Raw genomic sequence first — 54,502 nt, 5'->3', positions numbered from 1 at the left:
CTGGGACGTGGCCGGCATTGAACCGGGAAGGTCGGGCGGCCCCACCGAGAGACCGACGTGAAACCCGGGAATTCCTCCTTACTTTTAAGCCGTGACTCCGCCCCTGGGCTTCCCCCCGTCCACGAGGGCCCTTTCGGGGTGCCAACGGGCAGGGAAAGGGGTCCGGGCTGCGGAGCCGGAGGAGCGGTCCTGTCTCCCCCCGCGCGTGTCACGCGCCCACCGGCTCCTGGGTTCGGTCCGCGCGGAAGCGCTCCCGCCGCCGAAGCCGCCGGCTCCTGCTGAGGGCGGGGCCTCTCGCGCTCGGCCTTCGATTGGCCCGCCTGGCCCGCAGGCGCCGCCGTGACGCGAGAGGGCTTCCGCGGTGGATGCGAGTGAGGGGTAGCTGCTTCTGCCTTACTCTACCCCCACTTTTTTTTTTTTTTTAACCATAGCTATGGTTACCACGTCTCTCCCCGCCTCCCTCCACCTGCCAAGAAGACGACTGGCCATTGGCTGCCTGTCACTAAGTCACCCAGTCATTGGTCGCTGGTAAAAACCGGGCGCTCCCCAGTCCCCTGTCTCCCGGGTCTCTTAGAGGAGCCCAAGAAGGAGGCTCGGCTAGTGCCGCCGGGCCAAGGGCTGCCGGGACCGGGCTGCGACAATCGTTAGCGGGTCATGTCGGCCGCCCAGGGCTGGGACAGGAACCGCCGGAGGGGAGGAGGCGCCGCGGGCAATGGTGGCGGCGGCGGAGGTAGCGGGGCCGGCGGGGGCAGTGGGGGCAGCGGGGGTCGGGGGACTGGCCAGCTCAACCGCTTCGTGCAACTCTCCGGACGGCCGCACCTGCCAGGTGAGTCGCGGGACGGGGTCCTGTGGTCCTCACAGCTCGCGGGCGCGGCGGGAAGGTGGCTGCTGCCTTTTCTTTTCTCCCTGGCTTTCTTTTCCTTGAGAGGAGGAAAGGCAGGCCCCACACATCGCAGAGGGACCGGGGCTGAGAGGAAAGGAAAGGTGTCTTTGAGGTCAGGGAGGGAACAGGGACGCGGCGGGGGGAAAAGTATTTTTGCTCCGTTGAAAGCTTTGTGCGGAGAGTTGTGTTTTCTTTTCAAAGGAGAGCCCCCTGTCTCGTTGACGTTCCCAAACGTTTGGCTCGCTCGGTTCCTTTTCCGCAGTTTGATTTTTGTGAAAGAAAGACATGGGCTTCTGGCTGTGGAAATTATTTTTCAAAGGGTGCTGAATTGAGGAGAGAAGAGGGGGGAGCATTCCGAAGAGTGATTTTGTAAAAACCACCTCGGGTGTGTAAAAGTTAAGCATTCTGAAACAAGAAAGGAGGATGGGGGGTGGTGGGGGGTTGTTGGGAGGTGGGCGGGAAATAGAACCGAGAGAATTAGGGAAAACTAGTTACATTATTCATATTTTGGAATGCCCAGAGACAGAACGGATAGTGGGGCTGGATTTTAAGGAGAGAAAACGAAGATCAAGAATATACTGACAAAATTATGCCGTGTCTACTCTATAAAAACAGCTGGTTAAGAATTGGAAAAATGTACCCAATGCGATTATTTCACGCTTTGGCCCACAATACCCTATCCTCGAGTTCAGATGCCTTAAAAAACGAAGGCAAATCAAATCGATAGGTATGTACAGACAATTGTAGAGATACACATTTGTAAGTAAATATCCAGTGTAGTAGAAGGAAAGGTAGGGAAGTAAATACCACACAGAAGGTCAGCTACTAATTGGGCAAGCTTATTTTTACCATGAAGAGAACCATCAGGATGATGTGTTCATCATTCACCACGTTTTTTGTGAATAATGTTGAAGTTGATTTTATCAGTGGTACATTTAGCCGATGAATTTTGAGAACGTGATGGTTTTTGAATTGTGTTTATTACAGTGCCTTGTACTTTTAAGTAGTCAAAAAATGTTATTTGATTAATTTGAAGATAACAAAGGAAATTTTGCACATTCAACGAGACAGTTGCTTACGTTTGTGATAAGGTTATTGCTGTGTGGTAGAAATGCACATTAGCCCATTTTTATGCGCCATTGAAATTAACATTGAAGTAATTTTAAATTGTCAAATGTATAATATACCAGGAGTTGGTTTTAAGTTGATAGGATCAGAGTGGGTATTTTACAGTTGCTAAATGGTGTGTGATCTTTAACATGAGAAAGAAAAAAGAAGTCTTTTTTCTCACCCCAGATTAATAGCAGAAACATATTTTTGTGTATTGATTTTATGTATTGATTTTTGTGTACAGATTAGAAGATAAATCTCTTACCAAAGGCTATCACCAGCTTGCCCTTTACTACTGCAAGATTTGATCTTATATTAATTACACCATGGGCTTCAGAGGCATTTCCAGGCTCCAGGAACCTGGTTGATGCACTTCCTCACTGCTACCACTTGATGGCAGTGGAAGCCGTGATTTCTGATAAGGGGCCTGCTTGTGGAGCTATTATTTCTGCATTCTCTTAGCAGGAAAGACCAAGAAGGGCGTTTGTCCAGAGGTAAAAAGATAAACGTGTTTAAACTGTGAGAATTCATGCGATGGGGTCATCAACCTCTTCTTTCAGCTTTCTTTTCCACATCTTTTCTTCCCCAAGTAGGCACCCTCTGTCTTTTCTTCATTCTCAGATTTGGGAACATCTGATATCGTAATACATACTTTGAAATTTTTTCACATCAATACTTTATTTCCTTAAGTATTACATTTAAGCTTCCCTTCTCTCTTTGATTGAAAGGTTTTACTTTGAGATATTTAAAAAGATTTTAGGTGATGCGTAGGGATAGAAATGTCTAGGTCTGTTTTATGGCTGAACCTGGAGGTAAAAAACAAATAAATAAATGCTTAAGTTTTTGTAGCTAACATTCTCTTCCAACTCTAATCCCATTTTCCATTTTTTATCCTTTCCTACCAACATTTCCAGATACTGAGCACCCAGATCCCTTTCTTACATTTGCACGTTTACCCTTTATTCAGCCCTCATTGAAATAAAACAAAACAATCTGGTCTTCCTGGAGCATTGTCTCTCTCTTTCATCAGTAACACCTTTATCCTTGCAGTTATGCAAATTTCAGATTTGGGCATCCTCGTTGACATTTTCTTTTCCCTTGCGTTTCAGGTGTAATCAATCACCAAGTCCTATTTATTTTATTTCTGCCCTCACTCCAGTCCATGCTGCCCTCATCTGGCACTTAGGTCTCCTGCAGTAGTAGCTTTCTAAGCAGTCTTCCTGCTTCTACTCTTGCCCACAATTTATACAACATGCTCATCTTCTGCAAGCACGAATCTGTTCCCGTCTCCTGTTTACAGCCCTTTACTAGCTTTTCATTGCTTTTAGGATAAGGCAAAAATCCTTAATATGGCCTAAAAGGCACTACACGGTTTATAGTTAATTTTCTATTTAATTCTACATCATGTGGCCTTGCCCTTTGATCTTTTTCTACCTCCTTAGACATATTGTGCTCCCTTCTGCCATAGGGCCATTGTACATGCTATCCAGTCATTCAGGAACCCCCTTACTCATCCTTCTGGACTCTCTCTTTTTTTAACTTTTCTTCCATTGGATCTCAGCTTGATCACACTGTGTTTTTTCGGGGAAGCCTTCTCTGACCTTATTTGTTCCTTCTCCCTATACACATTCATAGCACCATGTGGTTGTCCTGTGCATACTTACCATTTGTATGTGATTCCTTGATATGCATGAATTTATACTCTTGATAGATACACACACACACATACAGATACGGTGTCCCAAAAAATGTGTACGTACCCATTATTAATTCCAATGGGTTATCTCTGAAAAGAAAGAAGCATTAATTGAGCTATCAGCTGTTAAAATGTGTATACATTTTTTGGGACACCCTGTATACATACCCACTTGAAGTATATGTGTATATACATATATATTCTTAAATCCTAAATTAATACATTGGCATTATGTATAAGCAGTTAGGTTCTTGTGAATTTGAATTGATTAATGTGGTTCATTCCCCTATAGGCTCCACTGACTCTGGACAAATGAATAAAAATCAAGTCCTTAATCATAAAAATAGTGGACTAGACTCTCCGTGGTGACAGTACAAATGATATTTTGTGAAACCCTGTTTGAGCAGCTTCTTACCTTTTTGCTGTCTCCTAAAATACAATAGTGACTATTTGCCCCATAGGCCAAGAAATTTCATAGCTTCTTGGTCCTGGATTTTTACTAACTCACCATCTCCATACACACAGTTAAAGAATGGGGAACAGCCCGGCCAGGCGTGGCTCAGCGGTTGAGCGTCGACTTAGGATCCAGGCGATCGGGGTTCGATTCCCGGTCAGGGCACATGCCCGGGTTGCGGGCTCGATCCCTGGTCTGGGGTGTGCAGGAGGCAGCCGATCAATGACTCTCTCATCGTTAATGTTTCTATCTCTCTCTCTCCCTCTCCTTTCCTCTCTCTGAAATCAGTAAAGATATATTTCAAAAAAGAAAAAAAAAAAAGAATGTGGAACAGTGCTTTTTGTAGAGGAGGTATGCAGTGGTAGAGCTCAGGGGCAAGGAGATGATGGGGATAATGGAACCCAAGTTAAGATTGTGATTAACTGTGAGTTTGATCAAATACCATGTACAGTTTTGGCTGGGAAAACAGTTAAAACATTGTTGCTAATGTAGGAACTGTAAAACTGACAAAAAGGAGGGAAAATATAACAATTGGTAAAGCTGGGTAAAAATAATACTGAAATCTTATAGTTTTAAAATGGGATATATGTTCATGATCTAAAATCCAAATGGTACAAAAGAACGTATGATAAAAGGCAAGTTTTCCTTCTACTTTTGATCCCAGCTAATTGGCTTCTTTTTCTAGAAGCAACCAGTGATAAATTTTGTGTGTGTGTTCTTTCCAGAAAGATGGGCGGGGGGGGGGGGTGTCGAAGGATGGTAGCATTTCTTTCTTTGGCTGGGCATTTAAAATGTTTACAGTTGTGCTAATGCAAATGATGATACTATGAGTATTCCTGTACATGTATAATTCTGTACATTGAATGAGTCTGTCTTTAGGATAAATTCCTAGAAGTACAATTGCATGTCAAAGGATATGTACTATTTAAATTTTGATAGGTTTTGTCAAACTGCCCTCCACAGAGGTTGTACCAGTTTATGTTCCACTATTGGTGTTGGAGTGCTGGCTTCCCATACCCTTGGTAACAGAGTGGGTTATCAAACTTTTTAAAATTGCCAATGTAATAGGTATATTTTTTCCCATCTTTTCAGTAGGTATAAGAACCATATTTGTTCCCTTTATTTATAGCATCTACTTATATTTTTTATTCATCTGGATATATATTTTTTGTTCACTTTTCAATTGGCATGTTTAATACTGTTTATGGAACTCTGTTTTTAGGAAATTGTTTTTTTGTCTTTGATATACATTACAGACATTTTTCACAGTTTGTCACCTGGCTTTTGACTTTAAGAGTATATATGTTTAGAAGAAATGAAAAAATTTTTACAGTTGTAATTATCAATCTTTTTTGGATTTTAAGTTTTGTGTCATAAGAAAGGTCTTCCCTATTTCAACATTATTTCTAACTAAAATGAAAATGAAAATTCTTGGTTTTTCCCCTGGTACTTTTATAATTTTATTTTTAAGTTAAATGTACTTATCCGTACAAGATATAAGTTGTGTAAAGTGTAGAAGTGTATAGGAATCTAACTTTACTTCTAGACGGCTACCCAGTTATCACAGTATTGAAATATTGTCTATAGGCGTACTTAGTTCCTACATATAATTTTGGGTTCTGTTGGACTTTTATTGTTTCATTGATCAGTTTACCTGTTTATACCTAATGACTTCATTCTTTGATTATAGTCCTTTCTCATTCTACTTCCCAGGGTTTTCCTGGATATTCTTGCTTGTTTATTTTTCCATAAAACTTAAAATTAGTTTATCAAGCTACCTTCCCCTATCCTGCTGGTATTTTTATTGGTACTGCATTATATTTATAGATTGATTTAGAGATAATTGACATCCACTTGAGGTTAAATCTTCTGTTCAAGAACAGGATATATATTCATTTCTTGTTCAAATTTTCTTTTGCACCCTCAAAAACATTTGAAATTTTTTTCATATGGACCTTTCACATTTCTTGTTATGTTTATTCCTTGGTATTTTCTCTTTTTTGTTGCTATTGTAAATGGAGTTTCTACTTCTATTATATCTTTTATCTTATTTGAATATGGGAATGCTGTTAATTTGTGAGTATTTTGTACATAGCCACCTTTGGAATTCTAATACTTTCTGTAAACAGTCATAAAAAGATAGTTGTTGACCTGGCCAGTGTGGCTCAGTTGGTTGGGTGTCCTATGCACCTAAGGGTTGCCGGTTTAATTCTGAGTCATAACACATGCCTGGGTTGTGGGCTTGATCCCTGGTCGGTGGGGACATCGGGAGGTGGCTGATGTTTTGCTCTCACATAGATGTTTCTCTCTCTCCGTCTCCCTTCCTCTCTTTTTAAAATTCAATAAAGAAAAATATTTAAGGGAAAAAAAAGATAGTTGTTTTTCTTGGGTTTTGCAGTTAAATAATTATAAAATTACCAAATAAAGATAGTTCTATCTCCTTCTTTACAACTTTAATACTTATTTCTTTCTTTTATCAAGTTGATTTGTCTAGTACTTTCTAAAAATATTAAACAATAAGATAGTAGTGGATCTTTGCCTTATTCCTGACTTCAACGGCATGTTGCTACTGCTTTCCTATTAAGATTAGACCTGCCCGGCTAGGCGTGGCTCAGCGGTTGAGCATTGACCTAGGATTCAGGAGATTGAGGTTCAATTCCTGGTCAGGGCACATGCCTGGGTTGGGGGCTCAATCCCCAGTCGGGGGCATGCAGGAAGCAGCCGATCAGTGATTCTCTCTCATCACTGATGTTTCACCTCTCTCTCTTTCCCTCTTCCTTCCTCTCTCTGAAATCAATAAAGATATATTTTTAAAAAAAGATTAGACCTGACTTTAGATTGAAGTGTATGTATTTATCATGTGAGAGTAGTCAGCTGTTAACATTTTATTAAGATTTTTTAGTATGGAAGTAAATTTTGTTAAATGACTTTTCAGCCCCTATGGCAATTAATGTAATTTTTCTCCTTTGATCTACTACTGTAGTGAATTATACTAATAGATTTACTATTACTGGACCTTGCATTCCCTAATTCACTCACTCTGTCATCCTGTATTATTTTAAATATGCTGCTGGGTTCTGTTCACTGAACTTGATTTAGAAATTTTGTATCACTCCTCATAAACTAAACTGCTCTGTTTTTTTCTGTGTTTTCTCTTTGTTGAATTATGCCACTTTCATAAAAATAACTTCAGACTTTTCTTTCTATGATTTTTTCCCTCCCCCCCCCCCTTTCTGGTTAAATGGCATTGAAGTTAAAGGTTTGGTTGAATTGCCCATGAAATCATTTGACCTTGAGTATTTTGGAGATATAGTAGCTCTTTGGCAATTATCTATACTTCTGTGATCATTTAACTGCTTACAATTTATAACTTTTAGGGGAAGCTTTGATAATTTATATTATCCAGAAAATAATCTAGTTCATCCAAGTTTACAAAATTATTTGTGTGAAGTTGAGCAAGATATCCTTTTATGAGTTAAAAAAATTTCCTGTGTCTGTGATTACATTTTCACTTTGCTCATTATCATTTCCTATTTTGTGCATGTGAGGCCTTGCCTCTTTTTCTTGTTTAGAACCAGCTCTTGGGTTTTTTAAATTAGTTCTCTTTTCTCTTTCTTATTTTTAAATTTTTTTCTTTCATTGTTTTAAACCCTTCCTTTAGTTTTTCTTAGGTTTATTTTGTGATTGTTTTTCTCTTCTTATGTTGGATGCTTAATGTTCTTTTCATTCTTTCAAAATATTTAAATGATAAAATTTCTTTTGTATGTTGCTACAGTTGTGTCCTGTAGGTTATAGGCTACTTGTTGTAGTTATTTTATAAATCACTTGCAATTCCATTTGTGATTTATTTTCTCTAGTACAAAAGTAGTTAATCCTTTTAAACTTTTTCTTAATATTTCCATTTATGATTTTAATAGCTTTATTGAGATATAAATTCACTTACCATTTAAAGTGTACAATTCAGTGGTTTTTAGTATATTCAGATATGTGCAATTATTACCACAGTAAATTTTAAAACATCTTCATCACTTCAAGAAGAAACTCCATATCTTTTAGCTGTCACTCCCTTATCCTCCTGCTCATCTTCCCTCCCCCTCCAGCCCTAAGCAACCACTAATCTACTTTTTGTCTCTAGAGATTTCCCTATTATGGACTTTCTCGTATGAATAGAATCATATATTATATGGTCTTTTGTGACTGCCTTCTTTCATAGTGTATAATGTTTTCAAAGTTCATCCATGTTGAGGCACAAGTATCAGTGTTTCATCCCTTTTCTTCCTTTCTTTTTTTTTTTAATCCATTTTCTTGGCTAAATAATATTCCATTGTATGGGTATGTCACATTTTATCCATTTATCCATCAATGGACATTTAGATTGTTTCTACTTTTGGGCTATTATGAATAATGATGCTATAAATATTTGTGTACAGATTTCTGTGTGGACATATGCTTTTATTTCTCTTAGGTATATACCTAGGAGAATTGTTCAGTCATGCAGTAATTCTGTGCTCTATGTTTAACCTTTTGAGGAACTGCCAACCTGTTTTCCAAATCAGCTGGAATTTTACATTCCTACCAGCAGTATATGAGGGTCCAGTTTCTTCACATCCTTGTCAACACTTGCTATTATCTGACTTTTTGATTTTAGCCATCCTAGTGGATATGAAGTGGCATCTTATTGTAGTTTTGTGTTTGCATTTACTTGATGACTAATAATGTTGAACATCTGTTCTAGATTTTTTGACGTATAGTTGACATTAAGCATCTTTATTTATTTTTAATTTTTATTTTTTTAATATCTCTTTATTGATTTCAGAGAGAGGAAGGGGGAGAGAGAGAGAGAGAGATAGAAAGATCAATGACGAGAGAGTCGTCATTGATCAGCTGCCTCCTGCAGGCCCCCAATTCGGGATTGAGCCCACAACCTGTGCATGTGCCCTGACCAGGAATCAAACCTCGATTTCCTGAATCCTAGGTTGATGCTCAACTGCTGAGCCCTGCTCAGCCGGGCTATTTATTTTTTTTAAATCCTCACCTAAGGATATTTTTTCCATTGCTTTTCAAGGAGAGTGGGAAGAGAGAGAGAGAAAGAAAAAAACATTGATGTGAGAGAGACACATCATTGGTTGCCTCCCGCACATGGCCCAACTGGGGCCAGGGTTTGAGCCTGCAACTGAGGTATGTGCCCTTGGCCGGAATCGAACCTAAGACTCTTCAGTCCTTGGGCTGATGCTCTAACTACTGAACCACACTGGCCAGGGCATGACTTGCATTTTTGAAAGCTCACTCTAGCTGCTGGATGGAGAATGGATCATGAGAAATGATAGAAGTGAAGTATAAAGGCCACTTAGACTACTGTAGTAGCCTCCTAAATAGATGATGGTGACTTGGACTAGGGTACAGTGGTGTAAGTGGTGAGAAGTGATTTAATATGAGGTGTATTTTGAAGATAGCATTAACAGGGTTATTTTGAGGTATGAAGGAAAGAGAGGAATCAGTATGACTCCTAAGTTTTTGTCTTGAGCAACTAGATGAGTGATGGTGTCATTAAATGAGATGGAACAGATTGGAAGAAGCAGGATTTTGGAGTTAACCAAAAGTTCTGTTGTGGCTATGTTAAGCCTGACATGCCTATTTGACCTCTAAGTAGAGGAAATAGGGTAGGCACTCTTAAATGTAAATCAAATTCAAAGGAAAGGTGGAGGCTGAAAATGTAAATTTTGGAATTATTAGCATATGGATGATATTTAAAGTCAGTGAACTAGATGAGATCACCAAGGAGGGTTTCATAAAAATAAGGGCAGAAGACTGTAACTCTTGAAGGTGTGAAGGAAAGGAGAAGCAAGCACAAAGGTCAGTTAAATAGGAGGAAAACCAGGACTACTTGGTTTCACAGAAGCCAAGAGAAGCAAATGTTTTGTGAAGGAAGGAGATCTTGTCAGATGTGCTGGAGAAATTGAGTAAGATAAGGTTCTAAAATGATGGACTCTGTACTATTATTACAGTACTATAGGGTATCATTGTGGGTATAGTAGGCTTCTGTGGGCTGGCCAGGGGAGCTCTTAACTATTTATAGCATGAGAAAATCAAATCACAAACTGACATAAATTAAGAATTTTGAAATGCAGCCTAATTTTTAATTTTTAAGGTTCACTTTGTTTATTCTCCCTGAACTATTTTTGAGGCCATTCTTTGGTGTTTTTGAACCCCCAGATCATTAGACTGTTACCAGTATCTATACTGGACAAATTTATGGAGTGCATAAAAGTTATGCTTTCTTAAATATGTAAATTTGATTCCTTTTATTAAACTCATCCTTTCCTACCCCTTGTATTATTTAAATTAATTTTGTAAAACTGAAAATTACTACATAAATATTGTAAAATCAAATAGTATACAAGGCAGCGTGGCCGGTATGGCTCACTTGGTCCCATGCACCAAGAGGTCACCTGTTCGATTCCCAGATTGTGAGCTCATTCCCCAGTAGGGGGTGTGCAGGAGGCACCAATCGATGTTTCTCTCTCATTAATGTTTCTATCTCTCTCTCCCTCTCCCTTCCTCTTTCTTTAAAAGTCAATAAAGACAAATTTTTTAAAAAGTGTACAAGGGAGACAGAATCTCCTTAATACCCTAGATCCTTAGTTCTGTAGTATCACCCCAGAGGTATCATCTGTTAGAGTTCCTGGTGTATCTTTTCAGAAATATGTGCACATATATGCATATAGGTATATGTTATCTTTAATTTTAAACAAATTGAAGTACAACATAAAGTATTTTTTTGAACCTGTTGTGTTTTTTTTTGTTTTTTTTTTAAATATATCTTTATTGATTTCAGAGAGAGGAAGGGAGAGGGAGAGAGAGAGATAGAAACATCAATGATGAGAGAGTCATTGATTGAGCCTGCAACCGGGCATGTGCCCTGACTGGGAATCAAACCCGGATCGCCTGGATCCTAGGTTGACGCTCAACCGCTGAGCCACACCCAGCCGGGCTAAATTTTTATTTTACTAAAAATATATTTTGGGGATTGGTCTATATTAGCACATTTAGATTGATCTGATTTTTCTTCATGGCTGAAAGTATTGCATTGTATGGATGTACAATAATTTACCAGCCACACAAATGATATTTATTTAGATTGTTTCTGGTCTTCTATTTAAAAACACTGCTGCAATGCATAGTGATAAATATTTGCCAACTTACTCTTTAATATTTGTGTTATTTATTTATTTATTTATTTATTTATTTATTTATTCTCACTCAAGGATATTTTTTCCATTGCTTTTCAGAGAGAGTGGAAGGGGGAGAGAGAGAGACATCAATGTGAGAGACACATTGATGGGTTGCCTCCTGCACACCCCTTGACTGGGGTGAGGGATGGATCCTGCAACCGAGGTACGTGCCCTTGGCCAAAATCAAACCCAGGACCCTTCGGTCCGAAGGCCGGTACTCTAACCATTGAGCAAAGCTGGCTAGGGCTAATATTTGTGTTTTTAAACTTTTCTTCAAGATACAGAACTTAAAAACTCACACTTATATTTATTCCTTTATTTTACTCAACTTTTCCCATCCAGCTAGTCTTTAAGTCCTATGTTTTCCTTATAATAATATTACTAGCAAGGCACTTTTATAACCCTTTATTTGTAACCCAGTGAGAAGTAGGTACTGTTATTACCCCCTTTTCATAGAAAGGGAAGCTGAGCCTGAGGGTCATATAGCTAGCAAGGGACAGAGCCAGGATTTGCACATAGGTAGTGTGGTTCTAAAGTCCAGGCTCTTCACCACTGTACTGTGCTTTCTCTGCTGCCCATCTTTCCCAGTTCTTTCTGTTACTGCTGTAATTCAGGCCTCCATTGCCTTAAACTAGACTATACTAATAATGGTTTTGTCATTCCCAGTGTCATTTCCTATTCCCAGTCTTCTTTTTCCTATATACTGAAACAAGATTAATTTTCAAAAGCACAACTAGGATTATTGCTTCCCAGCTCAAAAGTGGCTTCCTGTAGCATTTAGAGTCCAGCCCGGTCTCATGCTCTTCCCTTTTATATTTGCTATACTGTTAGTGAATTTGCTTCAAGCTTTGTCTAGGATGTGATCATTGAATTGTCTATAAGACTAGATAATGAAATTAGGAGTATGATGACTAGCCAAAAAATGAAATAAGTAGTCTTTGGAGTTGAATGGTGCTTTTTTTTAGTTGTTTCCCTTTTTACCCATAGTAGCTCCTGCCATATGGTTTCAACAAACTGTCAACTCAGTTAATTTAAATCAGATGTGTAATTGATCAAATGCTAACCACAAACATCTTGGTGTCACATAAAACACATTCCTTTAAACACGCAAAAACCCACAAACTTGATGGAAGAATATGAAATTTCTAAAGCGCACTCTAAACTGGGTACTTTAGAAAGAGGTATTATATTTAGCTTTAAATAAACGTGTATGTACAAAACAAAATATTGAGAAAACCTTTCAGGGAGAGAAATAACTTCTTAAAGCTACATCAACATTTTTCTGCTCAATTTTGAGTTGCAGTTTGAAACTTATTGCTGCATTTATAGGAAAGAAATGCTTCAATGCAAATGTTCTTGTGAAATGTTATCCTCTGACATTTTTATTTCTGAATAAAGAATAGTTGTTCTTTCTGGATATAATGCTTCTTGCAGATGTCTTACTAGACATGTCTACTTTGGCAGTATTCGTTATCTGACATTTTTTTGGTTTGCATTTAAGATATTCTTATTGGCTCTCTGCTTGTAACTTTAACAGAATTATCAATTTATTACAATAGTTTGTTTTTAAGTATTAGAGTTTTTTAAACATTTCTTAAAATATCAGGTGTTAAAATTTGTTATTTAGTGATGCCGTGTTGCTTTTTGCTAGATTTAGTCCAACACAAGCTTTTCTTACCTTTGATTAAGTCTAGATATTTCCTTGAAAGATACTGCATTTGCCAGCAGAAAATGGTGGCTTGAGAGGAGGGGAAGTGAGTTCATAAAGAACAGTTGTGTTTTCACTTTCAAAATTGATTACTTATCTAGTTTTAATCAAGGAACAGAATGGGAAATAAAAGTAATAAATGACATTTCTGGGTATAATTATTTAACATTAAAATTTTCAGATTTTCTTCTGCTTAGTTGCTTAGTTTTACTTGCAGAAATAGGGAGGGCTCTGTGTGTCTATTGAACTACCCATCTTTGGTGCTCCTTAAAGGAGGGCAGTTGCAAAATTTTAGTTCATCAGGTATTGTTAAAATGTATTGATTAAAAATCTGTTTTTCATATTTAGTCTCCTATGTCTGCATTCACCCAGTACATAGTCTTTTTTTTCTCTCTCGCAGGGAAGTTTTTGAGGAGACAGGTTATTCTCTGGCTACTCAAGTTAGAGTGCAAGAAACCCAGAAGCAAGAAAAGACCAAATAATGTAGTCTGATTCTCAAGTGGGTTATTACTACAAATTTTTTATTTCAGTATAATTAGGATACAAAATTTAGTTGTTAGTAAGGAAACTGATTGGGTTATTTTGTAGGGTTTTAGTGTGATTTCTAATCTCATTCTTTTAAAAAATAAAGTTTTGCTAGAGATAAAAAGGAAGGAGACAATATTGAATTAAGAAAAACAGATCTTCTGGCAATAGTTTACATTTCAAGAGAGACACATTGACACAGCTACACACAGAGCACAAATGCAGGTAGTCTTTTAAAAAAATATTAAACACAAAAACAACCTATACAGTAAAAAAGAAGTTTAAAATTAACTTTTTATCTTTTTCCTTCTTCTGAAACTCCTTAGGATCATAAAATGTTAAAATTGAAAGACCTTGGAAGTCATCTTGCCCTACTTCTTACACAGTGTGGGAATCTTTTCGACAATAGCTCTAATCTTGTTTTGAAACCTTCATTTTATTTTTATTTTTAAATTGATTTTTGAGAGAGAGAGGAGGGGAGAGAGAAACATCAATTTGTTGTTCCACTTATTTATGCATTCATTGGTGGATTCTTGCATGTGCCCTGACCGGGGAGTGAACCTGAAACCTTGGTGTATCGGGACGATGCTCTCACCAGCTGAGCTATCAGGCTAACCCTTTATTTTAAAAAGGTCTACTTATTTCAACCTCTTAAATTCTTGAGCTGCTTATTGCTTTGTTAAGAGAACTGTCAGATTATTTGTGGGCTTTAATTATTACAAAGAGTTGCCATAAATTCAACTGCAACTTTTTTTTTTTTAATATATCTTTATTGATTTCAGAGAGAGGAAGGGAGAGATAGAGAGAGAGATAGAAACATCAACGATGAGAGAATTGTCATTGATCAGCTGCCTCCTGCATGCCCACGACTAGAGATGAGCCCACAACCCAGGCATGTGCCCTAACGGGGAATCGAACCGTGGTCTCCTGGATCCTAGATTGATGCTCAGCTGCTGAGCCATGCCCGGCCAGGCTCAACTGCAACTTTTATGAGTTTCTCCCAGCTTTTTCTTTTGGTAGAATATGGAATAAATTTATTCCTCCTTCCATTTAACTACCCGTTTGAAATAACTATAACTCTCTAGGTCTAAATTCTTTTTTTATTTTTTAACCTGGGTTCCATCAATTCATGAGTCTGTGGCTAGTCTTCAGGGGATTATATCATATGTAAAATTGTGAGTATATGTCCATTTTTCTGGGGAGAGAGCCAATAATTTTTATTAGTCTCAATGGAACCTGATTCCCCACCAAAGGTAGTATGCCATACCTACTGGGATGGACCTGGCAATCTGCTTTTTGTTTTTATTGTTATTTTTTTAAATAAGCTTGCAATGAGCCAGTTAGTCCAGCATCTCTGAAACCATTGTATTAGGTAAGTTCTAAGGTTCTTGGAACATTTCTGATTTCATTGAGAATTATAGAATTTTTAGAGCTTTAGAGACCTTCTGGTATACATATAGTTTATGGTGTATTTATAGTTATTTAGTCTATCAAAAGATTCAACTGGTCCAGAGGGTGGGGTTTTATTTAAAAATTTATTTCAAAGTCTTGGCAGCCACCACAAACATTAAGAATGTGATGAGGCCCTGACCAGGTAGCTCAGTTGGTTAGAGCATCGTCCAGATACGCCAAGGTTGTGGGTTCTATCCCCAGCCAGGGCATCCACAAGAATCAACCAGTGAATGCATAAATAAAAGGATGTTTCTCTCTCAAAAAAAATCAATAAATGAAAACAGAAAAGAGTGTGATGATGCTATTTTATTTATTATTTAATTTTATTATTTATTGACTTTTTAGAAAGAGAGAGGGAGGGAGATGGAGAGAGAGAGAGATTTTGAGGTTTTTGTTGTTCCACTTATTTATGCATTCATTGGTTGGCTCCTGTATATGCCCTGACCAAGATACTGCAACCTTGGCTTATTGGGATGATGCTCTAACCAATTGAGCGAGCTACCAGCAAGGGCCAATGATGATATTTTAAATCAAGAGTGTTCCCAGGATTTTTGTTTGTTAGATTCAGATTTAATATTTTAATCTAACACAAGTTATGAATTATACTTTTTGATTAATTTCTAATCTGTGAAGTTTTTAGGCTGTTTAAAACAGTTATTTCTAAGGAAGGAGAGTATAGCTTAGAATCCAGTCATTAATGAACACTGATTTCAATACCATATCCAGCCGTAGCCAGTGCAGCTCAGTTGGTTGGGGCGTCATCCTGTACACTGAAAGATTGCAGGTTTGATTCCCAGTCAGGGCGTATGCCTGGGTTGCTGGCTGGATCCCTGGTAGGGGGCGTGCAGGAGGCAGCTGATTGATTTTTTACTCTCACATTGATGTTTCTCTCTCTTCCCCTCTCCCTTCCTCTCTCTCTAAAAATCAATAATTTAAAAAAAAATCAAATACCACATCTACATTTTGAAACAGTTTGAGCCTGATACAATTCCTCCTGTGCCCTTGCTTTCCCCCCAAAACAAAACTCCTGAACTGACAAACTTGTGTTTTCAATAAAGTAATATTTGAATAATTAATTATATAAACCAAAATGACAGAGCACAGCTTAAGATTTGGAGATAGCACTCAATGGGCTATGATTACTTCACTTTTATAGAAGGAGTCTATGATAGGCTCACTTTTTGCTACAAATGTCTGAGGAGTAATGTCAGAAGAGGTGGAGACTATAGTGAAAGAAAACAGAAACATGAAATATGGCAGGGGAAATGAACATGTTTTATTGAACAGCAGAAATGGCAAGCAACAGAGAAGGCAAGAACCAGCAATTTTCACTTATTTATTCCTCAGTGCCAAAAATATTTGAGTTGGCTTATAAACAGATATGTATGAAACTAGAATGCTTAAAAACAAATACAAACAAACATGGATGTGGTTAAAAACAGAAAATATGACATATTTGATGTCTGGGGTGCAAATAGCTGCCTTTCTCTTAATATTCTAACTACCTAAAGATACATTTCCTATATATGTATAGTAAGGAAGTACTGTAAAACCAGTAGGCAGTCAACAGCGTCTCACACCCTGGCTTGAAGGCCCTTAATAGAATCAGAGTGCATGTTCATGTTTCCAGCACAGTTGTTAACCATTTTTTGACTCCTAAAAACTTAAGGGATGGGAAATACTAATTATTCCATTAGTTACAATGACTAGTAAGACCAGAATCTTGGGAGAGGATATCAACTTCTTTGTGGGGTTGGGAGAGTGTATCTTTGGTTGAGAATTACTACCTTTGTATTTATTCATTCAGCAAGTATTTATCAGATGCCTCTATTAGATACAGTTTTTCAGGTGGCAACTTGAATAGTGACTAAGAGCATTGTTGTAGAGTTGTTAAGAGTGATTTAGATCCAAACTGCATGGGTTTGAATCCCAGGTTTTTCACTTAGTTAAGTGACCTTGGGCAAATTACTTAATCTCTCTGTGTCTTAGTTTCCAGATCTGTAAATTAGGAATCATCATAGTGTGCATCTTATAAAGTTGTGGTGAGGATTGAGTTCTTGGAAGAGTATTATTATTAAGGAATACTTAATTTTACTCTCACATTAGAATGAGAGTTTGAGTGATATAGAATTCAAGGTTTAAAAGTATATCCAGCCCTGGCTGGTTTGCCTCAGAGGCTAGAGCGTTGGCCTGAGGACTGAAGGGTCCCAGGTTCGATTCCAGCCAAGGGCAACGTACCTTGATTTCAAGCTTGATCCCCAGCCCCAGTTGGGGCATGTGTGGGAGGCAACCAATCGATGTGTCTCTTGCACAGCAATGGGTTTTTTCCTTTCTCTCTCTCTCCCTCCCACTCTCTTTGAAAAGTAATGGAAAAAATATCCTCTGGTGAAGGTAAAACAGAAAAAGAAAAAAGAAAGTATATTCAGTTCTCCCAGGACCATCTGTTGAAAAGACTATTTTTCCCCATTGAATAGTCTTGTTACCCTTGTCATAAGTCAATTGACCATAGACATATGGGTTTATTTGTGGACCCTCAATTCTATTCCATTTATATATATGTCCATCCTTATGCCAGTACTACATTGTTTTGAATAATGTATCTTTGTAGTAAGCTTTGAAGTCAGGAAGTGTGGGTTTTCCAATTTAGTTTCTTTTTCAAGATTGTTTTGGTTCTCTGGGTTCCTTGCATTTCCATATGAAGTTTTGGATTAGCATTTCTACAAGAAAGGCAGTTGGAATTTTTTTTTTTTAAATATATCTTTATTGATTTCAGAGAGAGGAAAGGAGAGGGAGAGAGAGAGATAGAAACATTAATGATGAGAGAGTCATTGATGGGCTGCCTCCTGCATGCCCCCGACTAGGGATCGAGCCCGCAACCCGGGCATGTGCCCTGACTGGGAATCGAACCCCGATCACCTGGATCCTGGGTTGACGCTCAACCTCTGAGCCACGCCTGGTCGGGCGGCAGTTGGAATTTTGATAGAGCTTGCTCAATTCTCTTTTATATCTTAACTTTTTTTTTTCAGTTTTTTAAAAAAAAAAATCTTTATTGATTTCAGAGAGAAGAAAGGACAGGGAGAGAGAGAGAGTGAAACCTCAATGATGAGAGAGTCATTGATCGAGCCCACAACCTGGGCCTGTGCCCTGACCGGGAATCGAACCCCGATCACCTGGATCCAAAGTCGATGCTCAACCGCTGAGCCACGCCCGGCTGGGCTATATCTTAACTTTTAAAAAAGATTTTAACTTCTTTTTCCTTCTATACCATATTCTGGTGAACTTCATGGCTCCATCTTTCAGATTACTAATTTAATTTGTTCTTTATATTTTTTGAGTCCTTTTTTAAGTTTTTTATTTTTTATTTTAAATATATCTTTATTGATTTCAGAGAGAGGAAGGGGGAGGGAGAGAGATAAAAACATCAATGATGAGTAATTGATCAGCAGCCTCCTGCACGCCCCCTGCTGGGGATCAGGGAACCTGCAACCCGGGCATGTGCCCTGACCCAGAATCAGACCTTGATCTCCTGGATCATAGGTTGATGCTCAACCGCTGAGTCACACCGGCCAGGCTTATTTTAGTTTTTTAGATTTCCAAAAGTTTCAGTTGGTTTCAGTTATTTATTTATTTTGAAGAATAGTTTATTGTTTTTTAGAGAGAGAGGACAGGAGAAGAGAGAGACATCTGTGTGAGAGCACAACATTGATTGACTGCCTCCTGCATACCCTTTACTGGGGATCGAGCCCTCAACCCAGGCATGTGCCCTGCCCTGGAATTTAACCAGCAACCTTTTGGTGCATGGGACGACACTCAATCAACTAAGCTATACCAGCCAGGGCCAATTTATTTTATCTTAAATAAATGTTGTCTTTCCTATCTCTGGATATTAATTGTGCTTAATGTAAATTCTTATTCCATTTAATTTATTAACTCTCTTTCTTTAGGTATGAGTTCTTCTGTTTGTCACACAAATGCCTCTTTAATGTTTGAGTCTTGGTTTTGTGCTCATTCATCTTTGTTTGAGAGTCCTGGTTAGCCTTCCTATGAATGTGACATTGTGTATTGCAGCAGGTCTCCACTGATTGTGGGTAGTGATGGAATGTGCAGTGAGATGGAGTGTATCAATTACCAGTCTTCTTTAATGTGAGGGTCCCCACTGCTGCCTGGGGCTTAATATCCACCCAGGGCTCTGTCCTGTCTCTCTCATCCAAGTGTTTATATTCACTGTTTTCCCAATGGAGTGACACCTTTATACCTCTATTCTATAATGCTTGACCCAAAGAGATAAACAGGTGGGAGAGGTTGACCTGCTTTGTGTCTTCTGTGCTACTCTCCGACCAGTTGTGCTGTAAATTCTGTAAGTTGTTTCCATTCTTCCTACTGTCTCCCACCTCTGGGCTCAGTTTATAGTGAGCGCTGCTCTGACCATTTACAATAGCCCTCCACTCTGGCATATAGGATTGTGCTTTCCTCCTTTAAACTGTCCCTCTCAGCTTTTCATCTTTCAGTGATTCCTCATAGTTTTAGTCCACTGAGGACATTCCTTGGTTTCTTTTGATTGTGGATTTTTAAAAAAGTGGCATTTTTGTTATTTGTGGGGTTTATGGGGAAAGGAAGCTTGCTCACAGTGTGCTCGGGCTACCATCTGGATTCAGTCAATGATTATATTATATTTATAGGGAAATAAATCTAATAAAAAGGAGAAAAAATATAAAAATCTAGCAAAAAATGAAATATTGATGAAATGATTGAAGAAATTATGTGTTTTGTTTTGAGGCGTAGATACAATCATAAATGAATATTGGCAGTTTAAATACATAACAATTAAAGCTTCAGTAAACCAAACTTCAGACTAGGAATATATCTACATGAAGTTGGAAAGGCATATATTTATGATGTTGCTGGTTTCTCTTTTTGTCTGTTCTTTGGGAGAAGGAAGAAAACATGAGTTCTGACGTCAGTGTCTACCTTGTGTGAATAACCTCCATAGAGTCAACATTAGCCTATGCCTGTGACAGACTTACATTGGTTGCTGAGGGAGAAACAGGCCAAAGATGTTTGACAGAATTCTGAGAAAACATCAGAAATGACTTTTTATTACAACTTTGGTTTAATAAATTTTAATGTTATTCCCTCAGTGTTACTCTAAATTTATTTTATATTTTTCTAATATAAAATAATATGTTACAGAATTTTTGGATAATATAGAAGTGATAACCCACAACCATTGTTAACACTTCAGTATGTTTCTTTATAGTATTTTTTAAAATCATAGCTTTAAAACAAAATTAAAGTAATATGGTATTGTTTTTCTTCCAGTCCAAAAGTAATGCCTACTCAGTGAGAAAACTTGGAAAATAAAGACCAGCACTAAGGAGAAAAAACCAAAAAGCACTCATAATAACTACCCAAAGATAACCACAATTACAATTTGATGTATATCCTTCCTGTATTTTTCATGAATATATACAAACACTTTTTTCTTTATTAATATGGTGGCATAATCCAGTACTATTTTGTACTTTGCATTTTTTATTTGTATTATATTGCAGTGAATGTTTTTGTATGTTAGTAAATATTCTTGTATATACTTTTTAGTGTTACATAGAATATGAACATATTTAAGTATGTTTATTTGGCATACTTAACCATCTCCCTATCATTGGACATTGAAAGTGTTTCTAATTTTTTACCATCATAAATAATATTATGATGAATATTTTTGTCCCGACATTTTTCCATGCATCTATGATTGTTTCTTTAGGAATAAATTCCTAGAAGTGGAATAGCTGGGTAAAAGGGTATGTACATTTTAATGCTTTTGGTACATAAAAATGTCAAATTTTAAGCTAATCACTTGTTATATTCTGTCTTGTATTGCTATATAATTGTTTTATGTGTCTGTCTTGTCTCCCTAATTAGAATATAAGCTTCTTGAGGGCAAGGGAAGTTTCTTATACATCTTACGTATCCTTTGACAGTATGTGATTTGCAATGTTGGATTTATGAGTAATCAACAAATATTGTATTGATTTAAACCTGTGGTTTACAGGCTTTTGAATGTAATAAACCTGTAAATTAAAAAATATATGTATTTGGGGGATACACATAGGCTTGCAAATTTTCTATTTTTCCAAGAAAGAATGTTAAAAAACAAAACCAACTACCATTTCCTACAGCCTTCATCTCATAAAATAAAGAATGCTTAATAACAGAACATTTCTAATCTCTGAAAAAAGAACAGGTTTTTAAATGGAACATTTTAGCTTTAAAAGAACTCACTGTCTTGTCCATATTTTTTCTCATTTTGTGTTGGACTGGTGAATCTTCACCTTAGCCAGTCAGTGCTCTGTAAACCAACATTTGGGAACTACTGATTTAAAATACTTAGAGGATTAAAAGATAAACCCTTTTGCAAAATAAATTTCTTCCCCTTGCCCACCAGCCTGTTTTCTTCACAATAATTACACATGTACAGGAAATGCCATTTTTAATTACACAGAATTTGTGTATCTCAGTGTACAAGTACTACAGTAAACAAACCAGACCTTGCTGATGAGCATTGAAATATATTTCTAATTGCCAAAACCAAAACTATGCACTTTCTAAGAAATTTGAGACAGGTTAAGTGTGATGTAGTGGAAAGAAGGCAGGTTTTTGAGCCAGACAGCCTGGGTTTGAATCCTGACTCTGGCATTGTCACTTATTTTCCTTTTAGCTTCCTTACATGTAAAATAAGATATTATCTTCCTCAAAGAGTTTTTATAGCCCCAGTTATGACAGTTATTTCACTGTAATGAAATTATTTGTTTAGACATCTGCCTTCACAAGGCCATGAGCTCTTGAAGGTAGAAGTCATAGCTTCCTTTCCCTACTCTAGAGCCTAGCCTAGGGTTCAAGTCATAGCAGGTGCTTAATGAAATGGCCATTGAAGCTGTACAAGATTGTAGTGAGGATCAAATGAGGTAACGTGTGAAAACTCTTTGTAATTAACCTCTATACAAATGTTAATTGTTTCTGTTGCTAATAAGAGCTATCTTTGGGAGGTATCAAAATTTTGAGAAGAAAAAAATTACCCATTTCACAGTTCTATAATGTTTTGCATTTTTCTTCTATTTTATAACAAAACAAGTTTTAATTGGGTTAAGATGGAGCTAATTTGTTCCCTGGAAAGGCAGATGAATCCCCCCACCCCTGGCCAATGGAAGTGCCAAGAGATTATTTCGTATTTAAAGAATGGTGCCCATTGCTTTATCCTCTGAGCCATATAACTTATAAAAGGATACCAAACCTGGAATAGAACAGGAGCCTACATTAATTTTAATCAATGCTTTTTTTTTTGACATTCACTGACTTTTTAAAATGTCTTAGTTTTTAATCTGTTTGTAAAGCTTGTGGTGAATTTTTGCCACAAGATGGCATTGGTGATTATTTAATGCATGTTCTGTTGACCCAGAATTCTGAAAAATGGTGCACATAATTGTTTGTATTCTTTTGGGGATGAGTTGAAAACTTTCATCACTGCTTATATATTAATTTAATTTTGTTTTGACTCTTAAAACAGGGTTAAACGCTACTTTACATCACTTCTTTCTGTATTCAAGTATTGTTTTGTTTCTTGTTTTTCTGTCTTTATAACTACAGTAACTATGTATTATTTGCCATGTGTTGTATGTGTCTGACTTATTGCTGATAATTGTGGTAACAGGTAAGAAGAAAATACGATGGGACCCAGTTAGGAGGCGCTTCATTCAGTCCTGTCCCATCATAAGGATCCCTAACAGGTTTTTGAGAGGTGGGTGTAACTAGCAAGAGATCTGTGCTTCATATGGGTTAAAGGGAACTTTGAATGAATTTTCTAAACTCAAAACTCTGGTTTTTAAAAATTGCCTAAACAGCTAAGATTGCAATGAGAAGAGTCTAGAATTTAATTTTAAGCCTGGGTTTCATATTGACCACTGTTGGAATTGTAATTATAAGTTTTAGAGAGTTAGAATCACTTAAAGTACATTAGGTGATAGAAATAAATCATCTCACTAATATCAGTATTCCACTGTAACCATATTTAAAAGAACTTTGAAAAATTTATAAAATATGGGTGTGGGAAAGAGTTTTCTAAATAAGATTCTAAGGAAGAATAAAGATTAATTTATGTGACTAAAAAATTAAAAACCTCTTATGCAAAAAAATCACAAATAAAAAGATATAGGGGGAAGTATTTGTAATAAATGGTTAATATTATGAATAGATTAAGAGCTCTTATAAATCAGTAGTTTAAAAACAAATGCCCACTAGAAAAATAGGTAAAACAACATGACTAGGTAAAATGATATTAATTCATAAAAAAGAAAGTTCAATAAATATGAACAAATATTTATTTCACTATTGTTATAAACATGATAATTAAAATAATAGATATAATTTTCACCTTAATTTGCAAAGACTAAAAATAAGAATACCCAGTGTTGTCAACATTATGGGAAAATGAAGCTCATATGTTGAAGGAGGTATAAATTTAACACAGCATTTTTGGATTCAGTTTGCCAATATGTATCAAAAGCCTTAAAAATGTTCACATTCTTTGACCTTGTGATCCTTACTTTTAGAAATGTTACATTCCTTGTATTTTTATTTATTTATTTATTTATTTATTTATTTATTTATTTTTAATTTTTAATTTTTTTTTATTGTTGACAGTATTACAGATGTCCTCCATCCCCTCTCCCCATTCCTCCTATTTTAAAATTTTTTCCCCACAAAAATATACTCCATAGTGAAAAAAGAAAATCTCAGAAGAGAGTTGAAAACTCTGGTTTACACTATTTCTAGATTAACAAATTGTCAGACAAGCATGCTTAATGTTGCAATTTAGACTTTATTAAATTATTTATAAGCCAGTATATCTGATTTTGACTGAAGAGATTACTTTTTTAAAAAACTAGAAAAAAACCTTGAAGCTGCTATAGATGTTTCTATATCTAGTACCTAACCTATTTTTAGCAGCCAAACTCCAGAACATGAAAAGAATAAAATCTATCTTAAATGGGTCAAGATAAGATAGTTAGGATGGTGTGCTACCCTTTAGCATCAGTAAATTATTATTGATACAAATTAAGAGGTAATTTTAGTGTTATGTGACAGAAAGAACATTGTGCACACACATACCCAAGCAGGCACATTTAATTCTGTAACATCTTTTTCTTTTTTCAATTTATACATTAGAATGTTAATTTGTTGATTTACAATGAGAAAGCTAACTTGGGCTGACTAAATTTAAATATAATTAAGAAATCATTTAATTAGGATATACAGTTTTATATAGTATCACTTTTGTACAAATATAAACATTAAAAAACCCCAAAGGAAATAGAGAAATAATGTTATATTTGGATGGTGGGATTTTTTCTTCTTCTGTGTATTCTGTTTTTCAATTTTTAAATAATGGTAAAAAAGAAATTAGCACAGGTAAGTGTTATGCCTTTGGTTATTTTGTAAGCCCTAAATTGCCTCAGACAGTGGCTGAGGAAGGTTGTCTCCGGCAGGGCCGAGGAGAGTGAGGCAGGAGACGCCCGGTGTTAGCGACATCCAGCTCCCCAGGGACCGCCGCTACCAGTGGCGGTGCCTTAGTTCCCACCTTCTTTGGTCTGTTTGTAGTGTTTGATGCTGCTGACCCACCTGCACCTTCTTAGATTTTCTCTTCTTCTGGATTACTTTACTGTGCAATCCTAGACGTTTCAGTCCGACTTCTCTGGTTGTTCATTCTGTTCCCTTCACCAGCGCTTCCTCCCTGCCCACCGCAGGCGGCCCTGCTTCAGCGTCCTGTCCTCTCCATCACCCCCTTTGGTTATCTCATCAGCTTTCACAGACTTAGCTCTCTTCGTTCGTTGGTTCGTTCGTTCATTCTTTCATTCTTTCAGTATTTCTTGATTGCCTCCTAAGCAACAGGCACTGTGCTAGCTCAGTGATCTAGATAGTAGAGAAGCAGTTACAGGATGATTTGAGTGTAATTCTTTGTGATAAGTGTCCTGATGAGGTAGTACGGTATGGGAACGTGCAGAAGAGGCGCCTGGCCCAGCGAGGAGTGGCCATTAGGATGACTTTTCCGAAGAGATGCGCTTAAAGGCAGAGTGGGTGTGTTAGCAAGGGGAGGGTGGAACGGCCCAGACCCCTCAACCAGCCAGCTGGAGTAAAGGCAGTCAGTCAAAGCAGCGTGGCCTTTCAGAGAACTAGGGAGTCAGCTTAGTGGGAGAGAGTGTGGAGAGAAGCTGGAGAGGGCCCAGATAAAGTGGGCACCAGCCAAGGAGAGTCTTCAGGATTTGTTTGTTTTTTTTAATTAGTAAGTAAATTTTAATTGAAAGGCCAGTTACGAGGTTATTATAGTTACCAAGATGAGAAATGATGGCAGCTACAAGTAGGGCAGTTGTAGTAGGAATAGAGAGTAGGGAATTGATTTGAAATCTGAGGAAGTGGAGTTAGATGAGACTTGACTAATTTGAAGAAGAGGAGGGAAAAGTCGAGAAAGCTTCCAGCTTTCTGTGTGGACCATTGTGCTTGTCACCAGGTTTTGTATAGATGGATGGAGGAGCAGACTGAGGGGAAAGATGACACATTCAGTTTAATCTCCCCAAACCAATTATAGTGTGTCCTTGAACATTCAGCCTAAGAGTTATTTCCTGGGAAACCTTCTTTAAAGGCCCATCTCTTTGTTCTGATGGCACCCTGTGTACCCGCCTGTATCACAGCACTTATCACACTGAATTATAGTTGTTTGTTTACTTGTTTACACCTGCCATAGACTGTAAGCTCTGAAAGGGCAGGGATAGTGGGACAGTGCCTTTGAGTGGAACTGAATTATTTATAAGGCCACTGACAGGGAATAGGATGGAATGAAAAATGTAGTACATTCTCAGTTTCTCTCTGCTGGTGCTGACAGTAAGCTAAGGAGTTGCTGAGAATATGAAAATGCTCGTATTTAGCGTTTACGTAGATTAAAAAAAACTTAGCTATACTTTTGAATTTTCCACTTTCAAGCCTCTCATTTTGGGAATCCTCCACATTACCTCTGTGGATACTGAGTGAACACCATTACATAGGGTTTGTTTTCTGCCACTAGATTCCTTCACTCAATCATGTATCTTCTCTCAAAGATATTTCTATCAATTAAAATTGTGTGGTGTGAAAATAGTGAGTTTCCATTGATGAACCTAACATGCCCATTTACCTTTCCACACTTTTCAGATATCACTGAAAATGACAAAACTGACGTGAAAAAGAATAAGAAATAATTGTATTGAAAAATGGAAAAGGGAGGCTTTGAAGCCAGATTACCTAGGTCTGAATCCAGGATCTGCCACTTACGAGCTGTGTGACTTTGAGCAAGTTGCTTATTTGGGGGCTCAATTTCCTCATCTAAAATGAGGGTGATGATAATAGTACCTACTTCCTAGGGTTGTGAAGCTCAAGAAAGAGGATATGAGCAAAGCACTGAGAAGAGTTTTTCCAATTAGCCAATGTTTTACATGTAGCCAGTTGATGTTAGCTGCTATCATTCTTACTATTGTGATTATACCATTAAATTGGCGGGATTTCAGGGCAGTAGAAAGCAGTTGGGATTATAATGATTGAGAAATGAGAACAGAATAAAATGCAACCTCAAATAGGTGTTCCTGCTGCGTGCTGATAGTCAGAATTTCTTAGTAACACCCGTTTTCCAAAACTCTAAGCCTAGAGTCAGCAAATGTAGAAGGAGGGAGAAGGTTGGGGGAAGATGAAACATCAGGGCAAATAATTAAGGGACTGTCTCTAAAACAGTTAATTCCCCTACTCCTTCTCTCTCTTCATATAAAGAGCTCTGGCAATAGCATTAGTTCCCAGGATTAAGCTAGAGAACAGTTCTTCAAGCAAAGTAGGGGGATTTGCTTTGGGGAGGGTTGACAAGCAGTGCTGTCCTTGATTGGGGCTGGAGAGCGGTATGAGCACAAAGCAGAGCTTTAGGTAATGGACCTCCACAATAGAGGGGTGAGGGGGCTGGACTGGGGAAAGGAAAAGAAAGGGAGCTCCATCAGGAGTTAGGACCGTACCATCTAAAGGACCATACCATCTAAATGCAGCCTTCCCTATGTTGGCAATAGAAGGCAAACTGCTTTTTCCCGCTTCTAAAGAGAAGCCTGTTCTGTCAGTGTACCACTTACCTGCAGAGACCCACAATCACACAGATCTCCCATTTGGAGATGTGGAAACAGAGTAACACAACTGTTGGGGAAATCCATATCTTTTACAATTGTCAATTAGTGTAGTCCTTCATTTATTAATATGAATAGATGATCAAGGCCTACCAGACATTTGCGGGAAACTAGACTTGGAAGAGGGTGACTAAGATGAACAAATAAAAGCTGACTGTGGTGGAAGCAGAGGTAATGAGGCAGATTGGAACTTTAGGAATTTCTGATCATAGGAGGTTTCCTCAGAGTCAAGAGTAAATTCTATCCGTAAGTAAAAAACAGCTGCCTTGGAGAAAAAGGAGTGATTAAAGAATTAGTTCTGTATCGAAGACTTGATTGCTGAAATGAAAATGCAGTTGGAGGCTTAAATAATATATAGGCTTAAGACCAATCTTTATGAAAATAAAGCAAAGGAAAATACAGACCATAAAGCAAGAAGACCAAAAAAGAAAGTGAATGAGGAAAGTTATTCTTTGAGGACCATTCTATGTGATCCAGTATCTATTTTATAGAGTTACAGAAGGAAAGATGGGAGAAAATAAAGAATATCTCCCTACATTGAAGAAAGACTGTTCAGTTTTCAAGTATAGAGGGCCCACTAAGGAACAAGCTGGGGGGAAAAAACCCCAGAACCTCCCAAAAAGCATCTGTCTATACATTACTGAACTATTTGTGATTCTGGAGATAAAATACAGGTGACAGAAAGACTCAAGACTAAACAGGCTGGCGTTGCATTTCTCACCTGCAAACTGGTTTGCCTTCAGTGTTCTGAGGGGAACTTATTTTGAAGGTAGACCTGTACCCAGCCTCACTAATGTTTAAATGGGGGTCAAAATAAATAAGAACTCTGAACGTTTGTGACACACACTCTTTTTGAGAAAATTACTTGACGAGGCACTCCTGGTAAAATGAAAAGCAAATTTAAGAAAGAGGAAGTTTTGAATGTAAGAAGCAGTAGTGTGCAAAGGAACAAACAGTAAAACTTAGAGTTGCATCTAAATTAGGGGACTTTGAAACCCAGTATAATAGTTAATAAAAGATTTCTAAATATATACAAGAATAATATAAATATATATGTGTGTGTGTGTATGTATGTATCTAACATTCTGTAACATTCCAGATGATTTAAACAAATTGGAGGTAGGGAGAAAGTAAAACTGCTAAAGATCTTTAAATTTTTTGTTTTGGGATTTATAAGTATAGTATGTGCTTATTAAAATTCAAATAATATAGAAATACATAGAGTGAAAAGTGAATGTATCTCAAGCATACATACAAATTTGTACAAATCAGTAAGAAAAAGACAGGCATATCAATGGAAGAATGTATAAAAGGCTTGAGGAACGATCCAGTTGGCCAGTAAACATGAAAAGGTGCCCAACCTCATTTGTAATGAGAGAAATGCATGTTAAAACCACAATGAGATCTACAAACCCACAGGAATTGCTAAATTAAAAGTGCAATTCCAATACTAAGTATTTTGTAAACAAAAATTTGGCCTTATCTAGTAAAAGAAAAGATTTACATACATTCTGACTCAGAAATTCCATATCTAGATTTATATATAGCCAACAAATGTGGGCTCCTATGTATCTAAAAACATGTACAAAAATATTTATAGCAGCATTAAGAGCCACTAATTTGAAATAACCCAACTGTCCATTCATACAGCATAGACTGGATAAATTGTGGTATATGTTTATACAAGGAAATACTGTTTGGCAATGGAAATTAACAGGTGACCTCTACCCCCAGCAAGGTGGATGAATCTCAGAAACATAATTGTGAATGAAAAAGCTCAGAAAGAAAACATATCATTCTATACAAATACACTTCAAAACTAGGCCGAATAAACACTTGTTTAGGAATGCATACATAGGGATAATAAAGCTATTCAAGTTGTATGATTGCCATAAAAGAGAGCAGGTTTCCTCTGGCAGTGAAGGTGGTGGGATGGAGGGCGTGATCAAAAGGCTCAGGTACAGGGTTAGCTGGGAGCCAGCAATATTTTGTCTTTTGACCTGGATGATGATTACATTACCTTTTAAATAATTTGTTAAACTATACACTTATAGTTACATGTGCTTTTATCCGTGTGTTATATTTCACAGTAAAAGAGGTTAGATAGAAAAAGCATAGGTCCCACTTCACAGCTTCACTTCTCACCTTATTCCCCAGTACAGAGGTAACCACCATTAATAGCCAAGTTTATTTCCAGAGGTGGTTTATTTTTAATAATGTTAGAAAAAGAAAAGGTTTTATTTTTATGGGTTTTTATTATGGGCTTTTAAAAATTGTTAGGGGTGATGGGATGTAGTTCTTCCTAGAAAAAAAAGAAGAAGCTTGATTATTTCAGTAAAATCAGTAAAGTGGAAAAATGAAACAAAATGATTAAAATATATATAAGAGGGCAGGGATAAATCTAAATAAAAAGAAAAAAAATCAAGATCTAATTGGGTTTACCTGTGGAATGTATTTAGTTTACTTGTTTACTACTTTAATAGGTTAAAGGAAAAAGTGTGCTTCTCCTGATATCAAAGAAAGCATTTAATAAAATTTGATACTCGGTGTGTTCATTTTTTTAAAAGTGCACGAAGCTGTACTCTTATGATATGTGCACTTTTCTATATGTTACGTTTCAATAAAAATTTTATTGAAAAAAAATTTATATATATATATGTGTATACATATATATATATATGAAAGAAAGAGCTGAAAGTTGTCATTAATAGCAGATTATATGGTCATCTACTATAGCTAATGATAAATTAGCTGGGTAAAATTTAAACTTGCAGAGATTACTTTTCTATATATTAACAACTAATTTATAAAAAACAAGAGATTCACAATTGTGTGGAAAATTATAAAACACTTAGAAATAAAAAAAATAACACAATCCAGCTATACTGGTGGGTATCAAAAAAGATGAGGTAAATGGCTAGAGATTGTGTTCCTTCATGGGCTGTTTCAAATAAAATCCCTAAGGGGCTTTTTAAAATTTTAATTTTAACATAATTTCAGACTTACAGAGAATTTATAAGAATGGTGAAAGATTCTTCTGTATACTTCATTCAGATTCCCCAAATGTTAACATCTGGTCACGTGCTTTATCCTGCTCCCTCTCTAATCTCTCTTCTGTCTCCCCTTCCCCCTTTGTATACACAGTGTGTATATACATAAATACTATGTACCCCTGAATACTGTAGTCTCCATACCTGAAAAACAAGGATATTCTCTGGGGAATTAGCACTATAAATAACGGATAATTATTATATACAATCTTTGTCTTTGAAACTTATAGTCTGTTGGAGAAGAAAAACATTAACAAAGTGAGTAAAGAAAAATTTGTAAATTTGTTTAGTGTTTCTGTGTGCCTTAGGCTTGGTGGTTGAAAAGGTGAATACAAATACATTCCTCTTTCCTCAAATAGCTCACAGCCACCTGGAAAGATACATATATCAACCAATAAACATTTTAACATAATAGCAGGTGTAATAAATTTGTGATGAGGAAGCTGAGACTCAGTGAGGGTCAATGCCTTGCTCAAGGTAACAGAAAGAACCTGGATTCAAATCTAGACATTTGTAGGAGCCCTTGCTCTTCCTTCCACACCACACTTTCTGTGTTTCAGGATTCCTAAAAAGAGAATTGAGTTCTTTACTTGAAGTAAATCACAGCTCATGAGTAAATTTTCTGATTATAGTTCTGATTATGCCTAATATTATATTCATGTATTTATATAGTTATGGTGTAATAATCTTATTTATTGTACATGTATATCCTAATATTTAAGTACTAGGGTACTGAACTATAAGGGCCCTAGGGGTTTTTTGTTTTTTGACAGAAGGAGCTATGTGCGCTGGACTTGGAGGCATTTCCACAACTAGGCATTGAAGGCTAGGTAGACCAGGCCAAGATCTAAGGGAAGGACTCAGTTTTCCAAGCAGAGAGGCAAACTTAAACAGGCAAGATATGAGAGCTCAGGAGAGGACTGTGTCCTGAAAGGCTCTGAATTGCTGATTGAGGACTTTGTACTTGAGCAGTAAGGGGCCGTTAAAGACTCAGAATTGATAGGTTGGACTTGAGTGAATCAGTGATTCATGGTTTGTTCGTTTTCTAGTGTCTCTAGATCTGTGCAGTTTCTTTTCAGTTCTTGTTTAAAAGCATACCCTAGAAAGTGGAATTATGATTTTATAAATATATAAGGCCTTTGTTAGGTTGGTAATAAATGTCTATTAATATAACATGTTTATTAGGTATCCAGTATTGTCCTAAACATTAATTAATATTATACTAGAATCTATTCCTAATATGTGAAAGTAGATAAGTCTTTAGGGTAACAGTCAGTTATAGTAGCTTCTTACCATCCCGTATATATTTAAGCATCTTTGGTCCTGCAGCTATTTAAGGGCTTGTGTAGACTGGAATAAAAAATTATAAGGATAGTAGAAATAATGTAAAGTTTTGGGACTTTTTTTACTCTAAAATAATCCTGAAATAATTTTTAGTGAAATGGTTGACATAATTTAAACTTCAGAAAACTTTCAGATATAAATTGTAGAAATAGCTTCGTGTGGAGCTCTCACTAAGAGCTCTTTGAGAGAAATATAAGGATATTTTTTGTTAACTGACAATGTCTGGAGTGATATTTAAATTCTACATTTTGCTGTAACTCTTTGAAAACCAGTTTTCTTTTTAAGTGTATTATTATATATTGTGGAAAAATCATAGGTTTTATGTGTGTGTATTTTTATTTATACATGACTCATTCACATTTGTGATTATATTTATGTAGTTTTCTAATATTTCAGTTAAATTTAGTTGGCCTGTGTTTTTTTTCCTCCTCTAAGGAAATAAGAAAATTTTTCCTTTTAGCTTTTGGATGATTAAACCCCTTCTTTTCTTGAAAATTCCAAGTTATCAGCCATTTTCTTGAGTTTATAATGCTATTTTGCCTCTCTTGGGAAAAATCTTTTTACAGTTAATCAAAATCTGAAAGCAGTCATATGAAATAGAAATGGAGACCAGCTCCTTAAAATCTTTAGTGTGTGTGAATGTATAAAATAACCTAAGCAAATAAAAAGTATTTCCATGTTATAAATGTTCCCTGATCCACTTTTAAATCTAAAAAGATTGTTACCAAATTTTGTTTGTGCTTTTAATCTGCTGGGCCATCTGTGGAAAACTGTCCTCTTCTCTCCTAGGCCACAGACCTCCACCAGCACGAAGTGGACATCGTTGTGTGGCAGATAATACCAATCTATATGTGTTTGGAGGTTATAACCCAGATTATGATGAATCAGGAGGGCCCGATAATGAAGACTATCCTCTCTTCAGGGAGCTGTGGCGGTATCATTTTGCTACAGGAGTATGGCACCAGATGGGCACAGATGGGTACATGCCCCGGGAATTGGCATCTATGTCACGTGAGTACAAGCAGTTCTGAACTTTTGACTTTATGAAATGTCTGAGATGTCTGGTTCATGTTAATAGTTTATAATAACACTGTAATATGATTAAACCCTGCTAATGGATAGTTCACATGTGGTATCACTTTAATTCTCATAACATCCCTACAGTGCAGGTACTGGCTATATTGCCATTGTACACATGAAGGAACTGAGTCTTTAGAGAAACCTATGGGTAGTGGCTAAGAGTGCAGGCTCTGGAGCCAGACTGCCTGGGATTGAATCCTAGCTTGGCAAGGTTCTTTTTAGGAAACCTTCAACAAGTGATTTAAACTATTTACCACTTCTGTTTCATTGTCTATAAAAATGGAGATAATAATAATAGTTCCTACCTTGGGGTTGTTGTGAAGATTAATATAGAGAGATTAAAGAACTTTCCTGAGGTCACACGGGAATTTAAACCTAGCTTTTTGCTGACTTCAGAGCTCATGCTATTGACTCTTACACTGTATCAATTGAAGGACTGATAAAAATGCCACTGAAATAATACAGTAGCACTATTCTGAGAGTATTTGCCATCAGAGAAGGAAAGAAGGTCTATGAGAGAGAGAGAGAGAGTGTGTGTGTGTGTGTGTGTGTGTGTGTGTGTAGAAGAGATATAGAGAAGAACACAAAGTTACCAGCAGGATATTGGTGTTTCTCTTTATCTGAGGGAGGATTAAGATAACAGAAGCCATAACTTCAAATGTAGAGATCATTCCCCTGGCTAAACAGAGTGATCCTTTTATTCCTTCATCCTGAGTCCCACTGGGTCTTTCTAAGGCAAAGACGATACAATTTCCTCTGCTTCGCTGTGTACTTGAATTGTCTTGAGTGGTAGTGATGTACTGTGGTTCATATCATTCAGTATTGTTATACACAGTATTTCATTCCACAAATATGTACTGAATACTTGTCATATACCAAACAATGAGCTCTATGATATATAGACCACATAGTGTGAATTAGACTTTTTCCTGCAGAACTTTGTAGTAGTTAGATATCAGTGGTTTGAGCTATCTTCTGAGAGCATTGTTAAGCAGACATTTTTGAGTTTCTCAGATATCCTGGGTTTATGTGGGAACGCATTTTAGGTAGCCAGTACATAAATGGAATTTGTGCTTCTCCTTCCCCAGTTGTGCTGCATGGAAACAACCTATTAGTGTTTGGAGGTACAGGCATCCCGTTTGGTGAGAGCAACGGCAATGATGTCCATGTCTGTAATGTGAAGTATAAGAGATGGGCTTTACTCAGCTGTCGGGGGAAGAAACCCAGTCGTATTTATGGACAGGTACCAATCTGTGGCCAGTAATGCTGGATGTATTTGTTTGGATTTTTCTGGTTTGGGGGACAATGTCAGAATCTTTATATTGCTACCAATTGTTTAAATGGAGAGTAAGTTCACTGTGGTTAACATTTGATTTTTCAGTTCTGATATGAAATTGTAATTTGTAAATCTGGTATCTTGCCTTCTTCTCTCCTTCCCCCTCCCTCTTTATTTCTAGTCCAATTTAGGATTATGATCTAGACCTGTATAGAAGTTTCTTAAATGTCAGGACCCCACCCCACCTTTATTCCCACCCCCAACAAGAGATTGGGCTACATATGGTCTGGGTCCTGTCATCTTTAGAATGATAGGAGACTTTGAAGAGCTTTGTGACCTGAGTAGCAAAGTATGTGATCCCTGTACTGGGTTAAGATCTGAGCTAAAACACAGATTATGTTGAGATTAGTTTCCAGCTAGGTTCTAGTGCTTCAGACCTAGGTTTGAAAAGTTATATCCAAAAAGGTAGGGTGCAACTCACCATACATCAGAGACCCTTTGAGAATAATGGGCTAAGCTTAAAATAACCAATCTTTGGTTTCTTACTCAACTGGCTGGCATCAGTACTGGTAAATAAATTGTGGCTATGTGTAGAGGCACACACTGGATAACCCTGTATCCCATAACAGGAGGCATTTAAACTCTAAAAAATGACCATAACAATAGCCAAACTTACTTTGAAGAAGAAAGAGTCTGGTGGAAAACATAAAATTTTGGGGACTGACTGCCAGCTCTAGATCTTACCTAAGGAATTCTGGTGGCTCATTTTCGTACCTGCTCCTTCTGCTTGAGAGCATTTGTCTTCAGACTGCTTAGGAAAAGAAGCAGTTTTCAATGGAAATGTTCATATCCATGATCTATAAATTTTTTGGTTGGCTAGAAGCCCTAATGATCATCTGGTTCCCCTTGCGTATCTAGGTGGAACTTGCTTTCTACTTGAGCAAACTTTACCTTTCTAAAAATAATCTCTGTGCCCTGGCCAATGTGACTCGGTTGGGCATCAGCCCCGTGCATCAAATGGTTGCTTGTTCAATTCCCGAGCATGCCTAGGGTACGGGCTCAATCTCCGGTGGGGGTGTGTGGGAGGCAGCTGATCAATGATTCTCTCATCATTGATGTGTCTATCTCTCCCTCTCTCCCTTTCTCTCTCTAAAGATAAATAAATAAGTAAATAAATAATCTTTGTGTTCTCTAAAATCTTTGGTCCTTTAGGTCTCTGGTATTTTAGAAGGTTAAAAAATACAAGAGAATTTCATAAAACCTGATTTGGGGGTATCTAATGAGTTTACATTCTTTAATCAAGTGCTAATGAGTCCGTCTTGTTCACCTTTCCTTGTTTTCCAGGCCATGGCTATCATCAATGGCTCCCTTTATGTCTTTGGAGGAACAACTGGCTATATTTACAGCACAGACCTGCACAAATTAGATCTTAATACCAGAGAGTGGACACAACTGAAACCAAACAACCTATCCTGTGATCTACCAGAAGAGAGGTGAGGTTCTAGGATTAAAGCATATTTATTCTTTCTTCCTAAGATTTGACTTTTTTTTCAGAATATTGGTAATATAAACCATAGCTAACTGGTCATTAATCCCAGTTCATCATTAAAGAAGGGTCTCCTGGTAAGGGAATGATATCTCCCTCTGAACTATAGAATTTTTTTCATGTTATTTTTCTCTTATACTTCAGTTTTCATGCGTTAGGAAGATAGTAACACTTTGAAGAAGAAACCAGTGGTAGCAATTGTAACTAAATTTCATATCACAGGCAAAACAATTGCTTTCTAGTTATTTTTTGATTTCCCTTCTTAACTTGCATACTGGGATTCTTTGGCTCCTTTTCTCACAGCTGTATCACCAGTATAGGGCTTAGTGCCATGCCTGTAGTGGTACTCAGTGAAAATTGGTTGGGTGGATGGATGGATGGGAAGGAGGAAGGGAGGGATAGAGGAAGGGAAGAGAGGGAGGGAGGGAGGGTGGGTAGGGGGTTCCTTATTTTAAGTGCGTTGTTAAACACTCAAACATCACATGGTTCCCTCTAGTTGCCTTTTAGTAGGCCCTAAATCTTTCACTTTTCTTTCCTAATAGCAGTTGCTGCTTCTTAGAATTAAGAAAACTTAGAAAGTTCTTTTGCCCTCTAGTTTAAAAGCAAAGATAGTAAACGATTTTTTAATCATTCTGTTTAAACTAATCCAAGATCTCTGTTGTCTTTAAACAAAATGGCATATAGGTGCTAAGGAAGAATTTATCTTTATTTTAGCATATTAGTGAACTGACTATTGCAGAACTACCATGAGAGGACTTGGGAAATGGACCGTTACTGGAATAATTTTGATGTAATTTATTTTATCAGCGCGAGGGCCTTCAGGGAAAGGAGGAAATAGGTGAAGCTTTCAAAGCATTTTAACATGGTTGCCGCCTTTGAATTATTTTATGGACATATTATAAATTGTTTCAGCTTGTAGCTACACTGCTTGGATAAAAGTTCTGGTAGGCGTTTCACATTATATTCACAGTTCTATGTAGCATAATTTTTCTGATATCTTTGTATCTATTAAATAAGTATTTTAGTTTGAAAGCCTATAGTGTAGGGGTTCTAATTAACTGTAGGCAGATCACTTTTTAAATCTCTATAATAGCTTCTCTCCTTATGCAAAATTATAACAAAAAGATTATAGAAAATACAAAATGAAGAAAATAAAAAGCAAAATCTAAACTCAGAGATAATGAGGGTTAATATTTTGGATATAACCTTATAATCACTTTCTTTGCATATTTATGTATCTATAAATTTTTAATGGAATTATAGCCTGTCTGCTCTTATATAACTGTTTTGTTTTGTTTTCAGTTAGTGACACAAAAACAACTTCTCAATATATTAATCATTCTGTATGCTGACATTCTTACTGGTTACATACTAATCTATTTTGTGTATATTCTATAATTTATTTAACCAGTTCACTATTATTAAACACTTAGGTTATTTCTAAGAATTTATTATTATAAATAATGATGCAATAAGAAGCCTTACAGCTAAATCTTAGGTAGATCAATTTTCACTTAATTATAAACATATTTTATTGTGTACTTCAGATACAGACATGAAATTGCACATGATGGACAGAGGATTTACATCTTGGGAGGTGGTACTTCCTGGACAGCTTATTCCTTAAACAAGGTATTTTTTTTTTTTTTAAAGAGAAAGAGAGGGAGAAGTATAGAGGGAGGCATGTGCTATGCTAAGCAAGGTAATTCTGTTACTGTAGATATTTTAATTTTGAAAAGCTTCTTCATCAACATCTATTTTATGTTACATGCTCTTTATCATGTAAGGTTGAGCTCTGTGCCCCTGATGTGCTCTCCAGTTGACAGCTGCGTTATCACATGTGAATATACTTTATGGAAATTGCCCTCTCACACTGGGTGAGGAAAGTGACTCCAAGGAAGATATGGGAGCCTGAATGGAGCAACTAATTAGAGTTGGAACCGGGACTCTCAGAATGTCACATCCTTCTCACCGTCAGTGTTCTGTATCTAAAAAGAATAGGCATTTTTAGGACTATGCATCACTAACTTGAGAAAACTGAGCTCTGAAGTCTTTTATTCATCCATCCCTGTGACATTTCTAAACTCACATATCCCAGGGGAAATCTAGAGTAGACTACAGAGCTGCTGGTTTGCTTTGGAGCCTTAATGGTCTTTTTTTTTTTTTTTTTTTAAATATATCTTTATTGATTTCAGAGAGAGGAAAGGAGAGGGAGAGGGAGAGAGACAGAAACATCAATGATGAGAGAGTCATCAATCGGCTGCAGCCTGAAACCCGGGCATGTGCCCTGACCGGGAATCGAACCCTGATCGCCTGGATCCTAGGTTGATGCTTAACCGCTGAGCCACGCCCGGCCAGGCTTAATGGTCTTTTTTGAGTTTGGTCAAAACTGCATTCAGGTGCTTTCTTACCAAGACTTACTTTTTTCTGTTATAAAAATCATACATATTCAGCGTAGAAAATGTGGAAGTTTCAGAATTCCAACTTTTTACTTCATTTTTTTCTATAATTTTTAAATATCGAGATCATATATATGTGCTTAATTTTTATCTGTTTAATATTTTGTCTTACATTAGAATTAACAAAGATCAGATAAAAACAGAGGAAAAGAAGACTTTCCAACCAAGAATATATGTTTGTACAGGCTGTTGTATAAAATGCAGTTTTCAGGCTAGCTAAAATTATTTGTGTGTGTATCTTCTTTTTTTTCTCTTCAAGATCCATGCATACAACCTTGAAACAAATGCATGGGAGGAAATTGCAACAAAACCCCACGAAAAAATAGGTAAATTTGTAATACTGACTCATTTATCTTTAACAAATGTATATTTTTACTTGTTTTGGAAGGGAAAAATTAATTTTATTCAGTCATAGACAAGGAAAGTATCTATGAAACTGGTGTTAGAACTTACTTGTATTCCTTGGCCCATTTCTTCTTCTTCAGCAATTGAACAGAGACTTTTGAAGGGGATTGCTGAATTCTGTGGAAGTGGGGAAGTAGGGGTGGGAAAAGAAACTGGTACTTAAATCAAGATCTACCTGTGTCCTTGCCGGTAAAAGGGCTTGGGAAAGGCACTATAACCCCTGCCCCCTGCCACCCCAGTTTGTTTTCCTGGTGCCTTAACATTGCACCACTCTGATGGGACTTCTGATGGCTCTGTGTTAGTGTGAAATACGGACGGACAGGGAGGGCTGGTTAGTGCCTGTTGAATACAACAAAGGGATTTTTAGTTGCTTATCCTCACCCGAGGATGTTTTTCCCATTGCTCTTCAGAGAGAGTGAAGGGGGGGAGGGGGGGGAGAGACAGAGACAGAGACATTGATTGGCTGCCTTCTGCATGTGCCTGGACCTGGGCTGAGCCTGAGACCTAGGTGCATGTCCTTGACCAGAATCGAACTGGAGACACTGCAGTCCACGGGCTGACACTCTGACCACTGAGCCGAGCCGGCCAGGGCCAAGGTTTTGTTGTAATTGAGTTACTCATAGTATGTCTGTCCCTGTGTCATGTCAGTGTTACTCCCAGGCTTTCTGTGAATAATGGAATTTCTGTGTTTATGTGTCTGGCAGGTTTCCCTGCAGCCCGAAGATGTCACAGTTGTGTTCAAATAAAAAATGGTAAGGATTATAAATAACTTTCTGGTTCTATTTTTGTAACTGTATATACCAAGAATGTCTTATTTCTTAATGATATCTCCGTAAAAGACACATAACTTTGGGAAGAGTCTATTTCTTGTAGTTTCAACTTAAGGGGAAATTCATGAAGTTATGCCTCTCTCAGCAATTTTTATAAAGTAAGCTAGTATGTTTGGTTTCCTTCGTTTATCAGAGAATTCAAAAATGGGTGATAAATAAACTTTTATTATACCACCTGATTTTCACCACCCCACCTCAGCAGATGTCAGTGGTTATGGTGGGGAATACTAATGACCTTGACATACAATAGAGACCTCAGTGAACATTGTATTAAAATTGTAGTAACTCCTTCAGAGTGTTATATTGTAAAGTTTATTCTGTTTTCTGATGCCAAACAGAACTCTTAGTTCATTCTTTGGCCATATTACAACAAAGGCATTGTATGGTTTCAGAAAGCAGCTGCAGCTACTTTATCTAAGTGTGATAAATGACTCCTCTTTGGATAACCTTTCTGTCTTTTAATTTACAGCTTATTTTATAGTTTGATATAGCACCTTAAATGTTTTTCTGGGAGGAAGTTGTATATAACTCAGTTTGATAGCCTGTATCCTTTCAGCAGCTTGGTTTGAATTTTCCTGGGATTATGCTGCCGTCTCTAGTACAGAGGTTCTTTTTATTATGCTTCTGCATTTAGATAAGATTTATAGATAGTGGCATTGTTCAGCTTTGCCTCTCTAAGAAGGGAGTTGTACTTTTCTTGAATCCTAGTCAGAAAGGTTTCCTGTGTATTTTATAGTTTCATTAAGTATTGGCTTAAACTTTATCAGGACCTGAATTAAGACATCTATTGTTTTGATTCTTTGAGGTCAGCTTTAGCTCAAGCGGTTACTTCGTCAATACAGACAGAGACCAGGCACCATACAAACAGAATTCAACCTTAGTTCTGGGCATTTAGTTTGAAGGTTCACATAGCCTTTGTTACAAGTTGTGTAATTAGTTATAACTAACAGAATTTACAAAAACAAAACAGCAGCAAAGAAAAACTTTGATTTTTGGGAAGATTTATTTTCCCCTGACATAAATAACCATACACATCAAATGGGATTTCAGACTGTCCTCTTTGGGCTGAAGAAAGCTTGGAAGAGCCTCTTTTGTGCCCCTAAACTGAACATTCCAACAAATGTTTCTCCTCAGGTCAAATGTCTACATAAAGAACACTTGTCTCTATGGGCAGATAAATGTCCATCCTTTCCACGATGTTATTTAAAAGACGAGTTCCAAAACTGGTGGTCTGCAGATGTGTTTTATTTGGCTCATATGTGTATTAAAATTTTTTGAATTATTGGCTAACACTTAAAAACCAAAATGTTTCACTTTTAAAGAAATCCAGATTTCTTTTTTTTCTTCCCTGGGAACCCAATGTGTGAAACCAGATGTCTTGCATGATTACATGAGGTGTCCAGGGGAGGAATGTAGTTGTTCTCAGCTGAGAAGCTTTGCTTATTTATTTATTATTTATTTATTTTAGAGAATATTTTATTGATTTTTAGAGAGTGAGGAAGGGAAAGGGAGAGAGAGAAACACTGATGTGAACATCAATTGGCTGCTTCCTGCACTCCCCCAGCTGGGGATCAAGCTCACAACCTGGCCGTGCGCCCCTAACTGGGAATCAAACTGGCAACTTCCTGGTGCACAGGCCATCTTTCAACCAACTGAGCACACTGGCTAGGGCCGGATCTCTTTTCAGGCAATTGCTGACCTTAAGTCTGGCATGCTATTGATCAGCTGGAGCCCTGTTTCCGTCTCCCCTATAGAGTATGTGCATTCCTATTTGTTCCCTGTACCTCCTATTTGTTTATTTTCCCTGGACCTTCTTGCTCACTCACTTTCTATGCCTGGAACCATAGGTATTTGAATTTGGGGACCCAGACATGAAGCCTCCTTAGAGGCTTGCATCCTTTGTCCTAGCAAAGATCCCAGCAGAGTGTCCAAAACTCTATTGAGGAACAAGACAGCAGCATGAGAGACCCGCCCAGCTGGAGTCCTCTGTGGTTCGGGGAAGTCTGCTGAACTGGCCCCCGGTCAGCTAGCCGTGTGCTTGCTCTGTGGCTCATTTTCTTTGTGTGATCTTGGCTTTCTCTTTTTGTTTGATAGATGTGTTTATATGTGGGGGCTATAATGGAGAAGTGATCCTGGGAGATATCTGGAAATTGAATCTGCAGACTTTTCAATGGGTGAAGCTCCCAGCTACCATGCCAGAGCCCGTTTATTTTCACTGTGCAGCTGTTACACCAGTAAGTTTTTATTTTCATATTTTCCTTATGTAGTTTCAGATGCTAAGGAAATCTTTTTAGGGATGTTAGCAAGAAAAAAAAAAAATATTAACAGACCTTGGATTAAGAATGTGTTTTTAAAACATTCTTCCAAAGCTAGCTCTTATTCTGAGAAAAGGGGAGAAAACACATCATATACAAGTTTTAAGAGAGCAGCATAAATGAAAAAAGTGCTGCGTGTGCCATTCAGACCCCGACAGTGATATCAAAGGGGTTTCCTGGGAGGGCAGAATAGATTTACCCCATGATGACATGTTATGGAAGATCCTGCTAGTTTTTTAAATGCAAAGACCTTGATTTTCATCTCTGTATTCCCAGGATTGGACACAATGGACAGAAACTTTAATGTTTGCTGAGATTGTTGAAGTAAAAATATCTGTAGTTTTCCCTTATGAACTCATTCATCATTTAAACCAGTCTTGATCCCTGTGTTATGTTGGGATCAGTGAGAAATTTTTGTTTCACCTCATCTCACTTGAGCTTATGAATTTTTTTCTTCAGCCTTAGTATGTATTTCTCTCCCATTTAAATTTTTCTTCTTTGACTGCCATTTGTTCATAGGCTGGCTGCATGTACATTCATGGAGGAGTGGTGAACATCCATGAAAACAAACGGACTGGGTCGTTGTTTAAGATCTGGCTGGTGGTACCTAGCCTGCTGGAACTGGCATGGGAGAAGCTGCTCGCGGCCTTCCCTAACCTCGCCAACCTGTCCCGAACACAGCTTCTGCACCTTGGACTCACACAGGGACTCATCGAGCGCTTGAAATGAGGATTTCTGGACTGTTCATTGATACTGGAAATGTTAATTTAAAGAGACTCCTTTATTTATGGGCAGTGTAGAATGTGCTACAAAGAGGATTGGTTACCCTGATCAAGGCCTTATTCAGAAAATACATCAGATGCCTTTCTGTACATTGGTTTTAAGTTTATGGAATCTCACTTTCCTTTATGCTTCTTTCTTTGCTTCTCTCCCTCCCACCCCAATACACATACACACATACTCACTCCCTCTTCCTTGATGGAATTGAAGGAAAGTCTGAAAGTACCTTAATAATGTTATGAATCAAGATAAGAAAAGAATTTTTTAAAGGAACTTTGACCATACGACCATGTCAGCCAGTGCTCTATAAATTAAAGCAACATCATCAATGAAAACAAAAATAAGATTTAAAAATTTTAAATCCTGCAACAACGAGACGTTTTAGGACTAAACAAGAAGGCTAACCTTGAGAATCTTGCAGGTTGTATGTAAAACTAGATGTTTAACTTACTGTTTTCAAAGACACATCTGAGTAGCTGGTTCTAATGGCTGCTGTGGTTGAGATCTTGCTGCATAGATACCCAAACCTAAGTTTTGACTCTGGAGGAAATTTCAGCAGCTCTGCAGCTCTTGATTAGTGATTTCTTTCCTCATTCTTATGGTGCCAGCAGTGGTTAGAGTTGGTTTATCAAAAGACTTACATGTGTCATAGTTGTGCTGTTTGTTATTGCTCTTAGAAATTATGACACCAAGATCGTTTCAAATCAAGAAACTGTGGTGGTCAAAGTTCTTCATTTGAGGATTTTCAAAATTCTTCTAGGCTTTTTAATGGTTCAAGTAACTCTTTGACTTCTTTCTTCTTCATGGGAAATTGTAGACCCTAAATATGTGGCACAAATGCTGTGGGACATAAATGTGAGCTCATGAGAGGCCAGAGAGAGCAGGGTAGGGAGGGCTTCTGCTCTGGGCTGTGAGCTTTGACTCTCACAGTGACCATTTCCTTTCAGAACTTGTCTCTTTTCTAACCCTGGGTCATGCACCTGCCATTTTATTAGGCGAGGGATTTTATCTCTAGAAAGCCAGTTGGTCCTTGGTTTTTCTCTCTGCTTCTTGTGTGCTTTAACGTGCATGGTGCTGTGAGTAATTGTCTAATAAATGGATACAAGGTCTTGTGGGGAAAGCCACAGGTCCTCCTTCCTGAAGAACTAGGCATCATTTTAAAAACTGGCATAAGGAAGGAATGAAACTGAAGATCTTTTGCTTTTTGGTGTAAAATTTTACTTCTGATTTGTTTTGTGGTTTTTAACTCTAAAAAAGGAATGACCTAAATTTTCACTTGCTCTGCCATCAGGCTGCTAGAGTAGTTCAGCAGGTCAGTGAGCCAGGAGCATGTGGAAGGCCTTAGGGGTACGAAAGGTGCAAAAGGCACACAGTGCTGGTCATACCATTGATTGCCTCACCACAGGAGACTCAGATAGGAGATTTAGGACACATGTTTCCTTTAAGTGCCTCTTTTTCACTTAGCTTTTAAAGTTCTTCTTCTTTTTTCTTCATCCCAGAAGGGAGATCTTTAGCTCATGTGTGGATTTAAAATAACCTTTGAGTTATGGCCAAAAAGTTACCAGCAAGTGTTCAGTTCTGGGGAAGAAGAAATTGTAGCCTCTAGACTTGAACTCCTAACTTGCAGGCCTTATTATAACATCCCATCCATGTTGGGTTGAGTATATGGAGCCTGTGTTCGGCAAGGTCTTGTAATAACCATTCACCTCTGAGTTTGAGTCCTTTTGTGGGGAGTGAGGGGTGTGGGGGAAAGGCAGGAAAAGGGGCAACTCCTCTAGAGGTCCAGCCCTCATCTTGTCATGACCCGTCTGTTTGGCATTTACCATCCACTGCTAGGCTTACTCCAATGAGGAGCTCTCTCCAGAGGAAGTCAGTCTGAGCAGCCCCATTAGTTCAAAACAAAGCTTTGCTGCATGACTCCAGCTTAGTCTCTGGGTTATTGGGGAAATATGTCCAGAATTAAACAAGTCATGCTGTCTAGGGTGATGAAGGGATTTTGTCATGGATTTACATAGGGACCAAAGACTGAATGCTCAGCCTCTGTGCTTCTCCTTCCCTGGTTCTTGGCATATATGTAGGTCTCTAGTTCTTCTACACCGGAGAGCTAGAAAGAAAGTCTGGTTCAATCCACACTTGCTAGTATCCTTTTTAAAGCCTTCTGAGGGCAGTCTTCTTTGAGGTAGATCTTGTATGTGACGTTTTCATAAAAGTACCTATCTTTGGTCTAAAGTGTCCTCTTGTAATATAACACTAGTGAAAATGATGTAGTATGACCAACGCTGAGTGCTGTAGAACTACACTTTATGCACATGTTCTGGATGCCAAATGAGACTGTGTGTATGATGACTTAAATGTAGATGACTAGGATTTTATATAAGGGGCCACCAGGCATTTTAGTATATCTATAACCAGCTTTTAAAGTTATTCTTTAACTTTAACTCTGAATTCCTGACACTGTTACTTGATTTAGGAAAGTTCGTGCCTGCTGCTTCTCCACCTCTTTGAGGTACTTTACCCCTGCCATCTTACTGCAGTCCTGTAAATTTAAGTGCAATATAAAGAAACACATATGGATATATACAGATTATATATAGGGTATGACTATAAAGCAGGTAGACGACTTTCTTGTATTTGTCTTGGGGAAGCCAGCTCATCGCTTTAGAGTTGAACTGTACCCAGAATTTGAGATGTGATCGGCTGACTTAAGCCAAGTCTTGGTAGAGCTGGATTTTCAAGTCAGCCCTTGGGTTCATTAGAGTTGAGATTTTCCCCAGTCATCTTTGTTCTATCTCATGCTTGCATATCTGCCTACATTTCCTTACCCAGGAACAAGGAAGTCTATCTGTGAGAGTTTCCTAAGTGGAGAATTAAAACCTAATATTTAATACTATCAGTTCTCTCGTGTATATACTAATTTATCTGTGAATGTCATACTTTAAGTAAAGAAAATCATGCTTTCTTAATTTAATAAAGTGTTTTCCACATCCTAGAAAAAAATCTATAAAACAATATAGAATAGATTGAAATTTTAACTGTTCTTCAGGGGCCAAACTGAAACCCTTTCCACTGGCAGAATCTCCTTTTTTCAGGGCCCCAGTGACATGATGTAAAACTTTGCTCTAAACTTTTCATGTCTATTACATAGCTAGATTTAAAAATATAATAAACATTAACATTTCTAAGCAAAAGTTATATTAACAGTGACCTTTGGTTTCCCAGAGTAGCAAGAGTAAAGCACAGATCATTGAAATCCATAGATAATCAGTGTTTCAACTTTTCTATCAAACAATGATTCATATATAGCTTTTCCTTCCTACCCCTTTCCCATAAGCACCTCCTTTTCAGCGGGTTGGGCTTTGAGTAGTTAGAAATGGAAAAGGAAGACTCATGGGAGGGATAGAAACCGGCAGACTTACCAGCAGCCTGACTAGCTGTAAGTGGTCAGTCTGCTGACAGCCTTTGGATGCTGAAATTAGGACCCACTGGCGGTAATCCTGAGTTTAGATGTTACTCTTCACTCCTCTGCTTTGGCATCATTTCCTGCCCTGAGTTCTAGGCTATCTGTCCTCTCACCACCAAAGAACTCTCAGCACCCTTGGGAAGAAAAAGCAGCGTGTGCAGAGGGAAGCCCATCATGTGAACACATTTCTTTGGCTCTTGACTTGCTTTCCCACTGTTCTTCAGGAGCCTTATTTTTTTCTTTGGAAATACCTTTTCCAGCCATATTGCTTGGCATGTAGGAAAGGTTGAATTATCCTCGAAGACTATATTGTCTTAATTCTGTAAGACCACTGTGTCTCTAGGTGGTCTTACAGTTGTCTAGAACGTGGCACAGGCTACTGAACTGCCTCCTGTCAGCACTCTGATGTAGCACAAAAAGCCATTTTCCGTATTCTTCATTCTGGCATTGAGCTTCAGGATGGGTGAGGGTTTATGGTCTCATGATCATAAGCTCCAAAAGCTGTCACCATTAGCTTAAATTGCTTTGGTTCCCAAAATACCTCGGGACTCTAGGAGCGTTGGCAGGGCCTGAGGTAGACTCAGGAGACTTCTGTACCCTCCGCGTGCGTTGCCACTGGATCACGCCCAGCAGCGGCGTTTCCCTTCTAAGGTCATTAGATTCGGTGGAAAGCAACCTCCTCTCTCGTGTTATGAAAAGAAGTTCTGAGTTGTGCTTCAAAAGTGGTGCCATCTTTTTAGTATAATTTTCGTGTTTTTAATTTTTTATTTTTTTCACTTTTTAGAAGTTTTTAAAGGCCCTGCTTAGTCAATGTACAGGGTGGATGAGAGGCAGTTCACCAAGCTTAGTAATTGCTGTTGTACTAGTTGCACATTTAGAAGACAAAGCAGGCATCGGAAACACACTGACTTTCTCTAAAGCCACTTCCTTGTACAGAGTCTGAGCGGGGGCAGCGCCAGGCATCTCCCCGTCAAGGCACCTGCCAATGAGGATTTTCTGGAAGAGCCTAAGCAAGAAAGGGAAACCTCTCCCCCACGCAGTCTCTGAGGGTGAGCCTGGGCGTGGCTCTTCGTACAGGGTATGCTTAGGCCACACACGATGCTTGCCTTACTGTAAAGCTATCGCCACAGTCCTGTTACATAGTGTGGAGTCCTTTCGCAGTCTGGTGTGCATGCCGTATGATCAGGACAGCTTCTCCACCTTACCTGGTTTCCTGCAAGCAGGTAGGAAACATAGTGAATTTACCCTAACATGTCCAATCTGTATTTATGTACCTTGTCAGTGTTTTGCTGTTGGTTTTCTAAAACAATCTGATCAATAAATCTTATCCAAATCGATTTGGTTCAAGGCTACCTTGATTGCCTGATGGTAAGAGTTTGTGGGTATGTGAGCTCACCTCTGCAACCTAAGCATCAGCCCACCCACCTAGACCGCCCCCTTTATCACCCACCAGGGTCCACTTTTCTCTATAACTTCTGGGTCATCCACCTTCCATGCCCGCTCGTGGTGCGCTCCTTGTCTCTGCTTACCATCTGGAGCTCCTGAACGCACAGTAGTCCCCTCAGCAGACCACGAGTCCCTCCAGGACATCAGCAAGGGTGTGACTGTGGGGCAGGTCACACTCCCTTTACTGCCCCACCCCATAGATTCCCCAAACTACCACTGGACAAGTTTGTATGGATATATCACCGCTTTTCTGAAGGGTTGGAGGAGCCGCAGAGAATTGAAAGGGAAAATGTGAACCTTTATGTACTGAGTCATAACCGTCTTTATGATTCAAGGGAAAAGCCCCAGGAAGAGCTGAGCCCTTCATAGGGGTCCTTTGGGGATGAAACCAGTCCCTAGGTCTGGCTTTGGTCTTCTGCATGCTTCCTCTGCAAAACCTCTGCTTTGCCTCACTTCACCCTCTAATGGGATCCCTTCTCCCAGCAGTGCTTTTCCCCGGTCCGGAGGAGGTGTCCCTTTCAGATCTAACATTCTGCGGTTATGACCAAAGGCTTGGAGCATAACTGAGCATGCGCGAGCAGCAGCACTAAGATTGGAACCGAGCTAGCTCTTCGCCTTGATCATGGTATTAAGATCGTCGATCCTCCTGCAGTGGGAGGTCTGCTGCAAAGGCGAGGCTGTTCCTTAGTGAGTGCCACGGGGGTGCAGGCTCCGAGTGAGCGTGCTGAAAATGCAGTGTGCGGTCGACAAGGCCAGCTGCCCAGCCCGCCTATGACCCGCTGGTTTCCAAACCAGGAGGCATGCTTGCTAAAATACAGATTCCTGGGCCCACGCCCCAAAGATTCTTTTTAGTAGGTGAATTATTTGAATGCACTCCTCAGTTGATTCTGATTTAGCTGGTTTACAACATGTGGAAATCCACGCCCCACAGCCGGGTAACTGCCTGGTGCTGGCCAAGATGACTGAGAGACCTTGCTACCTTACTTGTCACTGTCATTTATTTAATTGCATTTTTAGAAGAAGGGATAGAGAGAAACATCGAGCCCTGACTGGGGATTGAACCCGCTACCTTTTGGTGTATGGGATGACACTCCAACTGAGCCACACAGGCCAGGGCATCAGTGTCATTCTTAATTACTCAGCAGGGAACTAGAGCAAAAGCAAGAATGAATGCTCCCCAATCCTTGTTAGGTAAAAACTTTGTAAAGATGGCAGACTGGCCCCCACGTCTACCTCTTCTTCCTCTTGGAGAACCACTGAAAAAATAGCAAAATGGCCTTACTTTTCTCTTCCCTAAAATGGGGCCAATAATAGTAACCTATTTCTCGACATTGTGTGGCTTACAGAATGCTGCCTGGCATGTAGTAAACATTAGGTATTTACTATTATTAGTCTCTATATGTAGTTGATGGAACAAGAAATAAAGACGAAATATTTACTTAAAGTTACAGAGTTGACCCATCAAGAAGTTAAATATCGGTGAATGAAGCAGGGGGCGTAGAATGGTGTAAGTGAGCTGAAGCCTCATCTTCCATAGCAGGAAGGTCACCGATGGAGTGTCTAAATTGAAGCGATAACCAGTAAAGCATATTGATTAGAGATGTAAAGGTAGGTATCCAAAAAACGGCCCAAAGAGCTAACAGTAGTTAGAAGGGTAAGGAGGTAAGGGTCACCGGAACTGCTGTTTTTTTAAAGTATGTTCCTAGTGTTTTTTTTTCTTCCTCTCTCCCCTTTATAAAGCATAACTTTTCACGGCTCTTTCAACTTAGCTCTTTGCCCTAGCGGGTTTGGCTCAGTGGTTAGAGCGTCAGCCTGCAGACTGAAGAGTCCCGGGTTTGATTCTGGCCAAGGGCATGAACCTCCATTGCAGGCTCCAACCCCAGCCCCTGTTGGGGTGTGTGCAGGAGGCAACCAATTGATGTGAGAGACATAGGTGTTTCTCTCTCTCTCTACCCCTTCCACTCTCTGAAAAGCAATGGAAAAAATATCCTCAGGTGAGAATAATAATAATAATTTAGCTCTCTAGGATACTGTAAATCTGGGTCCCTTCCAAACAAGTCAGATGGTAAATGATTGAGTGTTTCAAAGGGTGAAGCTGGAGTATTAGTATTTTTAGTTTCTTCATTGGCTTAGTTGTAGCCTGACTAGTTTTTAGGAATCTTTGATTTAAAAGCCAATCTTGGAAGCGAGTAGAAGGAAAAAAGTGCAGGGAGGGAGGGACTTTTTAAAAGATACACAGTATCTTTTTAAAAAGTTTAAATGTGGTTTTGTCCTGTCACCCAGAGCCTATTCCTCACTATCCCGTCCATTCATAAAATCAAGCAAGAACATTGGTCCAGGATAGAAGTTTTTTATTCCATAAACACAGTGAGGTGAGAGGAGGTAGAGGGTTTCCGAGTGACATACAAAGCAGACCCAGCAAATCCATCCATCCTGCACAGGCCTTGGGGTCTGGCCTCAAAGCTGCAAATGCAGAAGTGAGACACTTTTCTCAGATTCTCAGACACAAAGTGTGTCCAAGCTCCTCTCTAGCAGTCAGCTCCACAGGAAGACCTCAGCAGCTCAGGTAGGAAGAAGATGCCAAGCCCTGCTCAGTGAGGAAGGGCAGTCACCAGCCTGGCCCTCACCGGGCTATGGAGAGGGACAGAGACAGGTGGAGCTCTGGCCACTTGCTATTTCAGGACCTTAGGCCAGGCCAGGAGCTTCAGAGCCCTACTGCAAATGGCAACTGTGAAAAGAAGGGAAAGCAGCTGTCATTCAGTCTGTCACCTTAGAGGGGACAGACTGATCAGTTATCCTTCTTGAACCTTACACCTAAAGCTGCCTTGCTTTTGGAGCTGAGGTGGCTGTCCCTGTGACTTGAAAACACCCCCATACCACTATAAAGGAGCAAACTTTTTTGCTTTGCCAAGCGCAAAGGAGTACATCAGGCATCTGGGGTCTCATTTTTCCTCCTAAGCCTCACTCTGTAGGAAATGGTAGAGTGCGCACTGAAACAGCCAAGATCAGAAAATGATTCTGATGGCAACATCTGCCCCTTGCTCCCCCTGCACTGCCCACACTCCCTTGACAGCAAAAGGCCAGACTTGCCATCCATAAACATGTGATCCGTAAGAATGCCGAGGCCACTCAGCGTGGCATGTACCCGAAGGGTGCACTAGGCTTGGGGACTGGAACTGCAGCCCTGCCAGGTCTCACCGCGATCGCAGCGCCCAGCCTCTGACTCCCTGCATGGCAGCCAAGCACTTTCACGGTTCATTTTCTCCTTAGCAAACCGGTGTCGGAAAGGAAGCCTGGAGGTCTTACGCCCATTTCACAGATTGGTAGCCAAGCCAAGTGATTTGCCAAGAGGGTTAGCCAGATCTGCAAAGCTCAGGAAAGGGTGCCCCTGCAGGCAAATCTGAGGTTTCCTTTTTAAGAAGTGTCGGGGGTCGCGGGGTCGGGGTGGGGGGTGGGGCTAGCCGTAGGCAGCCAGTCGTTAACCAGAAGGCCGAGAAGGCTTCTTCGAAGGGTGTCTGGAGAAGCACATACACCCCCCCCCCCCCCCCCGGCTGGTAGTATCAGGCTGGGGGGGGGATGGTGGCGCTGGGGCTACAGCCACGAAGACAAGCGGCCTCCGAAGCGCCGTGTCCCCTCCGGGAGTGAGACCCCCGCCACCTGCCGCCTCGCCCTCCGCCTTAGCCCCCTGGGCCCGGCGGGACGCCCGCCGCGTACCGGGCTGGCGGGCAGAGGACCCCCCCCGGACGCGGCCAGGTGCCGGCCGGGGCGTCGCGCGGGCTGGCGGGTGGCTTCTCTGCCTCCCCCTAGCGGGGAGTCCGGGCCGATCGCGCTCTGCCGGGAGGGGGCGCTGCGCTCGACTCCCGGGCTCCCGGCTGCACCTGCCCCCCGCGCAGATAGTGGGGGACCGGCTGGGAAGCCCCGGGCTGGCGATCACCCCTCTGGGCCAGTTACTAGCTGAGCACCTGGTAGGCGCCTCGCGGCGCTGCCCTCAGGGAGCTTCCCCGTGACGGGGTGCGGAGCCTCGGGCTCAAAGGGGAGGCAGCCAGAGGCTGACGAACTAGGGCAGCTTTACAAGGACAAGTTCGGGGCGCCTTTGCTGAGGACCCAGTAAATGTGCTCGAGGAGCTAGGAGGCGCGGGAGGGAGGATGCTACTGCATCAGGGACCAGAGCCTCCCCGAAAGCCCTGTTGTCTTCTGGAAGGGAAGGAGCGATGTGGCCGGAGCGAGGGGCACCCGGGGGAGGACGCCCGGCCCATCGCGGGCGGGCACACAGTGTGGCTTTTCTTCTGAGCAGTGGAGAGCTGCCAGCCAGAGAACACAAAGCGATCCCCCCGGCTGCCGCAGGGGGCGCGCGAGAGAAGCAGTCCCCCCCCCCCCCCCCCCGGGGAGCCTGGGGGGTCCCGGGTGCAGAGCGGGACTGGATCTCAGCTCCCTTCACTCCCCACCCTCCGCGGGGCTCCCCTGTGTGGGGAGCAACTGCCCAACTCTGAGCAGGGGCCCGGCAGCCTGGGGCAGCGCCACAAAGGCTTGGCTGACCCCCAGCACCCGCAGGGAGGAAGACGACTGATGTGGAACTGGGGGGGTGGGGGGTGGCGGGTTGGCCAGTGTCCCCTGCAGACCAGTGCTGCCCTAGGGCCCCAGCCTCCCTCTGCAGCCCCCCACGCCTAGCTCGAGAGGCACTCAGGAGGGGGGGCGCACTCTGAACCGGAACGATCTGGTTTAGAGTGGCTGGTTCCCCCTCCGCCCTCCCTCCTCCAGTTACAGGCTGGGTTTTGCCGCAGTCCCTGACCAAGGTAAACAGAGAGAAGGGAAAGAATGCTCTGTTTCCATGGCAACGCAGAGGGCAGCCGCTGCGCGCTCCGATGTCAGTGTGACTTGGGGGGAAAGAAAAGGCTCACCAGAAAAACAACAGGGAGGAGGGCCCTCCGCTGTGCCCGCGGTGGGGGTGGGTCTGGACCTCGAGGTGGCCCGATGGGGAGGAGGGGAGGGGGGGGGCCGGGCACCCTCGGTGGAAGGCAGATGAGCGGGACGGCTGGGGACACACCAAAAATGCTACCGACTTGTCGCTCAGTCCTCACACCCAGGGTGCAGAAAACAGGTGCCAGAGCTCCCAGCCTCCCAAACTCACACCTGACGGTCCCAAATCCTCCCGTGGGGCAGCTCAGCCCAGGGGCAGCCGCAGAGGTTTGATCCAGAGCCGCAGGGCCAAAGACAGGCTTGGTCTGAAACAGAGAGACCCACACTGGTGTCCAGCTGCATGTGACCTGGGGGTCACTGCTGCCCCTTCTCTGAGCCCCTCTACAGGCCTCCTGGGCTCTCCCTGTCCCTCCTTTAGACCCCTGGAAGGCTGACACCTCAGTGTCGCATCATGGCTGTAAAAAATCATCCTTTTGCAGAAGGGGTGAATGTGATGGAAAAACAGCAACTTGTGCACAGGATTCTGGTTGTGTGGTCACAGAGGGGTGCCCCCCTCACCCCTCCAGAGGACAAGGACAATATTTTTCACCATGTCACTCTCTAGCTGCTGACCAGAGCCCTCTCACACACTGGGGGTCTTCTCTCAGGAACAAGGGGAGGGCATCAGAAACCTCTCCTTGTTCAAGGCTCAGTTGTTACACCACAGAATTGGCCAGGAGCCTTTCTCGCTGTTCAGCTCTCACCTGTGTGTGCAGGGACGGGAGAAAGCCCAGGACAGAGGGGGGCTGTAGGTGGTAAGCTCCTGCGCCAGCAAATCAGAAAGAACCTGGATGTCTTCACCCCAGAGAAGCAGCAGCAGCAACGCTAAGCGGGAAGCTGGAGGGAGATGCCCTTAAACCTCAGTTTCCCCAGGCCACACAGAGAATCCTGGCAGGGGGGCTTCAGGGCCCAGGGAACGCTATCCCACGTCCTCTCCGGCCCAGGCCCTTTTCTTAGCACAGGCCTCAGATGCTGTGGTCCTCCTGGGAGACTCCTTCAGGACAGAACCGAGGGTGGGAGGGAACCCCAGGGGAGGGCAGGAACAAGGCAGACAGACCCACTTTGCCCTTGCAGGACACCCAGAGATGCCAAGTCCATGGCCCCTGGATTCCAAACGGCTCTGATCTTAACACCTGCCACTGTCCCTTGGCTCCCTCTCTGCCATTCACAGCACCTCTTTGCCGTTCCTTCGCCCGTCAGGCGTGCTCCCATGTCAGGGCCCTGGCACTGTCTGGAAGGCTCATCCTCCAGCATTCACATGGCTCAACCTCTCACCTCCTTTAGTTCTTTATTCAAATGCCATCTTTTCAATGAGACAGAGCCAGGGCAAAGATGAGGTGAGTCGACGTGGCCTTCCCGGGTCCCTCTATATAAATTGTATGTACCCCACACACACCCCTCCCCATAGTCCCGACCCTCTTCCTAAGAATGGAACCATCTCAATATTTATCGTTTATTGTCCGACTTCCTGCATTAGAATGAAAGTGCTGCGAGGGCAAGAATTGTTTCCGTCATGTTTTTCTTTTGTCCATTTTCCCCAGAGCCTGGAACAGAGCCTTACTGAGTGGGTGGATGGATGGATGCATGGATGGGTGGATGGATGCATGGATGGGTGGATGCATGGATGGGTGGGTGGGTGGATGTATGGATGGATGGATGGATGGACGGATGGACGGATGGATGGGTGGGTTGGTGAATAAATGAGGCCTCGGGTTCAGTAGGTTTTGTTTTTTTTACCTGTTCTCAAAGTGAGAGGTGTGCTGCAGCCTTAGAAGAGGCTTTCAAAGCCATCTAACACTGTCTTGGTAGGGCACACATGAGATGCACAGGACTTACTGTTAAAAAGAAGAGCCCTGGCCCCGTGGCTACGCCAAAAGGTTGTGGGTTCGATTCCCGGTTGGGGAACATGCCTAGATTTTGGGCTCCTTCCCCAGTTAGGGTGCAAGCGGGAGGCAAATGATCAATGTTTTTCTCACATAGATGTTTTTCTCTCTCTCTCTCTCAAAATCAATAAAGGAATATATCTTTGGGTGAGAGTTTTAAAAAAGAAGGAAAAAAACCCCTAGTGTAAACAGAAAGAATGAAGGTGGACACTGCTGTTCATAGCAGGCCTGGTAGCCCCAGCAGACTTTAGTTAAGATTTCTTCTATGCAACAGCATTGATAGCATGTTGGAGTGACTAAAGTCACCCTGAGGTCCAGGAGCCTGCCCACTGGGTAAAGCAGGGTTGGAGGGCAATAGCCAAGGTGTGCT

The 54,502-nt window shown here is 40.0% G+C and overlaps 1 protein-coding gene across 1 annotated transcript; it reads left to right on the top strand.

Moving 5' to 3' along the window:
* The first annotated feature begins 578 nt into the window (after nucleotides 1-578).
* On the top strand, nucleotides 579-47,184 carry KLHDC10 (kelch domain containing 10). Its single transcript, XM_087821019.1, has 10 exons — nucleotides 579-826; nucleotides 22,769-22,855; nucleotides 32,486-32,707; nucleotides 33,865-34,019; nucleotides 35,397-35,545; nucleotides 37,146-37,230; nucleotides 38,317-38,383; nucleotides 39,167-39,214; nucleotides 41,387-41,526; nucleotides 42,127-47,184. The coding sequence occupies exons 1-10, from the start codon at nucleotides 655-657 to the stop codon at nucleotides 42,334-42,336; spliced, it is 1,335 nt and encodes a 444-aa protein (XP_087677145.1). The 5' UTR covers nucleotides 579-654; the 3' UTR covers nucleotides 42,337-47,184.
* Nucleotides 47,185-54,502: the final 7,318 nt, after the last annotated feature.

Source organism: Miniopterus natalensis, chromosome 10, assembly GCF_054644295.1.
Source record: "Miniopterus natalensis isolate mMinNat1 chromosome 10, mMinNat1.hap1, whole genome shotgun sequence".
NCBI lineage: Eukaryota > Metazoa > Chordata > Mammalia > Chiroptera > Miniopteridae > Miniopterus > Miniopterus natalensis.
Note: the sequence above shows the minus strand (reverse complement) of the source record. Positions and strands in the feature narration are given on the sequence as shown.

What these genes read in the sequence shown, in the direction of transcription:
- KLHDC10 (XM_087821019.1), top strand. Translation starts at nt 655, where the DNA reads ATGTCGGCCGCCCAGGGCTGGGACAGGAACCGCCGGAGGGGAGGAGGC. An exon ending in CCCTAACAGGTTTTTGAGAG is followed by an intron (nt 22,856 to 32,485) that starts GTGGGTGTAACT and finishes CTTCTCTCCTAG; the next exon opens with GCCACAGACCTCCACCAGCA. An exon ending in GGAATTGGCATCTATGTCAC is followed by an intron (nt 32,708 to 33,864) that starts GTGAGTACAAGC and finishes CTCCTTCCCCAG; the next exon opens with TTGTGCTGCATGGAAACAAC.